We start from the raw sequence: 72089 nt of genomic DNA, 5'->3' as shown, positions 1-72089 counted from the left end.
TTTTGAACTTAAGGTCCACTTTTGTAGAATGCACTCTTTGTAGCAAATTGGCAGCAGGGGTCACCTCAGAAACTTCTGGTGAAAAAAATTCTACACAATTTTTCTGCAGTTAAAAGCATTCTATCTTTTCAGACCAATCATGGCCAAATGTCAGAGAGCACTATGTTTCCATGTAATAGCTCTGAGAGTTCTAGACGTAACCCTGTTAGAAACAATGGAGAGAAGACACAAACTGCCAGTACCAGAGATGAGAGAGGTAACATTACCACAGATTGCACAGACATAAAAATATCATAAAGAAATATTTTGAACAACTGTATGCAAGTCAATCTGACAATTTTTATGAAATAAGCACATTCTCTAAAAGACGTAAATTACCAAAGGCTAGTCTTAGAGTTCTTCAGAGAAACAGAACCAATAGAATGCCATGAGTGTTTGCATATGTGCACACTTTAAACGTGCCCAATTCATTGTATGTCAATCCTACTGCCACAATACGGCTGCAGAAGACATTATGACTGTGTGAATACAATTTTCAGGCCTTCAGGGCTTCGGAAAAGCTCTGCTGAAGTGAGGCCTTCTGAAACTTGACTCCCTTGGATTTACTATAAATCCATAATGCTAATGAGATACGTCTACCTAGTACCTTGGACTAGTGTCTTGTTCTTCAAATGAGATGAGGGTTTGAGCATAAAGCTCTACGAGCAGAGAGACTTTTTAAGACTGTGGCTTCACTACAGTATTCATGAGATTGAATGAGTAAACTCATCTCTTGTAACAATCAATAAGTGCTTGGCTTTCAGAAGTTTACCTGTTTATCACCAAATAATTACATTTCCCTAAAAGAATAGGTTTAGGCAAAGGATTCACCACATCATTAATCTGAGAAAACCCAGAGGTCCCTTCCTAGTAGTTCTTGAAGTATTATTAATGTATTCATGAATAACCTATGAAAGAGAGTCTAGTTTAGGATAGAAAAAGCCTCTTATATTAGAAATATAAATTTAGCATGTATCAATGAATTCCTTCGAGAATTAGGATTTCAAAAAAGAGAAAAATGGCAGTTATAATTATTATAATTATTATTTATTTGTCTTTCTTTTCCCTTTTACAGCCACCCAGGAAAGCTAGGAAGTCATGAAACTAAAGTTCTTGACATCTTCGAAATATTATAAGACAAGTAATCTTATCCAGAGTTAAGAGTGAAGATTATTAAGGCTTCAGGCATGTAAACAACTTGCTCTGTTCTTGGTGAGTAAATGGTAGAGTCAACACTTCAACTGAAAACTTACTCATTCAAAATCCATGATCATTCCTTCCTTCATAAATGGAAATTGTGGACATTATATCTAAGAATGTTTTTTTCAGTGTTATGATAAGTGGCTTCTACTCTTAGGATACTAACAATGACATAAATGGCATTGTTCTTTCTGATTTTACTTTTTTTTAAGGACATTCACTTGTTAAGAAGATACAAAACATTGTTTAAATTATGCACTAGACAATCACTTATGACCATTTTCTTTATGCTTTGTGGACTTTTAACTTGGGCTGAGATAAATGGAGCATTTCATGTTGAGACAGAACATGAAGGAAGAAAAGAGAAGAAGGCAGAAAGTGAGTGGGGAGGAATGAGGAGAGCGGAAGAAACCACGTGGAGAAATTAAGTGACTCAAAGGAAGTTCAGGAAGTATAAAAGAAAAAGAGTGATGAAAGGAGGCCCCGAAAAGGGTGGGCACATTCATGGGTTTTTAAAGAAGGTCATCAAAAAAAGTTATGTAATACAATTTACTGACATTTGATCCAGCAGTGGCAAAATATGCATTTAACCTTTTTATCCTCGAACTCTTGAGAAAAGCAGAAGAGCAAGGAGCCGAAGAAAAGAGTATATTTCTCAGGAATAAGTGAAAGATGTGGTTGAAATAAAGATCTCAGCAGCATCAGAGATCAAAGAAACCGATAGGTAGACAAGAGATGGAGGAACACCGGGGCCCGACAGAGCAGAGCTACAGCGCGGCGGCCACGTCCACTGTCTGCAGACTCTGTGCTCAAAGGACTTGCACTCCTAGAGAAAGAGGCCAAAGGAGTCATCTAGTCAAGAATTCTTTTATTTATTTTTTTATTTTTCTGTTTTTTTTTTTTTAAAGATTGGCACCTGAGCTAACAACCGTTCCCAGTCTTTTTTTTCTCTCTCTGCTTTTTTCTCCCCAAATTCCCCAAGCATATAGTTGTACATTTTAGTTGCAGGTCCTTCTTCTAGTTGTAGTATGTGGGACGTCACCTCTACATGACCTGATGACTGGTCCACACCCAGGATCTAAACCGGCCGCCACAGCGGAGTGCACGAACTTAACCACTCGGCTACGGGGCCAGCCCCCAAGAATTCTTTTATACAGTTGGAGAAACTGAGGTCCAGAGACTTAGCCAAATTAAGAAACTTGTCCATTCCCAGGTCTCTTTCCATTGCACCACACTGTCTTTTATTTATATTCAGATTTAGCACTTGGTTTCATTGTTTGTTTATTTACTTATCACTTTTATTTTTTGAGAAAGATTAGCTCTGAGCTAACATCTGCTGCCAATCCTCCTCTTTTTGCTGAAGAAGACTGGCCCTGAGCTAACATCTGTGCCCATCTTGCTCTATTTTATTTGTGGGATGCTGCCAAAGCATGGCTTGATAAGCGCTGCGTAGGTCCACGCCTGGATCCGAACCAGCGAACCCCAGGCTGCCTGCTGAAGCGGAACACACAAACTCCACCTCTTTGCCACCAGGCTGGCCCCTTGCTTTCATTTTAATGTGTGTGCATATGTGTATGTGTCTCATTTTAAGGAACGAGCAGAGTAGAGCAAGTATGTCATGTATAGAAAATTGATCTCATCACTTTGTCTTAACTAGTTATTTTGATTCTCTATGCCAAATACAAAGTGGACAAGAGTGGGAGGGGTATAACCCTTGCTTACGGCTTAACTGTCCCCCACTCCCTTCAAGCTTCCTAGCTCATTGGGGGACAAGTCTGTAACCCACTGCCAGCAGCCTGAGAAATCCCAAAGAGGAGGACATTCCAGCCAGCAACAGAGGGAAAAATTTCTTGCATGTAATACCTCAAATTACTTCTTCTATTTCTATTTTATTAATCTTAATTTTGTATTATATGTATGTCACTAAAATGTCTTCTAGGAAGTATCCTGGATGTAAACTGTGAATAAATACATAGACTAGTCTGGGAGTCAGAGGTCTCTATTACCCCATCCAAGTTTGACGTTCTGTAATCTAGCACACAAGAATAAACGGTCACCTTTTGTGGGCTCACAACAGCCTGGAAGACCCTCTTGTCACTGCCCACTGCCCACCTCCTATTCCCCAGTTCTGTGCTCCAACACTCCCCACCTCCCCCCAACCACCATCAGCAGAGACGAATATTAGCGCAGACTGTGTTCCGCTCTGTGGCCAGAGTTAGGACTCTATGCAGGCAACTTGTGGTGTGTTGGTCTTTGCTTGTGCCTTTAACAACTTTTCAGATCAGTGAGGAAGCATATCACAATTGTCTCCCTGGGCAAATAAAAATGTGTCTTCAGACTGTACTTGAAAGCCTTTAAAGAAATTTATTTCTGCTTATTGTGCAGCCATTTAAAGATAGATAGGCCCTTGTCATCACCATTGGCAACCCCATTACAAAAACAGGAAAATACATTTAATCACTGGGAAATAATAGATAAGAACATAGAAAATAAAGAGTAAAAATTAGTTTGGCAAGAGATTGCTATAGCAGTTTTTTTCCCCACAAATATTTAGTCTAATATATTACCATAAAATAGCTGAGAGAGGGTCCCATTATTTCAGCTGGAAAGAAGAAGTCTGAATGTTGTATCCTTTCCTTTTCTGTAATGTTATTAACTCAACAAACATTTATTGAGATCTAATGTAATAGACATCATACTTCAGCACGAGAGACGCACAAGGGCGAATAAGATAGGCTTTTGTACTTTGAGTTCAATCCACAGTGAAAGAGGCAAGACTCAAATAGAAAGTTACCAGACACAATTAGGACCAAAATAGAGGATTTTACAAGGTGTCATTGAGAACCAAGAATAGGTGGCAATTAATTCTGCTTGAGAGACAAGGACAATTTCACAAAGAAACTGCTTTTGTTGAAAAAGAGCTTTTCTCCCAAAAGAGTAGGAGTTTCCTTGGAGAGAAGGGCAGAGAGAGCCTTCCAGACAGAAAAAGCAGAGCAGAGACTCAGAGATGGTAGAGCCGGGAGGTCACTCAGAGCGCAGATGATAACGTAGTGCTGTTGGAACATAAAACCATCCAAAAGACGCGCCACGGAGAAAAGAGTAAATTAGATAGGGACAACGTGGTAAAACGATTTGTATCTCAAAATGAAGGATATGGATATGGTGACCCATGCTAATTGCTAAGACAATCTTCTGGACATACATGGTTTTGTTCGGCCAGTGTCTGACTCCTTCCCCCCTCCCTTTTTCCCTTATAAAATAATTAAAATTTCTTTTAAAAACCTAATTTCTTCCCATATTCAGTCAGTATTGTTTTACTAGAGATGAATCCACTCCCCTCGGATCCAGGAATGACAATGTAATCTGGGCCTGCTGGGCTGTGCGCTCCTTCTCCTGACAGCTGTGATCAGTTCAGGAAGGGATCTGACCCAGGTTGGCCCCCTAAGAACACACCTCAGAAACATGGCTGTGGTGAAAGAAGAGAGACTGCAGCCAGAGCATAATCTAAAGCTGGAAATGCCCCTGGAGTTTTCAGTTTGTAAAGCAGTAAAAAACACCCCCATTTTGCTCAAGCTAGTTTGAACGAAGATTCCTTCATTTGCAAGTAAAATATACAAACGAAAGAGTAAGGATTTAACATGGTTCTACTCTATAATGTAAAATATGATCGTATTTGAGATATGGACCACCAACATTCTGCTGCCGGTTTATGGCAGAGATTGGAGTGAAAGAGGATGAAGCCGAGAGATCAGGTTAAAAGCTGTTGTAAGAGGAAAATTCTGACTAGGGTCTAGATTAATGCTGGCCATCCTGGAGACGGAGGCTGGGTGCCCAGCCTGTGAATCACCAGGTCCAAGCTCAGAGCCTGGAGCACAGAGTGTGCCCAGTCCATAGCTACTGACTAGGTAGATTCAACATAGAGATGCGGATAGGAGGTACGGGAAGTGGAGAAGGCGAAGAAGAATTTAGCAAAATGCATTTAGTTAGGTGAGAGCAACTCGCTGGATGGTAACAGCGTTACATAAACCAGGCAATGAGGAGGAGCTGATAACATGCGGGTAGGGTAGGGTAGTGGCAAATGAGAAATGCAGTTTTGCACATTTGGAGATATGGTAGGCAAAATTCTGAAACAGCCCCCAAGGCTCCTGCTCTGTGCTATACATACCCTGTATAATCCTTTCTCTCAAGGGAGGGCAGGACCTGTGAATCTGAGGTGATGTCACCCCTGTGACTAGGTTACATTACATGGCAAAGGTGAAGGATTCTTTGAATGTGATTAGTATCTCAAATAAGTTAATTTTGAGTTAACCAAAATGGATGTGGCTGTGGATGGGCCTGGCCTAATCTGGTGAAAAACACTTAAAGAGGATCTGGGCTTTTGCTGAAAAGGGAGAGATTCTTTTGCTGGCTTGGAGACAGTAAGCTACCTTGTTGTGAGAAAGCCATGTGACTATGTATTGAGCACTTTCTGTGTGCCAGGCTGTGGACTTGGACCTGGGAATTCAAGGTGGAATAAAATAGGCAAGTCCTCCGGTCTCCATTTCCAGGATGACTTCACTAATTGAGGCTCTTATCATGATTCTCTTAAGATAATTGCTGTAATATTTTGTTACTATTTATTTTATGACGTTCTTCATCTTTTAGTGTGTATTGTAATTAATGAAAAAATCTTAAATTTCCTACTCAAATATGAGTCACTTGAGGTCAATATTTATTCTTCACTTTTCTCGGTATTTCCTAGAGTTCCTCAGAAATGCATAGCACTGCATAGACGCTCAGTAAACATTTGATAAATAAAATGAAATTAGGGACGTGAAATTCTCACATTCTTAATGTCTTTTACAGAAATACGGTTGATTAAATAATAATATCAATAATAATAATATTATAATAATAATAATAATAATAATAATAAATGATTAAATATACTGCTCCACTCTTGTCCAAACCACTGTTATCTCTGGTCTGGATTTTTAAAATAATTTCCAAAAGTTTCTTCTTACTTTCATCTTTCCATGTCCTGCAATATTTTCTCATTTCAGCAGCTAGAATGTTCCTTATAGACTTGTCAGCTGGTATCACTACGCCTACCAAAATCCTTGGTATCTCCCTTCACTTATTTACACAGAAGGCCTTGGATGTCTGCCATGATCCACTGCAGCCTCCTTCGCTGACCGCTCCTCCTTCTGCTCTCCCTGCTCTCTCCGCCATAGCCACGCTGCCCCCGCTTGCCATTCTTGGACACAGCAGGCACGTTCTTCTAATCCCAGCAGCCAGCGGCTTTGTGCTTTCTGTTACCATGCCCTGAAACGTTCTTCCCATTCATATCTGAGTCACTCTTTCCATTGCCTATTTCAAGTTTTAGGCAAAGGCTATCCTCTCAGTGAGGATATCTCCCATCCAAATGAAAATTTTTCTGATTTATGAGTCTCCATTGCACTTATTGTCTTCCAACTTGCTTCAAAATATATATCCCCAGCCCAGAACTTTCTCTGTTTCCAGACTTGTAAATCCACTCACTTTGCTTCTCCGTGTGGATGTCTAATGGGCATTTCAACTCATCATGTCCAAACCGAATTGCTAATCTTGTCCCAAGGGCTTTGCCCACTCAGTTGATAGCAACTCCACACTTAAATTTTCTCAATTGCTCAGGTCAAAAACCTTGAAGTCAACCTTAGTTCCCTCTTTTGTTAAACCCCAGGTCCAGTCTTAAAATTCTGTTGGCTTATTATTTAAAATATCTGCACAAATTCCCCACTGAGCAGCACATCCGATGTTACCACCTGTTCAAGCCACCGTCATCTCTCATCTCAATTATTCTGTGACCCCTCTCTGGTTCTTTGCTTCCTTTATCAAAAGAGAGCAGCCAACGTGATGATTTCAAGACATAAGTCTGACTACTTCACTCCACTGCTCAAAAACCTTCAGGGTATCTCCATTTTGCTCAGATTATAAATCAAAGCCCTTGCAATGACCCACAAGACCTGATATTACTGGATTCCCCTTTATCCTTTGCAACATCTTAGTAATTTTGATCTAGCTGCTGCCACTTCTGGAATACTCTACCGTTAGGTATTTGGCAAAATCTCTCACTTTCTTCAAGTAATATCTACGCTGACCACCCTATATCTTGCTACAAAATGTGCCTACTCTTAGCGATGCCAACGTCCTCAGCTCCTGTCACCCTGTTCTCTGTGTTTGTTTGTTTATTTTTTATGGGACTCATTGCCTTTTAGCAATGACTATAATTTTATTTTTAACTTTTTTTAATGTCTGCCTCCTCCCAATAGAATATAGAAGCTCCACGAAATTTAGAATTTTTGCTTATTTTATTCTTTGGGGTATTTCAAGTCAGTAGAACAGGGTTTGGTGCATCGAAGTAGTCAACAAGATACGCTGAATAAATAAATTCACTATATTTCATGTGTTAATTGTCTTTAGTGTATCTCTACCTGCCAAGGCCACCATGTGGCATAATATAAGTATTACAGTCTGTGTGAATGGCATACTCGGTAAGGCTCTAAGCACAGTCTCTGAAACCCAGTAAGTTGTAAACGACATAAAGATGAAGATTATTATTTATTTTGTTTTCTGCTGTATCTTTAGATCTTAGAAAAATGCCTGACATAGTAGGAATTCAATAAATTATTATTTAAGAAATGAAAGAATAAGTAAAATCATCCATTATTTATCAGAAAGATGCAAACAAACTGTGGTAGATGGCTTACACATTTTAAATATAGGGCTCCCTGACATTAGCACAGTGAATGAGCCATTTCTCTATATTCAGTCAAATAGTAGATAAGATCAATATGGCTCTTAGTGAATATTTACGATTTAGTTGGAAAAGTAAAAATCAAGAGTACCAAGATATAAATTTTATTTTTTCACATCCACATTCTTTCAAACTATACTCCATCATTGTTAACAGCCACGGGGGAAGGGAAAGGAAAGGGAAGATCAAAGATATAAAATGTCTGCTGCTACACACAAGTGGAGAATTGGAGCAAGAGAGATCCCATGAGCGAGGTCCACAAGAAACAGGTGAAATGGATGCTCATTCCACGCTGGCTATCTGGTATAGGTCAGAGTATGCCGAAGAAGGCTTTGGGTGAGATCCACAGCCACCTTCACATCCTATGTCAACAGTAAGAAATAAATACATGGAAAACTTAGAAATGGCAAGAGAACATTTATGAAAAGGAAAAAGCAGTGTGGTATACAACATTCACGTGCTCACAGTCTCTCACACACAAACACACATGCCCTGCTCCAAACTCTTGGATCAGAATTCTGCACTGGGTTAGATGGTTAGTGTGGGGGGTGGTAGGAGACCTTTAGTTTCTGTTCTTGCTTATTCATGATCAGACTTCATTCCGGCAAAGAATAACAGGGGCTAAGGTTACTTTCACTCATCAAGGTGAAGTTAAGAAAGACCTTTGGCTGCCAGGGTTCTACTCCGCACCTTTGACTGCCTAGAGCTGATGCTTGTCAATATTAATTCCTCCCAAAGACCTTATTTGTTTTAAAATTGTCAAAATGTCCAAAGTTTAGGAATCATCGAGGCAGCCAGCTGCTTTCTAGACTGTGATTGGGTTCTTGAAACTTCCAAGATAATTGACACTTTGTCCAATTTTACTTAGCCACTGAGCATCACCCTTACAGGGAAATTTCTGACTTTCCCCAAATAATGGAAGGAGCCATACCTACTAAGAGTCATAGAAAACAAAGCAGGCAATGATTCTGCTCCAACTGAACTTACTTATTAGTTGTAGGAGACAGGCAGTAAACAACAAATGGGTAAGGAAGTAAATTGTGTTGTATAGTAGAAGGTGATAGGTGCTGTGAATGGTAAAGAAATAAGGGACATCAGAGATGTATTAGTAGGTGGTATGCATTTTGCAGGATTAAATTGGGTAGTTCTAAGTCAGGCTCTTGAGAAGCTGATCCAGAGGTCAATGTTAGTGTGCATATTATTTATTAAAAGTGCTATCAAGAGAAAATGGTAATAGATTGGAGTAAGCAGGATAATACATAATGATAAGAGGAAGAAAACAAACAAAGTTTCAATTTCAAGCAAACTACTGGCCCCAGCCCGAGACTGCAGAGGAGCTCTGGAGTGGAAATCAGTTTCTGTCTCCACAAGAGATCAGAGGGCTGGGCTGTGACACTTCCACGTTAGTCAGTCATTGGCTAAGGGAGGAAGGTGGAACGTAAACTCCCAGGCACTTCTGGGTGTCTGCAAATGGCAAGGAAGCTCCAGCAGCACGAGAACAATCCTCCAAAGAGTGTCACAGGTGCATAAGTTAGAAGGAAAGGTGAGTAAAGTGCAGAAGGAAATGGTAAAATGAAAATGAGAAGATCTGGGCAGAGCACCAACAGTGTCTACAATAGTCATGGTGGGTTTCATTGACAAGGTAGATTGGTGCAAAGACTTGAAATTGAGGGAGTTATCCAAATAGAAATCAAAGAGGAGATCCTTTCGTCAATGGGGAGAGCCAAAGCAAAGGCCTGCTATGATTCACAGAAGTCCACAAATTCTTTGAAACTTCCTTCAAAAATTGGATCCAAATCCCTTCCTGTTAGTGTAGACTGGACTTTGTAATTTGCTTCAAATGAATCAAACAAAACAGAAGTGACAGTGTGTGACATTGGAAACTAGGTCAGAAAGAATACTGAAGCTCTGTCTTGGTCTCCTTCTCTGGATCGCTCACTGAGTTAAGCCAGATGCCATGTCCTGAGGACACATCAAACACCCCAGGAAGAAGCGATCTGGTGAGGCTCTTAGGTCTCCTCGCCTGCAGTCATGTGAATGAGCCGTCATGAAGTGGACCCTCCAGGCCTGGCCAGTCTTTCAGATGACTGCAGCCCTGGCCAACATCTGGACTGCAAGATCATGGGGAACCCTAAGTGGAGCCACCCATCTCAGCCTGACCTACAAAAATCTGTGAGATTACGTAAATTCGTTATTTTAAGCTACTGGGTTTTGAGTAATTGATTTTGTAGTAGTAGATAACTGATAAAAGCACTAAGTGAGTGATATATCTACCATGTTCAAGAAACATCAAGACGCCTAATTTGAAATATTAAAGATTAATTTAGTAACAGGAAGACAGTTATAATGCCAGATTCCCCTCAATTAGCTGCATGGCTTATAGTAGATTTTTAAAAACTTAATTGCATATTCAAAGTCATTTTTTCTATATAAGTAACATAGTCACAGGTTCTGACAGAGCTAGGTATTTTTCTGGGACCATTATTCAGCCTATCTCAGTTAACACTTATTTGCACAAGACGGGGCTTGCAATATTAAGGTCTGTGAAGGCTATTTTCTGTAAAGGCAAACAAGACAACTGAGTTTCCTTTGCTATTATTTTTTTGTACGCAGCCTCTTGAAAACATAGGGTGTCAAGGTTCACTAAGATCTGATTGGAATGAGCAGGCCTCAGCAAGAGTATTGCTGAATTTCTTTGAAAAAGAATAGCAAAGAGAGTAGAGTTTGAATGCTTGGGCTTTGTGGGATTTATTTTTATTTTTTTTCACCTCTAATGACTGAAATAACTATTTTAAAAACTACTAGTCAGGAGACGGAATGAAATTATAAAAATCTATCCTTCATTTATATCAGCAAAATATCCAAAAGACTCATCACAACATGGAGCAGGTGCGGACGGCCAAGGGGAGGAAGGCTGCGTCGTGGCCCCGAGATGTCGGAGAGGAGCCGTGGACCCCGCGTGGCTGTTTCCTGGTGTTGCTGCAGAGGTTCTTAAACAGGAGAGGGAGTGGAAAAGAACGAAAGGGATGACAGAAATGCTGGGAGAAGATAGGGTACAGGAAAATATATATTTGCAACGTCACATGTGATGTTAGAGTATCATTTTACATCTGAGAAACATCAGAAGCTACTATTGTTCTCATAAAATAAATGACAAAATTTACAGCTCAGGGAAATTTTCGTGAGTTGAGAATTAAGGGGTTAAAATATTGTTGGGAAACCACTTCAGAGACTGTGCGCGCTTAATCAATTAAAGAAATACGTCAATAAATCGTTTGATGAGAATCTTTCATATTTGATTATACTTTCTTCCTATAATTCTTCCGTATATTAGGAAAAGTTATAATGCATCACTTTAAGTATAGCAGTGCTCCAAAGTCTCTGTGACAAGTGCAGCAAGATAAAATGTTTTTATGTAAGAGAAAGGCATTAGGAAGGGAAAAACAAGGTGTAAATGTGTCTTTAGAATTCTCATATACTGAACCCGTGCACCATGCGGCTTGCACTCAGCATAGTGGATGATTGTTGATTATACGAATGTAGCTAATTGAAGGGATGAGAAAGGTATTTGGTAATACCGATTTAGACCGTGTCTTTAAGGCATGTTTATTGAGGTCTAATTTACATAGGTAAAATTCAGTTCTTCTAGAGGCATAGTTCTATGAATTTTGTCAAATGTTTACAGTCATATAAACACTACCCCAGAAGAGACGCAGAATATTTCCGTCACCTCCAGGAGTTTCCTCGTGCCTCTCTGTAATCAATCTACTCCCTCCCGCTCCATTCCTAGAAACCACTAATCTGTTTTCTGTCCCAACAATGCTGCCTTCTCCAGAAAGTCCTGTAAGTGAAATCATGCAGTATGTAGCTTGAGTCTAGCTTCTTTTACCCAGCATAGCATTTTTTTGTACAAAATGCATATTATCGCAGATAGTTTATTCATTTTTATTGCTGAGTATGCAAATGTATGGAGGTACCTCAATAGATTTAATAAAGCTGTGCAAAATATTTGTGTCCAGCTTTTAAAAAAAATGACATATAGTCAACTGCATACATTTAAGAAATACAATTAGATAAGTTTGATATTTGGATACATTGTTGAAAACATCACAAATCAAGATTATGAATACACATGACCCGAAAAATTTCCCTATGCTCCTTTGTAATTCTTCTCCCGCCCTTGCCCCACCTTCAAGCAACAGCTACCTGATTTCTCTTATTACAAAGACGCCTGCATTTTCAAGAATTTTACATAAACAGAATCGTATAGCATGTAGTCTTTTTGAACTGTCATTTTCATTCAGCATAATTACTTTTAGATTCATCCATATCATTGCATATGTAGTTCATTCTTTTTAATTGCACAGTAGAATTCCTATCATTCCATTGTATGGATCTACCAGTTTGCTTATCCATTCACCTGTTAATGCACCTTTAGGATGTTTTGAGTTTTTGGCTATTACAAAAAGAGGTGCTATAACATTCATGTTAATGTATGTGTATGGACGTTTTGTTTCATTTTGGGGGGTAAAAACCTAAGAGTAGATTGGCGAGATTATATGGGGGGAGGATATTTAACTTTTAAGAAGCTGCCAGACCGTTTTCCAGAGCGGCGGTGTCGTTTTGCACGTCATCTATCTGTTTGAGAGTTCGAGTTGCTTCACACCCTTGCGAAAACTAGATATGGAAAATCTTTCAAAGTTTTTCCATACTTACAGGTGGGTAGAAATATCTCATTGCTGTTTTAATTTGCGTTACCCTCATGACTAATGGTGTTAAGCAGCTTTAGAGGGGGCTTATTTGCCATTCATATAACTTCTTTGATTGTCTATCTAAATCTTTTGCTCACTTTTTACATTTATTATTGAACTGTTTGCTGTGGTTCTTATTGTTTTACCATTATTATTGAGATTTGAGAGTTATCTATATATTCTGGGAAAAACTCCTTTATCAGATATATGATTCACAAATATTTTCTCCGAGTCTAGAGCGAGTCTTTTTATTCTCTTAACAGTGTCTTTGTAAAGGCAGAATTTCTGAAATTTGATGAAGTCCAATTTATGTTTTGTTTTCTTTTATGGATCATATTTTTGAGGTTGCATCTAAGAAATCTTTGCCTAACATAAAGTCACACGATTTTCTCTCTTGTTTTACATTTGCACTTAAGTCTGTAATCAATTTTGTGTTAATTTTGTCCACAGGGTGAGGTGTGGATCGATATTTTGGTTTGTCTTGTTTTTGGTGTATTTCTATGTGAGTATCCCATTGGCAACAGCAGCATTTGTTGTAAAGACTTCTTCACTGAGTTCCAATTTTGTCTGCATTCCTGAGATAAATCCTTCCCGCTCACACTGTTATCCTTTTTATATATTGCTGGATTTAAATTGCCCAATTTTTGTTGAGAATTTTTTCATCTGTATTAACAAGGGATATTGGTCTGCAGTTTTCTTTTCTTTAAATATCTTTGTCTGATTTTGATATTAGAGTAATTCTTGCTTCATAGATAGGTTGAAATATATTCACTCTTCTTTCATTTTCTGGAAGACTTTAAATAAATTTGGACCTCTTTCTTCGATAAGCACTTGATGGAATTTTCGGTGAATGCATCTACATCTACAGTTTTATTTGTGGGAAGGGTTTTAACGTGTCTCCTCTGGGGATTCCAATAACATGGACGTTTCACTGCTGGATGTCCCACAGCTCTCTGATTATCTGTTAAAATTGCTCAGTCTTTTTCTGTTTCATTTGGATAGCTTTTATCACCATGACCTCAAGGTCACTGATCTGTTCTTTTGTAATGGTTAATCTCTTGTTAATTCCGTTTAATGCATTTTTTTGGTCTGAGAAGTTGCGGTTTTTATTTCCAGCAGTTTAACGTTGTCTTTCGCACCTATCTATAACCTTCTATTTAACGTCATTTTCTGGGAGCCATCAGGTAATCCGGTTACGCTTTCTTTCACCCCATCTGACAATCTCTTCCTTTCATTTGAGATATTTAGAGAACTCATGTTTAACTTCATTATCGTTGTCGTTGGATTTAAAGTCGCCGTAGTTGTTTGTACCACTTGTTATTGGTTCCTATCGTCTTCTTTTCCTCTTTGCTTTTGGATTCAATATTTTTTATGTTTTTATTTTATCTCTACAATTGCTTATTAGTTTTTACTTCTTTTATTTCATTTTCAGTGATTGCTGTAGTATTTACAATATACATTTTTAGTTTATAACCATCTACCTTCAGGTAAAATCATGCCATTTTATGTAAATATAAGAGATTTTCAATACGGTATACCAAATTACAACCTCCTTTTCTTGTACTGTTTTTATATTTTTTACTTTCACATTACAAACCCCTCAGTTCCTTACTACTAATTTTGCTTTACAGTCAATTATCTTTAAGATTAATTAAAACTAATAAAAATATATCTTATATATTTATATTTAATTTTGTCGCTTCTGGAACACTCCATTTCTTTGCATAGATCTAAATTTCCATTTGGTATCATAAATCTTCTGCCTGAAAACCTTTCTTTAGCATTTCTTATAGCAGGGGTGTGCTGCCCATCAGGGTTCCCTGCTTTTGTTTTTCTGAAACAGTCTTTGTTTCACTTTCATTTTTGAAACATATTTTCTCTGAAGACAGACTACTTGGCTGACGGTATTTTTCTTTCTGTGCTTTAAGGCTGTTATTCCACTGTCTTCTGGGTAAATAGTCTTTGATGAGAAGTCTAGTATAATACATATCTTTTAGTCTGCATAATGGTTTTTGGAATGAATATAGAATATTTTAATGGGACAGGCCTAGAAGTAGCAAACATCCACTTTGCCTAACTTACACTGGGTCATAGTCAGCCACATGACCACACTCATCTGTAAGAGAGACTGGGAAAGATAGTTTTGCTATCTTTCCAGAGAAAGGAGACAATAAGTTTTGGTGAAAAAATATCGATCCCTGCTACATTATATTTTTCTGATCATCAAATATTCACTTCCTCTCTTATGATATATAAAAATATCCTGTTCATCCTTTTCTAAAGGAGACAGAACAAGTAACTGCTTTGAACTTAAAGTCCAAGATATCCATTGATGTGTGGTCTTCTGCCATTAGATCCAGTTGTAGCTGCATATTATCTGGCAACCTATGAAATAAAAAGTTCACTCATTTCACCTCTTTGCACACACACATACACCCTGTATGTGGTGGTGGATCTGGGATGACAGCTCTATCTTGGGATAATAGCAATAAATCATCCCATTCAAAAAAAGAGAAGGATGGACAACACACAACATTCAATGGCTCATGGCAATGAAACCAGGCAAAGACTGAGAAGTCATTCATGGGGAGCATAGAGCTTTTTGAATTAGATCTTGATCATTCTGAGCTACATGAATTCCCTTGTCCAGTGTTTGCTATGGCCCCTGGGTCTCACCTCTGAGCAAGAGAATATCAAGCGCCCGCTGTCAACACTTTGCTAATGTGCCATCTAGTCTAACCCAGAGGCAATGGTGGAGAAGACTGAACACAGAAATAAATTGCAGGAGGATGGTTCATTGAGGGTCACCATTGTGGAACGAAACTTCCCTTCAATCATTCACATCCTGAAATGAGGACACCTATTTGAGCTGGAAAGCTGAAATTGTACTCTAAACCCAGCCCCCAATTTTGAACTCATTGTACTCTCCACAACACCAGAATGCTTGAGGTTTCATTAGATAAAAGGGTTTGGAATAAAGGAGTGACTCAAGTTGATGGGCAGTTTTATGACATAGAGGCTTTGCTTTCGTGTTCAATGTGAGCTTTGCTATTTGGTTTATTTTTTATGAAGGCACAAGATATCCTCACAAAAATCTTCACATAAAATCATCCATGGCCTTTACAGAAAAACCAAGAATACTTGGCATTCCATAATTTCAGCTTTGGACCAAGCACGAGGGTCTCAGTCTTTGAATTAGAACCCTATAGATCTTACAGCTTCAACTCAATGCAAAGAGCCTGCTCTTGTCAGCTTTTAGGTTTCATTTTAGAAATTGGTGAGCAAGCCCTTGAATATAAGAACTTTAAAGGGACATTGAAGATTATTGATTCCAAACTCCTCATTCTGTGCACATAGATAATTAAGACCAGAGAGATTAAGTAATTTTCCCAGGGTCATGTAATTAATTAATGGTAGAACTTCCAATTTTAGAGTTCTTTCCAGTAAAATGATTATCCGACACAATTCTATTGCCTGTCTCCTCTACGTCAGATTATGCCCCCCTCCCAAACTTTTCTGTCAAGAGAAGGAGCTGGTTTCCTCATCCAGGCAGCATCCTTTCTCATCAAATTGGGAAGAGTATAGTTTTAATACCAAGTAGCGGCACATCTCTCAAAACTCATTACTGCCGTCTTTGTCCCAAATTTTTACACAAAGAAGCATTGTCATGGTTTGACATGATGCAATGTTTTACTTTTAAGATATACTTTGATGGCAGCCAGATTCTCAACATTTTTGTGTGGATAATTTTCCAACTATGCAGGTACTATGGAGTTATTCAGTGTATTATTCATAATATAGTTCGGCGTGGTCAGGCACAGAGAAACTGACCTTGCTGCCTATTGAAGTGTTTCGTATGCATGTCTAAGTAAAATAACTTGCTTTTAGTGTGGGAAAGTGAGAGACTGACTTCTTTGTCTAATTGCATTTTGTTCTTGGATTCTATAGTTGCCTGTGTGATAACCTAATGACAGATCTGAATTCATCCAATTATGTAAAAATATGTGTCAAGCAACAACAAAAAACATCATAAAAATGAAACAGTGTTGTTGTCCTTTCTTGTCAATTTCCAAGAAAAAATATATTCTAGGAAGTGTCCTAGCCATATTCTAAGATTTTAAAAGTTGTGAACAAAATAAGTAAACATGAAATGGCCTTTGCCTCCAAAACTCAGAGTGTAGCATGGGGAAGGTATACGCCAGGCACCATAGGAGCAGAGAGCAGGAAGTGAAGCCTGACCTGAGTCTTGAAGAACATGGACAGAAATAGAAGGCATGTTAAAGTAGGAATAGTGTTTTATTCTTCTCAGCTTTCTGAATTCTTTTAGGCAAACTGCCATTTATCTTTTGGATAAATCCTACGAGACGCTCTATACATATTTACCTACATGCTCTGCCTGCTCAATGCTAAAGATGAACTTAGTTTTTTTAAACAGCTTAATTAAGATATCACTGATATGCAAAACATTGCAGATATTTAATGTATACAATTTGATGAGTTTGGACATAAACATACCCCCGTGAAACTATCACTACAATCAAGGAAATAGACATATCCATCACCTCCAAAAGTCTCCGTGTGTCGTTTTCCTTAAATTTTGTGGTAAGAACACTTAAAATGAGATCTACCCTCCTAACAAATTTTTATGTGCACAACACATAAAGCACTAGGTTGTATAGCAGATCTCCAGAACTTATTCAACCTTCATAACCGAAACTTTACACACATTGAATGAACTTTCTATGCTACAATCTAAAGAAAATCCTTCCATTTTAATACTGGATTCATCCCCTACTCAAGGATGATGAACCAGCAATTATCCTCCCACTCTTTTAATTATCTCTTTCACTCTGTCTACAGGTCATTCTCATTAGCTCACAAATATTACTCTCATTTATGTAGCGCTAAAAAGAATTTTGAGCCAGCCCTGATGACCTAGTGGTTAAAGTTCGGTGCTCTCACCACTTTGGTGGCCCGGGTTCATCATTTGGTCATGGAACCACACCACCTGTCTGTCAGTTGCCATGTTGTGGTGGTGGCTCACATAGAAGAACTAGAAGGACATACAACTAGGATATACAACCAGGTACTGGGGATTTGCGGAGGAAGAAAAACATGGTAAAAAAAATTTTAACCTTGTTTTCTGAACATCTTACATCTGATTTCTTTGTTCTTTTTGGAACAAATCTCCTTTATAGAGCTGTCTATACTTTGCGTTCCGTCTCTATTCTCTCATCCCTCTTATACTACTTCCAATTACAGCTCCCTCCCACCAGATACACAAAAAAATGCCCATTTCAAGATCACCAGAGGCATCCAAGATACTAAAACTGATGGTCAATTGTCTGTCTTCCTCTACCTTGACCTATGAATAGTATATGACTTATTTCATTCACTTGTTTTCCAGAACATCAAGCTCTATTTTTCCATACCTCTGTTTATTCCCTTTACATCTTTTTTCTTTCTTTTATTTGTTTGCTATTTTTTAATTTTAGTCTCTTTTCAGCCCAGGGATTAGATTATGAAACAATTCTTCCCTTTATCGCCATTTATTCCTTGTGATAGCCTCTCTCTCAGGGCTTTAAATATCATCTACATGCTGACAATGCCCAAACTTGCCCAGACATCTCCTCTGAACTCCAAACTTGCGTATCCAAATGCCTACTAGTTGTCTCTCCTGGCACATCTAAAGTACATCTCAAACTCAGTGTGATCAGAGCTGAATCTGTCAAGTTCTGCAGCTTTCACCATCTGGGGTGATGTCAGCTCTATCCTTCCAGTTCCTCAGGTCAAAAGCCCTTGATGCATTGCTAGCACCTCTCCTTCACACCCCAAATACAATGCATCAAGAAATCCTCTTGGCTCACCTTCAAAATATATCCAGCATTTGACCGCCTTTCAACAACTGCACAGCTCCCATTCTACTCCAAGCCCACATCATCTCTTTAGGGGAATATTACAATAATTTTGTCTGGCCCTTCCTAGGACATTCCATGAATAACTCAGGACTTTCTCTTTTTCTCAGCACTCGTTTACCCAGATACCTATTTTAGGTAACTTCCTCCAGTCTTCTTCACCATCTTCAAGGCTTTGCTTTCAGGACTCCTTCTAAATCAGACCCACACTGAAAAAATCCTATCTGGTTTTTGGATTATACTTTCTTAAGAGCTCTCTATCCATTACTAAATCATGCCTCTCTCCCCCTTCTCTCAAATTTTCTAAACTCATTTTATAATTTGTCTTATCCATAGCACTTAACATCCAATACATTGGATTTCTTAGTATATATTATATTGAATATTAATGGACTCTTGCCATTAATATTGCATAATAGAGTTACCAGATTTAGCAGATAAAAATGCAGACTGCATAGTTAAATTTGAATTTCAGATTTAAAAAAGATGGGTAATTGTGAATATTTATTCATTGCTTATCTAAAATTCAAATTTAATTCACTGTCCTGTGTTCATCTGGCAACCCTGTAGTCATTAGAATGTTAATTAAGAGAGCAGAGATCTTTGTTTACATTTTTTACTAATGTATCTTTAATGACTTGAACAGTGACTGGTACGTAGTATTGGCTCAATAAATACATATTAAATTTAATTGAGTTAGTTTTGGTTAAATAACTAGATATCTCATACTTTCAGAGACGATAAACTACATTCCAGCAAGAAAATGTCTTGTTAATTATTGCAAACCAAGAACCTAGCTCAGTTTCTTGTATGTAGACCGTGTTTGATGATAGCTATTAAATAAATGAATGACCTGAGTTAAAAAACTGCATAGATGCCATGTCAAACAGTGGAAAACAGGATCTGACATAGGTAAAGGTATGTGTTTTATATCAGGAGATGCTTGTTAACAAAAATTGAAAATGGTAGCTTATTTCACATCTCGCAGTTCAGATCCACCCCACAACTTGAGGGTCACTGTGTGTTGTGTGTGCTCATTTTCCTAGAGTGGTGCTGTCAGCAGCGCCAGGCGTGCAAGAATGAATGCAGACCTCCTTGCATGTGCGTGTGTCCTTCGATGGTGATTAAACTCCACACATAATAAATGACTCCCAAAAAGGTTTTTTTATAGTTTTCTATCACATATAAAATAATGTGAGACTGAAGACACGACACGATAGGCATTCGAATTAGAAAATAGGAAAGAAATGAAAACAGTGTCAATGCAGGTTATAATTATGACGGTTACACATCTTTCTTGATTGATCCAAGCAAGAAGCTGGGATCCTATTGTCTGATTTGCTGTGACTGCTGGGTATCTCCTTAGGGTGCCTTTCACACCTGGGACCAGGAATAATAATATTTAACTCAGTATGGAAAAACAGTATTGCTTTGAGGTATCTGTTTTAGTTTCTATTTGACCTTCAATTTAATGTTTCAAGCAGCTTAAATCCATGTCACTATCCTATAGATTCTGAGTAACAGTGACCAATGACTGTAGCAAGCTTCCCAGAAATGTGCAAAGGTTGTACTGGATGGTCCTCCCACTGTAACACTAGGTCAGTTCTAAAGGTCACTCTTAGATGATTTAACCATCGTTCCTAATATATGGAGGATAGGAGTTAGGCTGAGGCATTTATCGCAAGCTACTGGCTTCAGCCCTCACCCAGAAAAGTAGGAGTTTTTTTTCTAGTGAGTGCTCTGTCAAGCAACGCAATGGCAGTACAGGTGCATTAATTCAATTCAGATGCCTACTCCTTTATTGTAGGTCCAACACTAATCCAGGCAGTGTAGATTTTACGATGACTAAGATAGTGTTGTTTATTTAAAGGAACTTACTACCTAATGTGAAATAACACAAATAACGCACATTATTTACAGTTATATATAGCAGTAGTATAAGTGTGGTGATACGGGCCTGGTAAAATGCTGAGGGGAGCTTTACTTTCTCTGGGGCAGTGACAGAGGACTTGATACAGGAGGACGAGCATGAATTGGGTCATGAGTATGTGGTTAATTTGACCAAGTTTGTAAAGAATAGAATTGCAGAATAAGCTAGAAGGAGCCTGAAGTTCACTTAATTCAGCTTTTTCATTTTAATGATGATGAAACTGAAGGCCAGAGAGGTTATGGGACCTAGCCAGATTCTCATGAGGATTTTGGGATAGAACCTAGATGGGAACCCCAGAGATATTCGTGGATGAATCATCTTTCTGTTATAGAATATTGCACTTCTGAGTGTGAAGGAAGGGTGCTGATGGTTTTCTTCTCTAAAATTTTTCAGTAATGACTGTCTACTTTGGAAACAAAATCTGCACTTGTCTTTTCCTGTGTCCACCGCTACCCTAAGCAACGGGGGTGAATCCTGATAAATGGAAATTCGTTTATCCTACATAGCAATTATTTTCAGAAGAGATATCTGATACAATTCTGCTTTATGTGATATGGCAGAAAGACCTCTGGGAGTGGCTGTGTGGTAAGTCTTTTACTCCTGATGAAAAGAGAACCTTGCTGTATCATTTAGAGTTCCATCAGAGGAACAGAGCAGTAAGATCTACATATGAGACTGATTGAAAAGAACTGCCTTACACAATTGTGAGGGCTGCCTGGGCAAGTCCGAGGTCCACAGGGCAGGCTGCCGGGAAGGGCAGGCTGGAACGTCTCAGGCAGGAGCTGACGTTGCAGTTCATATGTGGAATTTCTTCCTCCTCAGGGAATTTCCGGGTCTGTTCTTAAGGCCTGTCAACTGACTGGATGAGTTCTACTCAGAGATTATCAAGAATCATATTTTAAAACTTAACTGATTATAGATGATAATCATGTCGATAAAATACCTTCACAGCAACACCTAGGTTAGCATTTGATTGTAAAACTGGATACTACAGCCTGGCCAAACTGACACATATGGGACTATCACCCGTGGGAGCTAAAAAGGCCTTCTTTTTCTGATGAAAGTCTTCCTACAATGCCTGGAACTTTGCCAGTCATCTTGTAACCATGGTTTGAATTAAACTGACTCACTGAAGGCATCAGAGAAGAAAGAAGAAAAGAACCTGGATCCCATAACGTTGTTAGGCCACTAATTTAACTAACCCTGGAGGCAGTTTTGCAAGATGATAAATCTTCTTTCCTGTTTAAGCCCAGTGAGTTAGAATTTAGGTACAAGCACCCTGTTCTACCTCACTCTGGGTCATCCAGCAGTAACAATCTCAAAAATACATGCTAAAATAGGGGCTGGCCCCGTGGCCGAGTGGTTAAGTTCGTGCACTCCGCTGCAGGCGGCCCAGTGTTTCGTTGGTTTGAATCCTGGGCGCGGACATGGCACTGCTCGTCAGACCACGCTGAGGCAGCGTCCCACATGCCACAACTGGAAGAACCCACAACGAAGAATACACAACTATGTACCGGGGGGCTTTGGGGAGAAAAAGGAAAAAATAAAATCTTTTAAAAAAAAAAATACATGCTAAAATAGAAACACTAGTAAAATTACAAAGTTCTGACATTGTTTTTTTAAATTCTTTTTCCATGCATTTTACCTATAGCTAATCCCAGGAAAATGAGCGTGGTCTCTGCCTAATTTAAAAAGTCCACTTAACTTTTTGGTGTCAATTGGTTTATTTGTAGAATACCAGCATGCTTTGCAGCAAGCTGTTGGATTAATGAACAATGATTTGAGGTCCCTCATTAGGTACAGTATTTGCCTTTAGGACTATCTCAATGGTTTTTCCTGAGGAGAAGAAGAAATCTGCTGGACCTCAGAAACAGGTTGCCTACAGCCCTGAGGAGAGACAGGAAGAAGAATGCAAGATCAAGGGGCGACTCAGGTATGTGTGTGGATCGACACAAATTCTGTCAGTACAGGTTTGTTCCTCCAGACACGTATCCAGGCTGACGGAGGTTGTTGGAAACAGTCACACAAAGGCGTTAGAGTGGATGTCTCTGAATGGGTGGAACTTAATGTCACTTCTTAGTTTCTTCTTTCTACTTGTCCATATTTTCCGTAATGCTAATTGCTGTTGTAATGTGTACATGTTATTTAAATTAAAATTCACTATGGAAACTGGTACTCGGCATGGTGGTGATTCCCCAAACACTTCAACAGATGACCGTTGATCCACAGCCCAGATACGGGGCTCAGGGAGATCTAGATGGCAATCCTGGGTCTGCCACCTGTTAGCTTGGTAACTTTGTGCCAGTTACTAGTCTATGTGTAGTTTTGCCATTTATAAAATGGGGTAATAAGGATACCTTTCTCATATTGACGTAGCGAGATGGAGATAGTGAACAGAAACCACACAGTAAAGGTCTAACACATAGTAGGCATTTTATCACTATTTTTTTTTATTGAGAGAGAATTGAGATAAAACATTGTGCTGGTTTAAGGTGTACAAAGTGTTGATTTGATTCATTTATATCTTGCAATATGATTACCACTGTGGTGTTAGCTAACATCTCTATCACATCACATAATTATTCCTTTTTTTGTGTCGAGAATATTTAAGATAGAGTTTCTTAGCAACTTTGAAGTATATAACACAATATTATTGACTGTAATCACTATGCCATGCATTAGAGCTACAGAACTTATTCACCTCCTAACCACAAGTTTGTGCCCTTTGACCAACATCTCCCCAATTCCCCCACCCCCAGCCCCTCATAACCACCATTCTACTCTCTGTTTCTAAGAGTTTGGCTTTTTTAGATTCCACATATAAGTGAGATTATACAGTATTTGTCTTTCTCTGTCTGACTTATTTTACTTAGCCTTTGAGGTCCATCCATGTTATCACAAATGGCAGGGTTTCCCTCTTTCTCATGGCTGAATAATATTCCTTTTATTGCATCCTCTTTATCCATTCATCAATTGATGGACACTGAGCTTTTTTCCATAGCTTGGCTACTGTGAATAATTCTACAATAAACATAGGAATACAGATATCTTTTTGATGTCCTGTTTCATTTCAATCCCAGAAATGGGATTGCTAGATCATATGGCAGTTCTATTTTAAATTTTTTGAGGACCCTTTATATTTTTTTCATAGTGTTTGTAACAATTTACATTCCCACCAACAGTGCACAAGGGTTCCCATTTCTCCACATCCTCACCAACACTTATTATCTCTTGTCTTTTTGATTCTAGCCATTCTAACAGGTGTGAGGTGATATCTCATGGTGGTTTTAATTTGCATTTCCCTGATGATTAGTGATGTGGAGCATGCTGTCACTATGGTTGATATCCCATATGTCATGAATGAAGTCGAAGAAGAATAACCAATAACACTCCTGTAAAAACACACACATGATTAAAATCAAGCCTTTTAAGCATTGGAGCAGAACTTTAAACAGCAAGTTTCTAGGGGCACCGAAAGACTCCTATAACACCTGACATCCCTCCTCTATTTGATGTATAACCCTAATTACCATCATAAACATAATCACAAAGCTCCAGTTTCAGTGACTGGGATCGATATCAAGAAGCCTTTCATCTCTGAGCTGTAGCTTATCATTCTCATAATGGGCTACGTGGCCAATATCTCAGATTCTTTGAACATCTGAAGTCTTTATGTCTACAGTTTTGCCTGGTTGAATAAGAAAATAGGAGCAATAACTGCGAAAGGAGGATGAAACTGAAGGTGAGAATCAATAAATATATAAATATTCATTGAGCAGCTGTCATGCAGGAAATATGTACATTATATATATTATAATATATATATATGAAGAGAGTGCATATCACAGTACTCTCTTTCCTATCACAACAGTATAAAATATAAAATTATTCCCTCACTAGCATTATAAACAGAGGCACTTAACTGGAATGATACAAGTTGGCACAGAAATTTTAGTTCTCTTCACAAAATGACACTCATATGACACTTTGGTTTTGTTTTAGTTGTTTTTTTTGTGTCAGGTATAGCAGTGTTTGATCTGTCACAGAGGAAACTGAATTGTGCTTATGTTTCACAGTCTACGTGGCTAATTTCATTGGCTTTATGTTGGTGACAGACGTGGGGGATGGCAGTGCGTCATGCCACGCTGACACAAAGGCACACCAAGGCGTTCACAAAAGTGTCCAGTAATGCCCCTTCTTGGTTTGACTTGCAGGAAAATTATATGTATATAAATTATGACTAAAAATAGATAAAATAACTTAAAAATAAATATATAAAGATAAATAATAAATAAACATGTTGTGGCACTGTGCAGTAAAAATAAGAGGACAAGAGGGATTTCTTGAGACTCTTCGGCTAGGGTGTAAAACCTGGCTAAGCTTACATGACTTTGATTGAGTGATTTGGCTTTTTGAAGCTGTTTTTTTTTTTTTTCTTCTTTTGTCACTGTTGCTTGTTTGTTTCTTTCTGTGATGGGTATAATGAGGCCCTACTTTCAAGGCTGTGAAGCTAAAATAAAGGAATATAAAAAAGAGACCCTAATTGTGCAGTGGGGCATTTGGGAGGCCATAAAAAAAGTTGCCTTTCTTTCCCTTCTCATTTGTTTGCATTACTTCACAGGCTGTGCATCTGCATACACATCCGCAGGATATGCACACAAACTCAGACATATAGGCATATTTCTGTATGTATTATGCTTTAGGGCTTTTTGTATGGTTATTTAACAACTTTCCAAACAAAGGACTCTCAGATCTTAGGAATACCAAATTGAGGAATGGATAGTAGTAGATGGTGAGTTCAGAGCACCTACGTTTGATTGAAAACATAAGAATCTTCTATTTTTTTATAGGCCAGAAATTGTTGATTATTGGCAGTTCTATATGCTTCAACCTAATGTGTTACATAGCCCATGATACCTTTGTTTGGAGAAAGCCCAGAGAGAAAGAATATGCTCTTCGTGAAGAATGGACAAGTGCTGGATAGACAGCAGAGGGGGAGAAAGTCTTCCTAAGGATCCGAATAAAGCCCTGGCCACAGCAAGACTCTAGAGTAGATCAAGCCCACTGCAGCAGGCCTGGTGCTCCCAGTGACAGAGGCAGGCAAGACTCTCCTTGCTCAGCTAATGTAGTCAAATTTAAAGAGAGAAAATGACTTGCTGCTTATCGGTAGGTAGCTGCTTTAATTACTTGTATTCATTATGGCCTACTTGTGATCAAGTCTTTGGGTATTTTTAGGATGGTAAAAAGTCACTGTAATTTTTTTCTCCATGAATAATCTTTCTCTTACCAGGAAAAGTTTTTTATAGGGGGATTCTCATTACAGTCCAATGCTTCATTCCAATCAAGTAGTCCATTGCAATTTTCAGGAAATGAGCTGTGCTCGAGCATCAATATAGGGTCATTTGTTGAACCCCTTATGTTGCCACCAGAAGCACACCTATGGGTTTTGTTTGGTACAAAATCTGAATTCCTTGATGCGTTAAGGGCAAATGATGACAAGCTTAAATGCCATGTCTGACACTTGTAGCTAATGAGGAAACCTGTCAGAAGAAGCCGTGTTTCCATGCTGAGAATGCTCTGTGCTAGAGTAGATATAACAAACCCTTGGCTTTCAGAAAATCTAGTGCCAGAACTAGCCTGCTGCTTCCTAGTTCTTGACTTCAGACAATTACCTTAACCCCTTCATGCCTTAATTTCCTCATCTACAAAACAGATGCAATACCTGAGTCTACAGCGAATGAGTTCTTCTTTTTTTTACAATGTGACAATATACCTAATAGTATCTATAAATGGTAGAACAAGATCAATATGCTTGTTTTGGTTCAACAAACAGCAATTAGGTGGTTACCATGTTTCAGGCACCGGGCCAACCTCTGGAGAAACACAGATGAATAATGCAGGGGCTGTGCTCTCAAATCTTCCCAGTCTAGTGAGGAAAACAATAAGAAATAATTTCACTTCACCATGGTAAGGGTTGGTGCCACGGGTAACATTTACTGAGCCTTTCCTATGTGTTGGGTCCTCTGCTAATTACTTTATTTGCATAATACCATGTGATTGTCACAAGCTGATGATTTAATTATCATTTTAAACTTAACATTGGAGATGAGAATATGGTTTCTTGGAAATGTTAGGTAATTTCCCAAATGAAAGAGAAGGGATTTGAATCTCTTTGCATTAATCTTCCTAGCCCCAGTCTTAACCATCACACTATAGCGCTGGGATAGAGGGATGCGCAGTCTGCCAGTGCAAAGATAGTTCACCTAACACATCCTTGGGGTTGGGGCTCTCTAGAATATATTAATGGAGAAGATAACTGAATTCCATATTAGAAAATGGGTTACTTAGACAATAAAAAAAGAGAAAGAGAGAAAAAATTCCAAACACAGGGAAAGAATTTAGTAAAAGCTCCGAACCTTGACATACCATGGTCTCTGTTAGGAATCCCAATAACTTTTTTGTTACTAGAGCATCCTTTGTGAAAGAGGACTAGCAGTGATAAAGGGAAAGAGAAGCAGGGCCTAACAATGGAGGCCCCTGTAAGCTATGCTAGAGAACTTCTTTTTGCCCAAAAGGTGATGAGAGACCACTGAAGTGTTGCAAAGTAGGAATGACATGGTCAGATTTTCCTTAGAAGTATGGCATCCCTTAGGGACAGAGAGTCAAAAAAGGGTGTCACAATAGTTTAAGTAGTAGACAGAGGAGGCCCTAAGCTTGGGCCCTATAAGTGAGGATGATGAAGACAGAAGGCATTTGAGAAATGTTGAAGATGTAAAATCAGCAGGACTTGATGATAGGTTGAATGTATAGGGAGATGCTATATATGAGTCCTAAATTTCTTGCTTGAGTGACATAGCCAGGCTCTATGGTGACACCATTCATTGAGATATGGGGACAGAGAGTGGTCATTATTACCATGACCACTGTTATTGGGAGACCAAATTCTAGAACAAATGAACAGACTTCATACCTCACTTGGGAAATGCGAAAGCCAGTATAGAAAGGTCACATATACGCATTACTTCCTTTTCATCCATATATCCAAATTTACCAATATTTCTTACATATAAAGTTTCAAGAAACAAGGGTTTAGTGTGACAAATTCTATGTTTTTCATAACCACACAGTGCCAAAAGCCTACATAATGAGCTTTATATCTCACTTTTGGTATTTGTCAAGTTATATTTTGATTGAATCAATATTATTTGTATAATATTACCTTATTTTTCCCACTAGACATTGAACATCTTAAGAGAAATGACTATCTTACTAATTTCCTTTTGTCTAGTGAGAATTTTAACACTTGTAATAGGACTATTTTCAAATAATTTTTTCTTTGGATTGATTTAAATGGAAAGTCATCCAGATGAATCACTAATTTATTTTTTTATGGATGTGGGGACCTGGAATTGGCCACCCCAAGATATGTCTCTTTGGCATCAGGATTATTTGAGGCTGATTGCTTTTGATAAACTGGGACAGGGAAGGAGGCTCTGAGGAATGGAACTTGCCCTTCCTTAGGACACATTTACATTTGTAAGGTAAATCTCTATCTGTAAAGGTGCCTCCCTCTCTGTACCAGGAAGAAGAAAGGAGATGACCTTCTCTCTAGAAACTCTTAATCAATGCCAAAGGCAAGGACTTAAATCTGCATTTTATTGTGCTAGTCTGGTAACCTCCTGTAACTGACTTCCCTCCCCCTCCCAACTTTGGCATTTCTTTAAGGATTAAGCATCTTTCTTTAGGCTAGGAACTGATTGCTGAGCTCACCTGTGACCACCCAGCTCCAGACAATAGACTTGCCTCTGGCTACGCCCTCTGAGACAGCAGACCACTGCCTGCTGTGTCCATCAAGCGCTGTGCGACAGGGCAATCTTGTGACTATTGTGGGAGGGACATTTCAATCACATGTGAAACACCCTGTTTGGGGGTATATAACCACTCTGTGCACCCTACTTCTTCGGTGCCCTTTCTTCCTTTGGGAAGAAAGGCCCCGGGCCATGGTTCCTCTTAAAGCTCTGTTTAATTTTCTCTTGCTATTCTGTCTCATGTGAATTTAATTCGTTCTCCAGCCAGACGAACCCCCATTTGGGAAGAGGAGATGTCTTCCTCCCCTACATGGGTCATTGAATATTCGGTTTTGTATGTGTATGTTTGGGTTAAAAAGTACTTGAATTAAAAAGAAAAGTATCATAAATGTCTCAACTACTTTTCAATAATCAGCCACTTGGTGATTTTAGGGGGAAAAATCAGCTAATATCCTTAATACCATGTATTTCATCAGCTTTATTCTTTTTCAGTTAATCTCACCCCTACTGGAGCTCTCTGCACTGATATCAATATTGAAAGAAATCCTGGCCGGTTGAGTGGAAGCCCTGGGCTTATGCAGCAACTATAGAAAAGAATTACCTTTATTCCTTTCAAGGAATGGACAGACAGAGTTAGGAAATTTAAATACTATATAACAGATCAATAAGTGGCAAAACAGTAACTAAAGCAGTGTTGATCTTTAATGACTTATTCATCAAGACTCTCACATATTTTTTTATTCATTTCTTCTATAAACTCTAGGAGATATATGGGTCAAAGGCCATTATCATCATCTTAACAATTAGAAAATTTCAGCTTAGAGGGCATCAGGTGCTCCAATTGTGTGTTAATATAGTATTCTTTTGTTTGTGCAAATCACATGTCAATAGAGACTGAATTTATCTGTGCTTGTGCTCAACTATAGTAATCATTTATTTCTTTTCCCTAACCAGTCACATTAGATTGTAGCACTAATTTTAGCTGTGTCAACTATCTATACAAGTCCTTACAAATATACACACCCTAGGAAACGCAGAGTCACTAACTTTCCTTTTGATATCTTTTTTTTTCTCTGTGCTACACTCCAGAATTCTAGAACCCACTTCTTAGCAACTGAGCAAGGTTTGTTTGTTCATGCATTGATTTCATTCTCATTTCACAAACTCAACTACTGAACCAAGTGGTAAAGTACGTAAAAATCTCAAGCAGAGAAATATCTAGGGAGTAAAAACAACATGTTCACAAATAAAATAACATAATGTAGGAGAAGTGCAATAAATAAAGTAAACATAAGGTGCTAAGGAAGCAAAGAGCTGAGCAGGTTCAGTCTCTCATTTCTCTATCAAGAAGTTTATTCAGACCTTATAAACACAATTCTTTCCAATTTAAAGCCAAATTAAAAGGACAACCAATGATTTCATTGTTATATTTTCTTTTTTATTTTCTATTTTTACAGTATTCTTGGGAATAGTTGATGAGTAGTGATAAGCAATGATAAAATAAATTTCAGGATGAATAAAATAGCTAAATGTTTAAAGATACTGGAAAAATGATATCACTAAGATCCAACAATATATCTTAGATTTATAAAAGAATTCAAGACTCATATGGTAGTTTCAAGATAGAATGAGTTTTATTATATTTTAAATAAATTTTTTTATTTTTTTCTCGGGAGACCTCTAAGAAATAATGAAAGTCGTAAAATATCAATTCTTATAACAATTTAGAACTGCTCAGAAAAAGAAACTAGGAAGCTAAAAAACTAAAATTGAGTGTAGTGAATCATGATTTTAATCAAGATTGATTTTGACTAAGGTTAAACATACTTTAAGAAGCTTAAATCACTCTCCTCCATTTAATTTAGTAGAATCCAAATATTTTTACTCCAGGAGTCACCATTCCAGGGTTACAAGATATTACCACTGGAAAAAGAACTTAAAAATAAAATGGTCTAAGCACCACAGTTTGCAGAGAAGGAAAAGTCCTGGAGAAGAAGGGAACTTGTCTCAGTCATTGTAACTGCCAGCTCACAGCTCAGTCATTGCAACTGTACAGCCTCACAAAATCATCTCTAATTGATGCAGAAAACCTCAATGCAGCTGTGGTAGGTGGAATAATAGACCCCCAAAGATGCCCACGTCCTAATCTCTGGAGCCTGTGAATATGTTACCCTATATAGCAAAGGGACTTTGAAATTGTGATCAGTCTAGACCCTGAATTAGAGAGAAGCCGGATGATCTAGATGCTCCCAGTCTAACCTCATGCGTCCATACCGGTGGAGAGCTTCTCCCGACTGAAGTCAGAGGGAAATGTGACTATGGGAGAATCGTCAGAGAGATGCCACATCCCTGGCTTTGAGAGGAAGGAAGGCAGCAAGATCGAAGGACTGTGGGAAGCCTCTAAAATATGGAAAAAGTAAAGAAATGAATTCTCTCCTACAGCATCCAGAAGGGAACACAGCTCTTACAACATCTTGATTTTAGCCTAGTGAGATCTATGTCAGACTTTCAACCTACCAAACTGTAAGAGAATAAAGTTGTGTTATTTTAAGCTACTAAATTTGTGGTAATTTGTTATAGCAGCAATAGGAAATTAATACAGTAGGTGTGATTAAACACTTTTACAGAAGGAGAACTAAGACATGAACGTTTGAGTAACTTAACCCACATATAGTTAGTAAGTGGCAGGCCAGGATCATGCATGTATTCCATTTCTATTAGAAAGAACAGGGGAAATGCACCATTCCCAAGCAGAGAACTCAACATGCTCACTATCCTGGTGATAGGTCACGTTTTCTTTTCAAATTTGTTTCATATCCCTGAAAACCGAACTGATATTCAAAATTTTAAACACTTCTGGTCTAGATCCTAAAGCTCTGATTGACTTGTAATCTAGGATGGAAACTAAAGTATTACTTCTACCTTTCATAAGGAATATTTCCCCAAACTATTTGAAATTACACAAAGCATTGGTACTTTAAACGCCATGGACTAAAGAGTATGCTGCCCCAAGAGATTCACTGAGATCAGTGGGAGCCAAGAGGACCGCAGAATGAACATTTACCATCCAACCTTACTTTGGAAGAGATGATACCGTCTTAAGCTGCTCAAAGCAGTACAGAAAGAAACAAGAATCTTCTAGAAGCCATCAATAAGAGATGTCTTTACTTTCATCTTTTATTTACATGACTCACTGAACTGGAGTGTGTTCGAAGCAAAAACAATTTGTTATTGATCACTTTTTTTTTAACTTGTTTATTAGGGACAAATGTCAAGTTACTAAAAAAAAATATAATTCAATGTCTTCCAAATGCCTAATGAGAAACTTCTTTGTTATTATCAAGAAAGTTGCAGTTCTTTTATTTCTTTCAGCGTATAGCATAGTTTAAAAATTGCTTTCAGAGGGGCTGGCCCCATGGCGGAGTGGTTAAGTTCGCGCGCTCCGCTGCAGGCAGCCTAGTGTTTCGTTGGTTCAAATCCTGGGTGCGGACATGGCACTGCTCATCAAACCACGCTGAGGCAGCGTCCCACATGCCACAACTAGAAGGACCCACAACGAAGAATATACAACTATGTACCGGGGGGCTTTGGGGAGAAAAAGGAAAAAATAAAATCTTTAAAAAAAAAAAATGCTTTCAGAAATAGTAACAGCAACGTCAATTCAAAGAATTAAAAATTGTTGGCTTTTCATACTTTTAAAATTAAATTTTAATAAGTTAGCTTTTTATAATAAAATTATAGCTTATCAATGCTTCCATTTTAATATGCAGAGTTTTGTTTCAGGGCTTAATTATGGATAACTTAAAAATTTTCCAGTTTATATGTGAACCTGCATTTTTAAAGTACACGTTCAGTATCCCATTCTCAAGCTATGTAATCAACATGGTTCAGTAAAGACAGATTAGTAATAACCAGTTTTCATCCCAAATATTTTAGCTACCAAAAAGTGTGAAACTCATAATATATTGTGATAAAAATCTCGACTCTAGAGCGTGCTAAACTGTAACTACCACAAGCCATTTTGGACTCTCTATTGAACATATCATTGTGGTTTTGCATGTCCATAAGGAAGTCAGTTGGAAAAACAAATCACACTTATAAACCCAAAGCCATTTCTACCAAGAAGCTCTAGGGGACCACGTATTCTCCAGGAGAAGAAAAGAGAGGTCTTGGTTTTATCTCTGCAGGATATTTTATGAAGAAGGTCAGTGATGCTAGTTTTATTTCTTTGATACACATTTATTAAGAACCTATTGTTTGCCAGAATTTGGCAAGGAAATAAGACCCGGATCAGCTTTGAATAACGTTTCATAATCCTGTGTAGAAGACAGATATGTAAACAAGTAATTTCACACAGGCGTCAGGCTTATTATACTGTCTACGTAAGATAAAGGAGTAGGAAAAAAGAGGGAGGGAGCAGTTACCCTACTATGGGGCAGGAGGTGGTAATAAAGGTTTACAAGAAGGAAATAGGCAAGTTTTGACTTAAAGTGTAAGTAAGACTTAGCCAAAATATAGAAGTAATAACTGATGCTTTGGACTTCTTAATATATGCTGAGGACTTTATTTGCATAAATTTTCTCATTTGACCTCATCGCAATCTATGATGTAGGTATTATTACTATCTCTATTTTGGAGAAGAGGTGTTGAGGGACAGAGAAATTCAGAACTTTGTCCAAAGATGTCTAGTTAGATAAAAGAGGATGGCATTTGATCCTCGTGGAAGCCCTCCCTGGAACCACCATCCTTTACTGTCGCTCCTGCAGCAGGAGAGAGGGAACTTCCTGATGGAAGTCACATGTGCAAATGCCAGAGGTATGAAATAGCACTGTGCTTTTGGAGAACAATGAATAATTCAGCACGGCTGGGGCAAAGGTTGTATTTTGGGAGTGGTAGGGTAAAGGGTTGATAGAAGAACCAGGAACCAGACAAAAGGAATTGTATGTGCCATGGATGTGAAGCATGAAATGGAGAAGTGTAAGACAGTAAGTCGAGCAAACAGTGGGAGAAGACCATAATAACCAAGGCAAGAGCACACTGGTAGACTGACTAAGGAGAAATAGTAATCATGAAGAGGCAAGTAGTGCTAGGTATGAAAGTGATGATGGACATGGACAGGGCTTGGAAAAGGAGTGGATGTGGTGGATAAAGAAGAACACTAGCATGACTCCCAGAGTTGCTGCCTAGGCCAAAGTAGTAGACGCTAGAGCCACAAACCAGGAAACAAGGGAGAGAGTTGCATTCTCCGAAGTTGGAATCCTTCGTGCCTTTGACAGTTCCATGCGCATCTTTTTGATATGCCTAGTGAACCACTGTGTAAGCAGAAACTATTCATCAGGGATTTATTAGACAGGCAAGTCTCCCTCCTGAAACCACTGTACAACCAGAGCGATGACTTCCCTCTTGCAGGCCGGAAGGGATCTCCCTCATCCCTGATATTCAGAAAGTCACTGAAAGAATCCAGTTTCGTGGGTTTCCTCTTCAGCTTCTGGGTGAGAAAATCCAGCAAGGTGCTTTGGAAACATTTGGCACTTTTTTTGTGAGACATTCAAATTGTTCCATAGACATTATCTCACCAACAGTCATTTCCTCCTGGTGAGGGACGCCAAGGAACAATTTATTCCTATCTTTAAAGGGCGCAAAGAGGTTAAATGACTCATCTGTGGAGCTGGAAATAGAAGCTGTCTCCGGAATCAGCTCTGTGTATAAAAGCAACTGCCAGACGACTTCATAAACGAGTGTGAGTTAAAGGTTACTGATATTTCTCAAGACCCACTTGAGTTGCTGGAGTCATCACTTACCGGTAAACAAAGAACTCAGAAGTGGAGGAAGAACTGAAGATTGTTTTTTCAAGTAGGTAGGTTTTTGTATTTCTGTGTAAGCTTTCCTCTGACTTACAGTATTCTGTAAAGAAGACTCAAGAAGATTTTCAATATCAATAGAATATCCACAGCACATAGGCAGAAACGTGCCCCGTGTTTAAAGTGCATCCGTGTTATACATCATCCATGCTGCTCCCAGCTATTAGAGGAGGATGGAGCAACACAGATATATTTAATGTGTCGTGATTTTATATAACCTAGAGGTTCCTGACTTGCAAAAACATCATAAGAACTGGTTCAGTTCCTATATTCTTCACTATACTTTGGTAAAAGCTTGGCTGCAGAACTGTAGCCCCCATTCCTGTGGAAGGAATGGGAAAAGGTGGCAACTGATCGCATTCTCTTGCTTGAAATAATGTTTTTTTTTCCACTTGGCTTTCAGGATTCCTCAATCACTCAATTTTCTTTGTATACTTCTGGCCATTCCTTGTTTAGTGTATTGCTCATGCCTCCTCCAACTGCTGGAACCTAAGAATTTGGGCTGTCCTGAGGCTTAGCCCTCGTTGCCTTCTCTCTTATGTGTGTGCTCAGTGCTAAGTGCTCTCATCTTGTCTCTTGTTTATTCTCCCTCAGGCTCACTCTCTCCTGAGCAGACAGGCTTCCTGCCCTCACCAGGGGAACTCCAGCTTCAGAGCCTTTGCGCTCGCTGTTTCTTCCGTCTGTCATGGTTTCCAGCGGACAGTCACAGTACCCGTTCCCTCACTCCTTTCCAGCCTCTCCCGTTCCTTGTGATGGACCCCTTCAAACTGCCTTCCCCGTTACCGCACCCCAGTCCTCTTTTCCTGCTTTATTTTTTCTCCTTTGAAATTATTGCTATTTAACACATGAAGTTTATTTACACTATTTATTTTCCATCTCTCCTCACTACAATGTAAGTTTTGTGAAAGTAAGGAAATTGTCTGTGCTGGACTATGCCCTATGCGTGGACAATGTCAGTCATGGCCACAACTCAATAAATATTCATTAGATAGGGGGCTGGCCCCGTGGCCTAGTGGTTAAGTTTGCGCGCTCCGCTGCAGGCGGCCCAGTGTTTCGTTGGTTCGAATCCTGGGCACGGACATGGCACTGCTCATCAGACCACTCTGAGGCAGCGTCCCACATGCCACAACTAGAAGAACCCACAACGAAGAATACACAACTATGTACCGGGGGGCTTTGGGGAGAAAAAGGAAAAAATAAAATCTTTAAAAAAAAATAAAATAAATAAATAAATAAATATTCATTAGATAAATGAAGGAAAACTGATGTCATGATTAATAGAATGGCCTAAACTTTGACAAAACATGCTGATCTTCATTTGAGCCATCCCATCATGGAAAATGATCGCTACCTGTCACAGACCCATCACAAGTCTTACGTCTATTTCATCCATTCAATTGAACCATATGAAACTGCCCACAATTAGACTCATTTGGCACTAAGAAGACATCGGTTTCCTATGGTTCAACCTAGATGTAAAATGAGATCAGGAAAAAAATGCAAAGCAATCTAGACAAATATCCTATGAATAAAATTGTTCTGTTTCTTCCTCAGTGATGACTGTTTCCTCCTTTGACTTCCTGAGGCTTACAAATATAGTTTTCCAATTATAAAATCTACAAGTCAAATGTTAACTTGCACTAAAAAAATAAAAGGCCTTCCAATTACCCAGAACCCCACTCGCTGTGGCGCAGCCCTACCTCTGTAGTTGCCTGAAGCTTAGAGGCTGACAGTTGCCAAGTGAGGAAAGTCTGTCTCTGGACTCGCATGTGCTTTTTTACACCCTCATGGAAAGATGATTAGTTAACACCTTTTTATTATTATTATTATTATTGGAGAAATACAAAGAAAAATAATCAATCAACTCTACCAAAGATTTTGAAATATTTAGTCAAGTTCTCATTTTTTCTGTTACACCTTTCCATTTTTCTTTTAAGTAGTCTTCCTCTGAGGAAATCTATTTCAGATTATGAAAATTTCTGCATCTTTTCTCTTTTTTCAAGAGGAAAAGAGAAACAGGAAGAAAGAGAAAAGAAAAATGCTTTTATTGCTCTGCCCTTGAATGGAAAATGATCACCAGTGAGTTTGCCACACATCAAAAAGTAAAAGGTAATACTCATCCCTAAATCTCTCCCATTATTTCCTCTCCACTGCTTGAACAATTAGCTGTGCTGGTCTCAGCCAGTCTCTCTCTTCCAGGTGACACAAGCCCTCAAGTATGCTCAAACCAGTGGAATATGGGGTTTCCTCCCATGGTAGATGGCGGGGCATAAAACAGAAGAGTGCGTCTCTGCAATCAGGGGAGGCAGGTTCAGATGAGATGAGAAAATCGATGGACAGCTAAAAAGAGAAACTAACTTACTGATCACCTGTGATGTGCTCATCTTTTACCCAGAACTTTTCCTCAACAACCATGCAAGGCCAGATTCTCCCATCTCCATTATTCACACGAATAATCTAGGGGCAATTAATAAGCTTAACATATATTTTTTTATAATATATACTTAGGCTGGGAGAAAAAATGATGACAGTTATTCTAATGAGGAAGTAGAAGAGTTACAGCGTGGACCTAGTTTCATTTAGAATCAAATTTTTGGCCTGTCAACTAACCACGCTATAATCATTTTGGTATATGAAACCAGGTTAATGGTCATGTAAGCAGTTATTAAGGATTTATCTTTCCTCTGTCCAAAAGGATTTAAAGTAACTACATTCTAAAAAACGTGACCAAAGTTGTAAGTTTTCATCATCTCTAATCCAAGAGGAATTGAAATGGTTACGGCCCATCCAAAAGCCGCTTTACTCTAAATTAAGCCACAGTGATTATAGGATGATACTCCTTTAGAAAACTTGTTAACTTCATAGAGAAAATCATCTCTTTAACAGTAGAGTCTACTGGCGGTTCCTTCAGTGACCATTTTTGTAGCTCACAAAAGTCAGCTACAACTTCTTCTGTTAATTGTAATGATAGAAGTTTCTAGACTGAATTGGTTTCGTCATCTCAAAAGGATGTTGCCAAAACAAATTTGAAGAAGGTCACTTTCTCTCAATTTTCAGCTATTTGGGTTTAAAGCTGTCAGACATTTGAAATACATATATTATCTTTACATGTTTCAACACATGATTGTTTTCCAAACCTATTTTTAGAAAATAAATATTAATGTATCCCAGTGCAAATAGATAGATGCCTTACATGTCAAGTATAGCAATAAATATTTAAAAAGCAACTATATGGTTCTGGTATTAAAGTCAGTTCATGAATTGACTATATTATAGCTATTGCCATAAAAATTTAATTTGCTGCTAAAACATGCATGGCTAACTTCTTAAATTAAATATTTTCTTAAAATTAAAGTTGATGTGGTAGGTAGAGTTTTTTAAATGGCCCTAGAAAGATGACCTATCGAGGGTGACGTATCTGATATGAGGACATATCACTCCATAACTATGTTATGTATTATGGCACGGTTGCCCTTAAGATAGGGAGATTATTTGAGATTGCCTAAGTGGACCCAATATAATTACATATGCCCTGTAAAGCAGAGAACTTTGACTGGTAGCAAAAGGAAAAGCCAGAGGGGTTTGAAGCTTGAGAAAGCCCCCATGCATTGCTGTGGATTTGAAGATGGAGGGGCTACATGCGAAGGAGTGAGGGTGGCCTTAAGGAGATAGGCATACCCCCAAGTGAGAGCCAACAAAGAAAGAGAGGCCTCAGTCCCACAACTGCAAGGACCTGAATTCAGCCAACACCTGAATGGGCATGGAAGGCTATTCTTCCCAGAGCCTCCAGGTAAGAGCCCAGCCTGGCTGACACCTTGATTTCAGCCTTGCGATACACTTAGTATAGAACTCATGGGAGCCTGCCCGCACTTCTCACCTATAAACTGTGAGCTAAGAAAGGAGTGTTGTTTAAGCCACATGGCTTCTGATACATTTATGCAGAAAAGCTAATACAGTTGGCAGCTGGAACGTGTGTTCTGTGGATGGCTGGCAAAGCCATAGTTGATGAATGGCGAAGTTCAACAGTCTTTTGAGTGGCGGCAAGGGTGGAACCAATTTATGTGGTAAAGTGTCAAGTCAGTGAGCGGACTAAGTCAATGAATTCCTGCAGCACTCACTAGACAGTAATTCTCCGTGTCATATTTAAGTGAAACAAGATTTGTATAGTATGAATCTTGCATTGTAAAGTTTACCATCTGCAAAGCATAATACAATAATGGAATTTAAAAGAGTCTACATTTATTCTTGTTCTACCACTTTGCAAATTATTGATTCTTGCCGAAAAACCTCTAAAATTTTCTTAACCTCACTTTTATCGGATAAGGAAATATATCTACAGGAACGGTTGCTGCAAGTACTGGAATATTCCAACCTTCACAATCAAGTAGATTGCATAGTGGTTAGAAACAGTATTTTAATACATGCAAAGACCTCAGAGACATAAGTAAAACTTTAACAAAAAATTTACCTTGTCTATTTAAGAAATGTGTTTGGGCTCAGGGACATGGCAACAGTAACAATATGGATACCCTCTGTATTCCAGGAGTAACGAATAATTTGAAATTAAAGATTATTATATATGTGAAAGTGCTTTGAAAACTAAATAGCCGAAACATATACATTGCTGTTTTTATTTCTATTACTGTCGTCATAACTTAAAGTGTCTTAAACTGACTTTGTAAGGTAGCGCCCCAACTTCCAGCAAAATCAGCCCCCTAAGTTTTCCTGGAGTGACATGGGTTCCACGTGATGAATATATTCTTATTTCACTTCTGACCTCACTCAACACTTAGAGTGTACCTGCTGTGAGCGTTGGCTCCACAGTCTCCTTCCAGTTTCCATACGGTGGAGTGGAAATGGGCCATAAGCAGAGTTTTCCCAGTGTGAAGTGTCCGGATTGTTTCTCTCCCTTTTCTGCCCTTCGCTGTTTCTGATGGATCCTAAATAGTGTTCTTTGAACCTCAAAATGTTTAGTAATCTTTTAAGAGACATACCTATTTTTGTATTTTTCACTTAACTGGGAATTTTACCACTAAATATCTCTTGCGTTATTCCATAGAGACCTTGCAAGAAGCTTCTTCAAACAAGAAATCTATGCTTTTCAGAATGTCCCCTCTGACTGGTAAACTGTCTTTGCTATTATATTAAAGCTTTTCTTTCTGTTAGGATCAATTTCTTCCCAGGAGCCTGACTCCACACTCAAGTGACTTTATTTGACTTCCCCTACCAGTTGTCTAGAGGCAGCTGATCCCCAGGACTGGAAACAACTTAGGGTCAATACAAATAAAAACAACAAACTGAGAGAAATAATTTCATTGTTTGGATAAGTTTTTTACGTTATAGCCCAATTGTGTGTTGAGGTCAGTTGGTGTGTCTTTCATCATGGTTTTCCTTCACATTGGGCATTTTCATAAGGTATGCCATATAAAACTCTCGTCTGAAAACCACTAGTTTACGAAGAATGTTTTAGAAAGCAATAACTCTACATCAGGCCATTACAACACTAAAATCTTCTAAATCATTTACTCAAGAACTTTGAGAAGGGAAGGAAATTGGTAGAACAAGCACCAGGTTCAACTGGTCAGAAGGCAAGTGTTTGATTTTATTTTCTTTCTTTGCTGAGGAAGATTTGTCCTGAGCTAGCATCCATTACTAATCTTCCTGTTTTGTATGTGAGCCAACACCACACCATGGCCACTGACATACGAGTCGTGCAGATCTGTGCCTGGGAACTGAACCCCGGCCACTGAAGCAGAGCGTGCTGAACTGAACCACTAGGCCACCAGGGCTGGCCCAAGGGTTTGATTGTTGATCTTGAATCTTGGTTCTAAATCTAAGTTACGTCACCAGTTTTAAAAATTGACAACATTTCTAGGCCTCAGCCTCCGCACTTAGTAAGGATAACCCTACATGTATAATCTTCTCATAGGGCTAATAAATAGAAAATAAAGAATTACAAGTTCTCTCTTCATGGGAGGTGGAATTTTCATGATAACAATGGCATAATACAATGGCATTGATATATATTAACTAATATTAGATATCATATTATCTAATGCTTAATACATATTTTATTAAATAATCATAATTTATGTGGTAGTTAAAATGTGTATTTTAGACACACGTTGCTGGAAAATTTTGGTCTCAGAAAATAGAGCCAGATTATTAAAGGTTAAGAGAAGAATCAATGAGCTTGAATGAAGAAGCTAACCACAGGATAGATTTAACAGGAAAGTCCCGTCACGTGTTTTAGAGCCCCATTGCCTTAACTCTCAGCAAATAAACTTATCTCCTCTTTCTACATTCCTGTACTTTTAGTCCTTATGAGCATATTACTACTTATCTAGATGTAATTTTCCTCATTTCTAAAATAAAAGCAATTGGATTAGATCTTAGAACCCTAAAGTATTTCTAAGAAATTCTAGTCTTATAATGTGTTTGGGAAATAAAAGGAGTCTTTGTCAAACAGTTTGGGAAACACTCATGGCGTGCTCCTACCTTAAAGCTACATGATGTACATTCATATTCACACACTAACAGAATTGAGAAAACCTGGAGTATAAAAACTCACTTATGTTCGCTTAACCTAGCTCTTATCAAAGTGGTGGTTCAAAGCCTTTAACCCCGCCCACATCCCCTTCCTCCTACAATTTTAGTGCAAACCTGCCCAACTCCTATCTGCCAGAACTGCTTTCTTTTGCCTGAGGGCTGTCTCTGTCTCCACTCCTGTGTTTGGCCTGCCCACGAGAGGACCAGAAATGCTGAGGAGGTAGCCCCATCCTTACCTCAGCATCCTCTGCAGGAATTGGTGAGCTGTGCACTCTGGTTCCCTAGTACTCCGAGGGGTATATATGACACTGGCTTCCAGTTTTGCCAAGAACCAAGCTCAGCTCACCCTCAGTGGAATCCGTCATCATAGTGGACCATTTCAGGGGACATTCCTTCCTTGTCCTTCTTTCCTGATGTTCACTTTACCTCCCAAACAAAGCATTTCCACTCAGGGTCTGCCTGGGATAAGGAAGGAGTCTAAGTTAAGACGCACATTTGGAAATCAGTGGGCTACAATATCTTAATGGCTTCCACCAGCCCCACTTTTCGATGACCCAAATATATTAAGAGATTATTTCTGACAGTTTCAGGACACAAACCTCCAGTACCTGGCTTCTATGAGTCACTTAATAAATGTTTCCTGAATAAATTCTTTTCTCCAGAGGGCAAAACCACAGATCTTGCAAAGGAAAAAGCGTGAATCCCGAGGACACCACTTTTGAACTTCCCATCTTTGGGGAGACTTAGTGGACGTATGGGCTGTGTCCTGGCTGTTTTTCTGCCACCTCCTTGATCAGCCTTTTGCCTCTTTGTCCCTCTCGTGGCTTTATCTCCAGTGATACAAAGCATCAATGCTTCTGTCTGCCATCTCCACACCTGGCTTGTCGAATCCATAAGAGATTCTTATTCCCTCTATGTCCTATTCCCTTCCAATTCACCAATCTATATTCTATTCCCTTCCAATTCACCTTCACAGATGGAGGAAAAAGACCTGCTTAAATCCAATAATAAGGCCATTTACTGCGAGTCTACTACGTCTCCATGATGGACTATGTACATAGAATGGATCCATTAACTCTTGATATACATGACTTCGTTAAATCTTCAAAGAAGTCATGAGTAAACATTGTAAGCCCATTTTGCAGATGAAGAAATGGACACAGGGACCTTAAGTCATTCTTTCCAAAGGCATACAGCCATTGAGGGGCAGAGCGAAGTTTCTAAATGAAGCACAGAGGATGCCAAAATTCATCTCTTAATTTCTATCTTTGTTTTTCATTTTACATAGCATTTTTTTGTGCTTTTAATAAGAAAATGAACAAAAATGACTCACATTTCACATTGCCCACAAAACTCCAATTTTCCTTTCTTTTTTTTAAATACAAGCTTATTGAGGTATAATTACATACAGTAAAATTGCCCCTTTTTAAGTGTACTGTTCAATGAGTTTTGATAAATGGTTTAGATCTTGATTTAAGAAAAGCAGAAGTGGTGTCAAATATCAGTTCTGTCACTTACTAGTCTTGTGACTATGATAAAGTAGCTAAGATATTGTAAGCCTGTTTGCCGATCCTTAGAATGATGTAAATAATAATACACATTTCATAGTCGTTGCTAAGTATGGTTCCTGGCAAAGGGAATTAGGATACCAAAGTAATACTTCCGTAGACGGTTTTTGTGTGTGTGCCCAGAAAGAATTAACAAAATTTGATGTTCCCCTTACAGACAAGTTTAGGGACTGGGACAACCTTGGTGATTGATTGATTGCTATAGCCAATGTGACTTTTAATTAAAGTGCTTAATTAATTCAGTTAATGAGCCAAACCATGCTGGATGTCACGGAAAGTGAGGCGGGCAGGAGTCCCTAATTTTTAGAGTCCATAGTTCTGCCCCACAGCACCAGGATTTCCTTTTCTTCCCTGTGTCTCACTTTACATAACTGTCTCGTCTTCTGTTTTCCTCTTCGTTGGAAAGAAAGGACTTTGTCGGAGCTGATATTTTATCAGGGCTGCCACAAAAATATTATTTCCCCAGTTGACAACTACCTTTCACCCCATCCCAACTCCTCTGTGCTTTTCAAACCTCCTTGATGTACCACTGGAGATGTATGGTAATCGTTTTCAAATTTCACTGATAAAAACGGCTACCAGTTATAGCTGCCTTATTTTGGGTCACCAGATAAAGTACAGGACATGTTTCTTTAGTATGTTTATGAGCATGTCTTATACTTTTGGACGTGTTCATGTTAAAAAAAATTATTATCTGAAGTTCAAATTTAACTGTCTATTTTTATTTGTTAAATCTGGCAACTCTTGCCATGTTATGTTCCAGAAATTGTGTCAACCTCTTCAAATGTGTTATTTCTTTTGATCTATATGATGATATTGTGAGGTCAGTGCAGTTTTCCTCACTTTGTAAATGAGTCTTAGAGATGTTAAGAAAGAGGTTCAGGGTCATACAGCTCTTTCAGAACAGATTGGCCAACACAACACACCACCACTTCGCAAGGAAAGACTGGAAAAGTGCTTCCTGGGACGTCCATCACAGTTACCAACTGTGGGACATTAGGAAACTTTATGTAACTTTTATTTTTAAAGATATGTGAAGATGTGTGATTGAATGAAAAGAGTCTGTTTTAGAGTGATATGAAGGTTAAATTTCACTTTATAGTTTTTAAAAAATTTATTTGCATTTTTAGCTTTCTCTTTTGAAATAACCTTGACATTAAAAAGTTGCCAAAATAATACGAAGAATTATTGAATTCACCTCACTCACTTTCTCCAAATGTTAATCTTTTATAATTACAGTAAAATTATCAAAACAAGGAAATTAACATTGATATAAATTATTCAGTTTTTGCCAATTGCTCCACCTATGTCCTTTTTTAAATTAAAATTCAGTACAGAGTCACACATATTTAAGCTGTCGTGTCTCCTTAGTCTATTCCAATTTGGAACAGCTCAATTTTTCTTGGTGTTTCATGACCTTGGCACATTTGTAGAATAACAGTAGTTATTTAACAGAATGTCCATGGAACAAAATAAATATTTATGACCCCATTCTGTTATAAATAAGTATTAGGTAATGCTCTGTTTAATGGTATAATTCCAAATAACAAATATGGAAGAAATGACAGAAATGGAAAATCAATATTTGACTAAAACTGTAGCAATAATTATTTCTGGCCAATAATCATCAATGGATGCTAAAATTAGTGGGTGAAAGTATGATGAGAAACAAGATATTTGTATAGTTTCAAACTTTTTACCACAGATATTTATAAATTTCAAAGGGTAAGAGTCACTTTACAGTGGAGAAACTTCACAGACAACATCTTAACCAAGTGATCACCAATCATGAGACATAGCGACACTTATGTCTCCTGGTCCGATGCAGTGAGAAGAGTCCAACCCCAGTTGAGTGGTGCTCTTGTCAAAAATGCATAACCTGAATTTAATCACAAGGAAACATCAGACCAACCCATCTTGAGGAACATTCTACAAAACAACTCATTACTTCACTACATAACATTTTAAACATACAGAAATATAACAGCATGGTTAAACAAATGCAAGCATTTGTCCAATTTGCACCCGCACTTTTGTAATGAAAATAAATGTTTCAAAAAGTGATGAAGCCCCACCTGTCTCTTTCTTTCCTTCCCTCCCCAGATTTTACCATCATCCTAAAGTTGATGTGTATCAGTCTCATGCATATTCTATACTTTTATCACTTGTGTACGTACACATAAACTATACATACTGTGGTAGGCTGACCAATAGTCCCCTAAGTGTGCACAACCTAATCCCCTAGTTTGCATTGTTTGAATTAGAATCTCACCTTACGTGGCAAAAAGAGACTTTGCAGATGTGATTAAATTAAGGATCTTGAGACAGGGAGGTTATCCTGGTGGGCCCAGCATATAATCACAAATGTCCTTACAAGAGAGAGGCAGAGGGAGATTTGAATACAGTAGAGGAGAAAGCAATGTGGTCATGGGAGCAGAGACTGAGTGACGGGACTGGAAGGCAAGGAATGCCAGCAGCCTCTAGAAGAGGAAAGACAGAGAACATGTTCTCTGGAGGGACCAGAAGGGAGAAGCACTGCAGACACTGTGGTTTGAGCCCAGTAAGACTCATTCTGGACTCCTGACCTCCAGAATCTAAGAGAATAAATTTATGTTGTTTTAAGCACTGGAATTTGTGTTAGTTTGTTACAGCAGGAATAGGAAACATCACACATACTATGGATTTGTGTTAATATTTGCATACGTCAAATATGTAAATAATTTTTGCTTACAAAATTAAATTCAACTTTATAATTTTGAGATTTACTAATGTTTATACCCAGTGAATGCTTTCATTGTAACTGTTACATTATCATCCCGGTGAATGAAGCAATCGTCTTCACTAACCCATTCTCAGATGACTATGTAGTTCAGGTTCATGTCTGCTTTCCTGGTATATCATCACCCTCTCTTTTCTCCCAAAAAACAAAGTAAGCTTTGCTTTTTTCCCCTGAAATTTCCCCCAAAATTCTCTTTGTCGAAATTACTCTTATAAATTTCCTATCACACATGATCATCTTTTTTCAAACACTCTTGCTATTACATTTTCTTCTATGTTTTGCTATCACACGAGGAAGCATTGAATATTCTCTCACATGTCCTCTTGTGCACACGTGTAAAACATCTTTCTAGAGTTGACCCAAGAAGTGGAATTCTTGGGTAATATATGGATGGGCATTGCCAGTTTTGCTAGACTTTGCCAAATTGCTCCTCAAAGCGATTGTTCCTGCTCCTTAATATTTCATCCTAGCAGGTGTAATTTTTTTTCCTATCCAATGAATGTAAGTTGGCATCTGTATTACTTAGGGAAAAAAACAAATTTTCCCAACAAAGAGATCAAAAAAATATAGTGGATTAAATAAAATGGAAATTTATTTGTCCCTAGTGTGCTGTTCAAACAGAGTGACCCAGGGCTGAGAGATTGGTGCTGCCAACCTTGACCCGGTACTTAATGGCTCTCTAGTCTGTGCCGTATTCCGGGTTGAGTGGGTTTGGAGGTCGGGGAGAGAAAGCTCAAGGCAAAAGTTTGCATTTTTAAGATGACTGGAATATTGCACACTTCATTTATTCTCATATCTTGTCAGCGCACCCATAGTCACATTACCTCACCTAATTGCAAAGAGAGACTGGGCATGCTGTATTTTGCTTGGTGACTACACCTGGGGGCATGGGCTCCTACTATGTAAAGAGGGGAGGAAATCAATATTGGGAATCAGTTAATGGTGTCTATCAGAATCTGCACCCCTGGATGCCTAAGAAGCTATGTACACTCTTCCCACATATAGAGCATGAGCCTTTCCACAACAGAGGCAAATAAAGCTCAATGCAGTTTTGCAGCCAGCTCTAATTACAGGACTTTGGGGTGACAAGCAGTCCTCTCCACAGAAAGTCTAATCCCCCCCATATATAATGATGGAGTAGAAGCAACAAACTACAATAAAGAACTCCTGCAGACGATGGATGAGGGGACATCAGCAGTCACTGCTCCATTGCAACAAAGTAATCCTGACGGACAGGAATGGTGAGGACCCCTGCCCTTGGAGCGGTGGTAGAAATTCCTTGTTAAACATTCTCCCACTGCCATCAACCCTCTCTTCCCTTCTGGTCTATTTTCTTACATAAATACACAATAAAGTCATCATGTCCCAATAACTTTTTTAGTCATAGTTCTTAAAGCGGCAGACTTTCCTCACACTACTTCCTTTTATTTAATTTGAGACTTCTCTGCTCACTTCCTTATTCCTCACTAGTGAGAGCCATCTATGGTAGCGTCCTCTGAAATAAGCTGCTTAGGCAAGAAGGCAACCAGCCTAAGACCTGGCTTACATGGTCTAGCTAGAAGCACTAACCAGAGTCCTGTGAGAGAGAGGCTGAGAGCCAATCTTATCTCCTTTTCTTGGAGATAGGTGAGCAATTAACCTTCCCAACCATTGAAGCCCTGAAGGTCAGAATTCTTAGTCAGATGGCCACAGAGTGATCTTTAACCTGTTTCCAAATTTTGTATATTTTTTTCCGATAAAGCAATTATATAAGTAAATTGTGGTCTTAATTAAGAAAGTCATACCATAAGAAAAACTTCTGCTAACAATTAAGTTTTCCAGTGGAAATTGACATGGAATTTGCATATTTAGATGGGGCTTTTAGTGCTTCCTACAAGCCCAGCTGGTGAATGGCATGAAGCACTTCTTGGTGAAATTTCTTTCACCTTCTGCTGACTTCCACTTCTATTGACTATGCAATTTACAACTCTGTAGGGACGGAGATTTACTCGCTGCTTTTTGTCTGTTGAAGATGCAAATAATTTCTGTCCAGTGGAACAGAAAATCACAGAGATTGTGCTTCATGACCATACTGGACATTAGACAATTTTGTATCTAACTCAACATTTTTATGTTAAATTCTTTTAACTGTTTTATATGCCTAATTCCTTAGGTGGCCTTTAGATTGGCTTAACATCTTAATGGCTCTCATTTATTAATGAATCAACTAAAATCACTTTATGTTTGAGTGAGAGGTATAATTTTACTTTAAAAAAAATTACATGTCAAGAGCTTACAATAATCTGTTTATTTACTGGTGCAAATTATTTCCCTCAAATTCTGATATATTGTTCCTGTTCAATATAAATTTTTCCTATTTAGGAACTAATTTTAACTTAATGGAAAATTTAATGAAGATACACTGCAATGTCAAAACTGTGCTCACTTCGTGTTGAAACAGAGTGATAGTACTGTTTCTATGGGGATGCAACACTCAAATATTCAGAGCTTTAAAATATATTTAGATCATTTCAACAGTATTAGCATTTTGAAACTATTGGCCTAGATAGAATTCCAGCAGGTTTTAACCCCGTCAAAAACATAAGTACTCTTAGAAAACAGTTATAAAACAAATTTCAGAAAGATAATGTCTAGTTTTTCATTTTGAGTAAAGAATGGTATAATATAATAATTTTTTGTTCTTAATGAGAGACAGAGTTTAAAGCTAACTCTTAATTTTAGACAAATAGTGTTTCATTTAGAACAAGTTAAGCCATAACGATCACCGCAGGTGTGCAATGAGTCCAATGCGCTTGATTCTCTGTAAATGCTCGGCCACGCAGGAGGGCACAGTCACTTTGGAAGTCTCTGAGGTTTCCTGTTAGAAACAGAGGTTAGGATAGATTTGTCATTTTGTTAACTAGCTTGGGGGGAAAAAAGTACAAATCTCAGAAAAGAGTATTTGAGAACAGAATTCGATCAAAGCAAGTTTCCTTCTTTTTAAAAATTATCCTTTTTATATTTTATAACATCTAACGCCATCTTTAAGTTTCATCATATTTACCTACGAGTTTACTAAGTACTGTGGATATTTACATTTTTTTGCATAAAACATGCATACTTTTTTTTCTTTTATTGGACAAAAGGCATAATCAAATAAAAATAATAAATTCTAAGAAATAATCTAGGAAGGGCTTTAATAACTGTCATAAATAGAATTGAAATGTTCTTGTTTAATATTTAGAGTAAAAAGTTGAAATTATTAAATATCTTAGAGTCATTGAAGAAATGTTCCCCTTTCAACTGAAAAATTAACAATCATGTAAGATAGGAAAAAAGACTCATTCATACATGTGGCATGCGTGCTTCTTAGACACCAGACACACCTTTACGTAGTTGGAAAAACTTCTTCAATGAGAAAAACTTCCGCTTTTTACAAAAGCTGTTAGCATCTTAAGGTGCTGAAATCATGGGTGATTTCTCTTTTCTTTCTTTTCATTTTCATGCTTTTCTGTGCTATCAATCATTCCTTTCATCAGTGGTCTGCAACATGCTGTGTGCATCATTGTTTTTTTCCTCCTGCGTAGCATTCTGTTGCATGACGATGCCAGAGTTGTTTATCCATTTCCTTCTCGATAGACTTTGGGGTTGTTTTCACTGTGGGACACTCATGAAGAAGTCGTTATAAACATTATTGTAGTAAGTCTCTTGTGGACATAACACACTCATTCTCTTGAATGTTTACCTAGGAAAAGCATCTCTTGGTTACTGGAAGCATGTAAGTTTAATACTGTGAACTAAGAATGTCTGAAAAGTTTGCACCATATGCGGAAGATAAAAAAACAAACACATAGATATGGGGAGCAGATTGGTGGTTACTAGAGGGAGAGAGAGGGCCAAAGGAGTAAAGTGGGTCATGCATACGGTGATGGATGAAAACTAGACCTTTAGTGGTGAGCACGAAGCAGTCTATACAGAAGCTGAAATATAATGATGTACACCTGAAATTTACATAATGTTATAAACCAACGTGGCATCCATAAAATTCCTATGATCTACTCTTCTCTACTATACCCTCTCTTTTGTTCTTGATATGAATAATTAATGCTATTTTCTTTTGTCTTAATTAATCTTGTGAGTTTATCAGTTTCACTATATTACTATAGTTATGTATCTTAATGTTATTTTATAAATTTTGCAACAAATTGCCCTTTTTGTTGTTTAAACAGGCAATAGTCTTTATTTTTTAATATTTGTTTTTCCTCACATATTTTTTATATTCCTGGTAATGTTTATTCCTCCGATAATTCCCTCCCTTCATGTAGATTCAGTTCCATCATCCTGAAGAATTCCCCTCAGTATTTCTTGAATAGAAGGAATACTATTGATAAATTCTTTCTGCTGCTTCTCATCATCAAAATATATATTTCCTTCTCAGATGTTACTTTGAATTGATTTTGAATGACCTTCTTAAGAGACCTAATTGCTTCCTTGGTTTAATAGAAAAGAGAAAGAAAAGATATGCAATTAATATAATAATGCTGGAAAGCTCTTTCCATTGACAGCATCCCATGGTGTGAAGTCACCAGCTAGAAGAAAAGTGGCTGAAGCCTTGCTAATAGAGCAGCATCTCTGTTCCCCTGTGCTATTCCTGCTTGATTAATTCTCGCTTACTCGGAGCTATGTGGCGTCAAAGATTCTTTGTGAGGACTGAGTCTTTTTCCAAAAATAAAGAAAGAGAAGTTCTCAGTTTGAACTTTAAAGTGGCCTCTCTGACCGGGAACACAGGAAGGAAGCACATGCCGGAAGCACATGCCAGAAGCACACTACCACTTTGGGTAACAATCATCTTAACAAGCCTGGGCTCAGCTTCCCTTGTCGAAAATAAAAGAAAAGAAATCCAAGGAATATTTTTTACTCTACAAGTTTGCCATTTACTACAATGGCTTCACAAATAATTTCTTTTTTCTTTAACTGTATCACTATTTTTATGACATAACTTGTGTGTCATAATTCTACTGAAAAAGAGAAAAAGCAGCCCTGACTGTTGTCAGCCTGGAGATAATCTGGCTCTACAGACTATGCCGTACCAAACAGAAACCAATTCACAGAGCTGATTGAGAGGCAGGAGACAAAAACAAGACCACTGTAATTATGTCTGAACACAGACAAAAAGAAGAACAAAACCACACATGTGACCAAAATTCCACTTCTTCTCGCAAACATCAGTGATTACTGCATCTATATCAATTATAGCTGTGGCCCTCCTCTTTGCCTCCCAACTGCTAAATAAAAACTTATTTAACTGCCGAATTAAGTAATTTGTCATGTGCTCAATCCTCTAATAACCTCTCCTTAGACCCTCTGACTGAGACCGCTATCATTTCACTTTAGTGTGCTGTCTCCCTTATTGCCTCTTTCCGATAAACCCAAGTTTGTCCCTCTGATGGTATGGTTTTGGCCTAGAGGGCATTGATACTACCAATAAGATATCTTTGCGGAAAGATCTGATGTTAGATGAGATCTTTTTCCTTTTGTTTTTCATTTCTGTTTCTTTGTTCTTCAAAAACTTTGAGATTGGTGGAACAAACTCCCTTCAAAAAAGATAGCATAGAAAAATCAGTTAAAAAATTTACAACTCTCCTATTTATGTTAAAATTCCCTCTCTAGTCCCCGAGAGAGAGTTTTGCTTCCAGTGTCATGTAGTAAGCTCCTAACACAGGACTCTCCCAAAAGAAACGACTATAAACTCTGAGGAAAATTACACAGTCCCCGGAGGATGGACAAAAGCTGTCAGATTTTGGCAGTGAGTCAAAACTTGGAAGAGGGCCCAGCACTGGGTAAGTTCCCCAGTTTTCCAACTTTAGCTTGAGGGGCAACTGCATGTGCAGTGCAGGGCAGCTGTAACGCTGACTGAAAACTCATCTTTCTGGCCTGACCAACTGGGCTCAGGGCAATGACAATTAACCGTACATAAACGCTAATTCTCTGTATAAACTCTACTGAATTGGCAGAGTTATGTGATTCCTGAAACACGCATATACTCGGCAGTCTCAAAGTGGCTTTCTGCTAAGACCAGAAGAACTACGCAGATTGGAAATGCTGTTCAACACAGACAAGACAGAGCTAGGAGTCTGAGTGTAACCTGATAAAACAAAGCATCAACACTCTTTGGAGAAGAACAACAGAACCCAGAATCTCCACAACGTAGCTTAAAACATGTCCAGAAATTGTGATGAATATATTTCAGAGACTCTGGACTAAGTTCAAGCTCTCTGAAAAGTTTATATTTGTTTGATAACTCTTTGTTTAGTTGGACTCAAACTCCCATCTCTAGCTCATTTATGCTAGGAGAAATCTGAAATCTTTGCCCAGTTCTTTCAGCTTCCAGCTGCTGTGTTTGCCCAGATCTCTGGAGTATCTTCCATGCATGTGTAGTTTAGTGCTCAGGTAAGCTTTTAGAAAGGATTTATGTACAGGTTCTGAAGCTTTCTCTCCCTGCAGCTCCCTCCTTTGTAAGACTCTATGCTTTTCCTGCTAGTCTGACAGCCCTGAAAATTGTCTTCTGACATGTCCAGCCAGTAAATACTAAGCTTTGAATAGCCCACCCTCAGACAAAAAGCCACAGATATTCAAATCTTACCCAGTATCATTCCCATACTCAAAAGCTGACTTCCTTCTGTTTTCTGCCTACTTTTGCTAAATCTATAGTTCCATTAAATATGTTTTAAAGGATAATATTTTGTCTAAATTTCATAATTTTTATCTATATGAGGGTTAATCAGACCAAGCTACTTTGCAGTTGCTGAACACTGAATTCCCATTGCTCCAATGCGGGGCCATTACACATGTTTCATGGCAGTCAGTGTAATTTTGCCTTCCTATGGATGGGAGAAACTTACTGGGGTCTATCTGACTAAAGTAGATAGAGGAAAGTACAGTAGAAAACCAGGAGGTCAAGCTACATTCAATAATGTTACTAGAACTTGTTTATTATACATTTATACGTTTAATGACCTTTTTACCTTTCAGATACTTGTTGAAGACAAGAAAGCATCAACAGATTCTTTACATATAGCTTGAACAACACGGAAATTTTTTTCTCTCTTTTTAACTGTTTAACTGTTGCCCTTGATTTCCTGTCTCCATCACTGTGATACATTTCAGAACTTATTTTGGAAAAATAAAAATTTACAATTTCACAGTAGCCACTATGGCAAGCACATCTGGGGATGGGGATTGGGAGGGAGAATAAAAGCAGAGGAGAAGGAAAGGGGCTTCTTAATGCTAGGTTGTAGAAGCTTCTAGCATTACTTTTGGATGCTTCCTTGTGGTTTTCCAAAGACTGTTAAAAAAAGGGGAGAGGGAGGAGGTTTTCTTGGTGAAAAATGGAGGCTCATATTACTTTCGGCTCTATGGACCATGATGTGTTAGCACTCACTCCCAGAAACAGCAAAGTGTTGAAACCACACTAGCAGCTACGGCTCTAAGAACACAAATAGGAATTTATAACACCTACTGACGCACTTCACTGCCCACTGAGTCAAACTGAATGAGCTGAATCTTGGCCGTTGTGGATTCAATAGGTGGAGAAACTGCTCTATAAATATCTAAGTCTCCTTTTGTAAGAGAATATAAAAATAGTACCTCTGCTCGCTCCTCGAAGTTTTCCTGTGTTCGCTGTGGGTATGATAACACCTGGACAGCTTAGTTTCTACAGATACAAGGGAAATAAATACTGGCCCTACATAAAGCCAAACATCACACAAATCCTGACCAAAGAAGTCAAAGACGAGTAGCAGCTTGGTGCTTCCTATGTATTATTTATGATCAATGCATTAGGTTCAAAGAAATGTGGAATCCATGTTAAAAAAATTGGTCTATAAAGATAGGATATTAAGGTAAATTGTTAATATACTATCTCAATCAGTAAATGTTTATTTCATCTAAAAAAGTCAACACTAGCACACAATGAATTAATCAAAAAAGGTCACCAATCCTTTTCTATGGTAGGCAGCCTCTAAAACGACTACCAATGATCCGCACCTCCTTGCACACATTCCCTGGTATATATAACCCCCTCCCTGTGGGGGCTGGACCTAGTGACTTCCAACCATAGAATACAGCACAAGTAATGAGATGTCACTTCTGCGATTAAGTAGCCATAAAACTGTCACTTCTTGTATACAATTCTTTCTCTCTTTGTTCATCTCTCTCAGAATCCTCACTCTGGGAGTAATAAGCTACCACCCTGTTAGCTACGCTAGGGAGAAACCCATGTGACCAGAAACTTACATCTCTAGCCAACAGCCTGTGAAAGCCAAAGGACTGACAAGAGCCAGAAGAGTGATCTTGGAGATGGACCTTCCCATCATCGCTTCCTGAGTCTCTTACAGTTGGGCTGACACTGTAACTGCAGCTTTGTGAGTAACCCTGACCCAGAATTACAGCTAAGCCACACCTGGATTCCTGACCCAGAGAAACTTGAGATAATAAATGTTGTTTTCAAGCTACTACATTTTGAGGTATTAGCAATATCTCAGTCGATAACAAATACTCCTATTAAGTATTCTCTAAGAGCTTTTGTAGTTGAACACTATAATTACTTATAACAATCAAGATAACTTCATTTCTATTATAGTAGAAGTTGAAAATAAGAGAGTATAGCATGGTTTCTAGCTGTAGTAGCTACAACAGGTGAGAGTAGTGATGATAAAAAGAAAACAAACACTTGTTTACTTAACAAATACTTACTAAACAACTATAATTTTCCAAAAGTTATGAAGAGTTCTCCAAAGGCAGAGCACAGGTCATCTTGAACCTTTCAGGCTAATAATGAATTACGACACCATGTGATAGGTGTTACAGCAGTGGTGCAAGAGGAACCTCTCCCTGCAATGAATGATTGATGAGTTCAAAGTCTATTATCAAGAAACAGCCAATGAAGAGCTGACCAGGTGGCGCAGTAGTAAGCGCGCACGTTCTGCTTCGGTGGCCTGGGGTTTGCTGGTTCGGATCCTGGGTGCGGACATGGCCCCACTTGGCAAGCCATGGTTTGGTAGGCGTCCCACATATAAAGTGGAGGAAGATGGGCACAGATGTTAGCTCAGGGCCAGTCTTCCTCAGCAAAAAGAGGAGGATTGGCAGCAGATGTTAGCTCAGGGCTAATCTCCCTCAAAAAGAAAATAAATAAATAAATAAAATAAAAAGAAACAGCCAATGTAAAAGGGCTCTGCCAATTTGGAAACAAAAACTTGATGTTATAACATGAAGAAAGCCAGAAGTGAGACTAAAGTGAGAAAATAAGTTACCAAACATGGATTTAGAGAACAAAAATGCATAGAGATTATCTGATCTTGGGCCGATCACAAAATATGTGCTTTGCTCTCCACATCTGTGAAATAAGATAATTCTGACCAGCCTACTTCAAAGGGTTATAAGAAGTCTTAAAGAGACCATTGATGTCTAAATACACTTAGCAAAGAGTGGATTACACATATAATTATTACTCTAGAAAGAAATCAAGATATGAAAGTCAAGGACTGCCCTCTTTGAGAAGTGGTCACCAAGAATGACCGACGCAAAGAGCTGCAGCACAGATGATGAACATTTCCTCAGCAAAGCCCAAGAAAGTGGGGGCATGCTTCTGGGAAATGATCTTGGATTCTTTCAGGATACCGAAGGTTGATATAACGATCACTTAATCAACACAATGCCTACCATGTGCTGTAGAAATGCCACCACTTCTTGGTACTATGGATACAGTGATGATCAAAATATATAATGTCCCTAACCTCAGAGAGCGTACTTTGAAAACTGTTTACAGTGATCTATGAACTTATTCAAATCTGGATTTGAAGTCTAAGGTCATCAATTATTTGTTGTATGACTTTGGGCAATTCACTTGACCAATCCATGTTTTATTTCCTCAGATGTAAAGTGTGTCTAATAACATTTGCTTTGTATTTCTCTTGACAAGATTTGATGAAATAAAATATAAAAAAATGAGTGCCTTGCTCAATGTTTGGCATTTAGTATACATGTAATAAATATAATTTTTATAATTTATTTTATTTTAACATTCCTTAAGGACATATATACCAGACACTTTTCTAGCTCATAGTCAGGTGTGTTGTCCAAGTCTTCCAGCCAATCATAGAGAAACCTAGTGCCTTGAGTTTTTTAAGCATAAATCCCCTTAGAATCACTCCCAGTTACACAGTTTCTCAGAATTCCAGAATGCACTTGCCTTGCTCTGACGTGTTATGTTTCTCAAGACTCTGTGATGTACAGATGCTGGCAACACCCTCCTCAACCTTATTCAACTGGCATATTCTTCACTCAATGTCAAGTTGCTGCCTAATGTGCTACCTGAGGAGCCCATTTCTGTTTACCCTCTTTCCATGCAAACTAGCTCATGTGCCCCCACAACAGTTCTTCCTTCATGCTCCAAACATCCTGCCTTCTCTACTACGTAGATTTCTCTGCGCTTCTGGATGGTGAACAACATTTTCCTCTTAGTCCCATGTTCTCTATACTTTTCCCAAATTCTGGTTCAAAAGCATGGGCTTTGGGTTCAAATCCTGTGTCTGAAAACTGACTCACTCTGTGTTATTGAGAAAATCACTAAACCTTTTCAGACCTCAGTGTGTTCACCTCTAACATGAGGATAACAATAATAGCCTTTCTGTGACCATCACATGTGATCATATGGGTGGAGCGCCTAACACAGGGCCTTGCAGATACTTAGTAAATTGAAGACGTCGTCATCACCGTCATCACATGAATGCATAAGATGAACGCATGTGAGAATGTGGACAGTGGTTGACAACGGTGACTGTCATGGTTCAATGATAGTTACTACAGTGGTAAAAATCACAGATCCTGAAGCCAGACTACCCAAGTTTAACTTCTTGCTTATTAACTCTGTGTCATTCAAACAAGTGGCTTATCCAATTTAAGCTTATTTCTTCATCAATAACTTGGAGGAGAGTTATGATAGTATATACCTTTTAATTTTGGCATTAGAGTTCAATGAAATAATGCACAGCCAAGCTCTTAAGGCAATGACAGGACAATAGTAAGTGCTCAAAAAAGAAAAGAATTATTAGTTATTATGAAGGTGATATATTACATCAGATATTTGCTTACTCCTTTTTCTAATCTAAAAACTAGCTATCACAAGCAGCCACTTTCATCATAGTAATATTCCCTTGCATTTTTAGTAAAATCTAGATTAGTTGATGCCTTGACAACAGTGTTTTATTTTTTCCTCCTAAAAATGGTTAAAACCAAGTAGGTTTATAACAAAAAATTCATTTTGCAATAAATCCTTGTAAACCATTGAGCCCATAGTAGCCACCTAATAAAAAAAGATATAATCACCATTTCTGAGGAATTTGTCAAGCTTCACAGCTTTTCTGCAGAATTAAAAAGAAACTGTATCTGCCAGTGTTTCAAAACATATCTGGGATTTTGTTTTTATTCGGGTATGGTTAGGCCAACAGACCAGGAAATGATCTTGCTGAAAGACTTTTTATAACTCACTGTTCCCAAGAGAAAGGGCACTCCACAGCCAGGCGGGGCCACGCAGGAGAACACTGAGGGGAACCGTGGCAGAAAGAGAGGCAGGGGGACTGCAGAAGAGCCTTTGCCGTAGTCTTTGAGGGAAGGAAGTGGGGAGGCAGAGTAAGCGGGCTAAGCAGGCTGTAAAATGGCTAGTTCGAATAATTTCAGTGGCCTCTGGGATGTAGTGACTGTCCCTCTTTGCAGGAGGCCTGGCCCTTGAGAGATTATGGCAGAGGAACAGCATCTGTACTCCTCTGAGAAGAGCAAGTGCAAGAGCCCAGGAAGACAGCAGGGGGTGGAGGGGGAGGTGCTCAGGGCTTCAGATGGATTGGCTGGCATCCTGGGAGAATTGTTTGCTGTCTTTAGGAATCTGCTAACCCTGGAAAAGTCAGTCCCTCCCTACTCAGCAAGGCCCCAGATGTCAAAAGATCAGATACAGAAACTAGAAAATGTGATTGATACAGCCAAATGCCATAGCACTACCTGATAAATGCATCCCATTTCCGGCTCAGAGGGCTTCTATTGTAATTCCTTCTTTTCACCTCTCGTGATGTAGGTCTCCGGAACTGATCACGTCTGTTTCTTTTGAGAGGAGCTGGAATGGTTCATTGCCAAGAGCCATGGTATTTCTTTTTGACATTGTAATTTTCCCTGATTAACAGTAATCAGCCGATAATCAGACTGGTGTTAATTCTTCCAGGTTTCCATTCAATCTCACTAGCAAAGTCATAGAATAAATGGCAAGGCACGTCTTCATTTTCTTCCAATTATACAGTCTCGCTCAGCTCATGCCCCACTTTGTTTCTCTCAAATGTCTGTGACCGTAAGTCCATCTTCAAAGTTATTTTAAATTTTTGCAATTTACCATAATGATGAATATCATTTACTGAGCACATACTATGCACTAACTGCTATTCTTATTACATAAGCACACTCACTCATTTAATCTTTGAAACAGCTCTGTGAGGTAAATGCTAACAGTAGCTTTGCTTTACAGTTGAGAAATGTGAAGCACGGAGAGATAAGTAACCCACCTCACATTTCTTGCAAATAAATGATATCTCAGATGTGAACCCAGACAATGCCTATTCTAGCTTGATTTGCTCATTTGACTATATCAAAAGTGAATATAGATGAAATTCATCTAAAAAAGGGGAAATGGATGCCAGATAGTCTCAACTAAGGTAAAGCGGGTGTGATGTGGTGGCCTGATGTCCAGATCACTCCTCTCCAGAGGCACACCAGGAACACTGATGTGAAGCCTAATTTTCCAGCCACGTGAAGATGTCTTTGATAGCAGATTATGCACAAATGAAAGTCCCGTTGGTATATAACATTTTTGGTTGCTCATTATTGTTCCAAAAGGCATGAACTTGATAGTTTCAATGGCAACAATACATGTGGAGGCTTGGTCTGTAGGGGCCAAATTTTGCCAAATGCTTTGTGGTGATCTTAAGTGCTGGTTTGGGGGCTACTACTGAAGCAAATTAAAAAGCATTGTTAAAGTCTCACTATTAAGAAACAGGCTTGCTAATCTAGCCATATAGTAATGCTAGTGGGAAGTCCCTTCCAGAAGACTGCTTGTGGCTGTAAATCAGTCTGAGAGGATGACAAAGATATAAGTAACTTGGCTAGTGAAATAATTACTCCAATTGAACACTTTCCCCATCAATAGTGCTGGGAGAGGACTTGTCCTCTAATCAAGGTCTACTTTGGAATCTGAGTCTTTGTTGTCCAGTGATCTTGAGGGCCAGGTGAGGGGTGGATGTCTATGGGAACATGAGACTATACCTACATTATAACAGGGCATTATTGCACAGTTTGGCCTTTGTCACTGTCTATAATAGCCCAGTCACCACAGATAAAAAGGAAACTAGTCCAAGATTGGATAAATATATCACCTTTATAAGAGGTAGGTTGACCATGTTACCTAACGATTACTGGGAATACGCATCTGGTCAACACTGTGCTATGATACTTGGGATTTGGCTATGGCCACAAACCAGATGGAATAAGATTTTTCTGAACAATGGCTCTTAGTCACAACTTCAATCACAGGGGATATGTGGCACAGAGGAAAGAAAAGGTCATTTCTGTTAGGAAGAAATAGAGAATGGTACTGTAATTTCATATGATGGATGATATGTCAAATACTATTTTAATTCTTCTGCTACAGCTCTAAGGTGTATGAAATAATTTGTAAGTTCATTAGTAGAATCAAGTGAAATGAGATTTAAATCAGTGATGATGTCCCCAGATGAGAAAATGAGAAAGGCTGATTTGAAGTCCTCAATTTATGCAATGACAATGAAACTGATTGGCTAGAAAAATAAATAAATTTGGTCTCAAAAATTTACTCTCACACTACGAGGCCAACATCACGCTGATACCAAAGCCTGACAAGGACAGCATGAAAAAGGGGAACTACAGGTCAATATCGCTGATAAACATAGATGCAAAAATTGTCAACAAAATTTTGACAACCCAAATTCAGCAATTCATCAAAAAGATCATACATCATGATCAAGTGGGATTCATACCAGGGACACAGGGATGGTTCAACATCTGCAAATCAATCAACGTGATACACCACATCCATAAACTGAAGAATGAAAACCACACGATCATCTTAATAGATGAAGAGAAGCATTTGACAAGATCCTACAGCCATTTATGATAAAACTCTGAACAAAATGGGGATAGAAGAAAATTACCTCAACATAATAAACACTATATATGACAAAGCCACAGCCAACATCATACTCAATGGGCAAAAACTGAGCACCATCCCCCTGAGAACAGGAACAAGACAAGGATGCCCTCTATCACCACTCTTATTCAACATAGTACTGGAGGTTTTGGCCAGAGCAATTAGGCAAGAGAAAAGAATAAAAGGAATCCAAATAGGGAGGGAAGAAGTGAAACTCTTTGTAGATGACATGATCTTATATATAGAAAACCCCAAAGAATCCATTGGAAAACTTTTAGAAATAATCAACAACTATAGCAAAGTTGCACGGTATAAAATCAACTTACATAAATCAGTAGCATTTCTATACTCTAATCACTAACTAACAGAAAAAGAACTCAAGAACACAAAACCATTCACAATCTCAACACAAAGAATAAAATATCTCGGGGTGAATTTAAGGAATTGAAAGACCTATATGATGAAAACTACAAGGCTTTCCTGAAAGAAATGGATGACGACATAAAAAGATGGAAAGACATTCCATGTACATGGATTGGAAGAATAAACATAGTTAAAATGTCCATATTACCTAAAGCAATCTACAGATTCAACACAATCCCAATGACATTCTTTACAGAAATAGAACAAAGAATCCTAAAATTCATATGGGGCAACAAAAGATCCCGAATTGCTAAAGCAATCCTGAGAAAGAAGAACAAAACTGGAGGCATCACAATCCCTGACTTCAAAACATACTACAAAGCTACAGTAATCAAAATAGTATGGTACTGGTACAAAAACAGGTGCACAGATCAATGGAACAGAATTGAAAGCCCAGAAATAAAACCACACATCTATGGATAGCTAATCTTCAACAAAGGAGCTGAGGGCATAAAATGGAGAAAAGAAAGTCTCTTCAACAAATGGTGCTGGGAAAACTGGAAAGCCACATGTGAAAGAGTGAAAATTGACCATTCTTTTTCACCATTCACAAAAATAAACTCTAAATGGATCAAAGACCTAAAGGTAAGACCTGAAACCATAAGACTTCTAGAAGAAAATGTAGGCAGTACACTCTTTGACATCAGTATTAAAAGGATCTTTTCAGACACCATGTCTTCTCAGACAAGGGAAATAATAGAAAGAATAAACTAATGGGACTTCATCAGACTAAAGAACTTCTTCAAGGCAAAGGAAAACAGGATTGAAACCAAAAAGCAACCCATTAATTGGGAAAAAATATTTGCAAGTCATATATCTGACAAGGCTTAATATCCATAATATATAAAGAACTCACACAACTCAACAACAAAAAATCAAACAACCCAACCAAAAACTGGGCAAGAGACATGAACAGACATTTCTCCAAAGAAGATATATGGATGGCCAATAGGCACATGAAAAGATGTTCATCATCACTGATCATCAGGGAAATGCAAATCAAAACTACACTAAGATATCAACTTACACCCATTAGAATTGCAAAAATAACCAAAACAAAAAGCAACAAATGTTGGAGAGGTTGTGGAGAAAAAGGAACCCTCACACACTGCTGGTGGGAATGCAAACTGGTGCGGCCACTATGGAAAACAGTATGGAGATTTCTCAAAAAATTAAAAATAGAAATACCATATGACCCAGCCATGCCACTACTGTGTATCTATCCAAAGAGCTTGAAGTCAGCAATTCCAAAAGTCCCATGCACCCCTAGGTTCATTGCAGTGTTATTTACAGTAGCTGAGACATGAGAGCAAACTAAGTGCCCATCAACTGATGATTGGATAAAGAAGATATGGTATCTATATACAATGGAATACTACTCAGCCATAAAAAAGGATAAAATCGTCCCATTCACAACAACATGGATGGACCTTGAGGGAATTATGTTAAGTGAAATAAGCCAGATAGAGAAGGACAATCTCTGTATGACTCCACTCATATGAGGAATTTAAACATGTAGACAAAGAGAATAGATTAGTTGCTACCAGGGGAAAGGGGGGATGGAGGGGCACAAAGGGTGAAGGGGTGCACCTACAACACGACTGACAAACAATAATGTACAACTGAAATTTCACAAGATTGTAACCTATCATTAACTCAATTAAAGAAATTACTCTCACAATTAAATGCCTCCATCAACACATATTAAAAGGACAAGTGACTTTAAATGATGAAAGAAAAGAGCAATTAAATGGTTAGGAAAAGATAAAAAGATACTGAAGGGATATTGCCAGAGTTGACATGTTTTATAGAGGGAATTTCTGTTCCCTTATTGGGTGATTCAGACCTGCCAGTGATACGAAGTGTTAGCGGGCTTGTTATTATCATTTTTAATGGAAGACTGAAGGAAGGTAAATTATGAAGAAATACTTGAGTAATGTTTGACAAGGATACCTTGACCAGCGGGTTGTAAAGAGCAGGATCTATAAGCAATGTTCATTTTCTGCAATGATGCCCAAGAAAGACAGAAACACGCCTCAACTGTATCACTGTATAAACAGGCTAATCAAAGACTTCCTGGCAGACAAACTAATGATGTTTTGATAGGGAGTGGCCTTATCTATTAAATGGTTTTGGTGTGATGTGCCTCGCTTACTGAAAATAAACTTGGAATGGACGGAATTATGGGGCATAGCTCTTCGGAAAATGTCATGTAAGCTTTATGATTATAGTATAAAAGTGAAATATTCCATCACAAAAAAATCTCTCCTCTTTGTTAATAATGCCTCACATGCATCACTTAGAGTCCTCTTAAGCTAAATTCAGGCCAGTGAGAGTCTGAAGTACAAGGAGCAGCGTTGGCTGTGTCCTACTTCTTGCTCTGCCTGCGTCTGTGAGCCTCTGCATCCTTGAAATTCTTAGTCAAGTTTGATCTTGGGAAAGATCTCTGCTTCCTGTGAGTCTTACAAAAATATTGGACCATTTGTGCCATCTCAAAATGTCTGTATTTAACTGAAAAACAATGATGCCTGAAAATTACTGTCCAAAAACTCTATTATAGTGCACACACAGAGTAGTTGTTGATTAAACTTCTATCCACGGACTATTTATGAGACAGCGTCATGTAGTTGAAAACACAAAATAATGGATATTCTTTTGTTGATATGCTTGTTGTGTCTATGTCCTTTTGCCACTACAGGCTCAGGATGTGTATTCAAAATGTGGACACAGAAGAATCAGCTCTGAGTCTCTCCAAAAGGCATTTGAAAATTGTATGTATGTGTGTATTGTTAAAGGAATTAAACAAGGAGGCCGTTAGACCAAGATGGCTCTAACCTACGTAAGCAAACTGAAACCTAAGCCGGAGGCAATTCCTGGAAATGGACTCGTAGACCAGCCAATCACAAACAGCCAACTAGCCTCTCCCAAATGAGACAACTGCTTAAGCTGTAGCCAATCAAATCATTTCCTTGCTTTGCTCTCTAAAAGCCTTTCCTCTAGCTCTTGTTAGTGGAAGGCTCCTAACCACTTTTTGCCTTGGTACTGCCTGATTCAAATCAATATTTGCCCATAAAGACTATGGAAAAATTTAATATGCCTGAGCTTATCTTTTAACTATATATATATATATATATATATGTATATATATCTCTATCTTTTAACTACATATATGCTATACATATCTAACTATATATATGCTCATATATATATATATATTACCCCCAAGATAGCATGAAATGACAGAAAATCAAAATATGTCAAAGAGTAGAACAAAATATCATAATACAGACTTGTTTCAAACATTCTATAAAATTTCTGACTGGTACTAAAAGAATCATTTATTATGGCAGTCATATATAGTAGATATTTTTTCAATTCAATTAATTCTTTTAAAATAGTAAGAGCTGACATTTACTAAGAAGTAACTATGTGCAAAATATATAGTAGAAACTTCACATCTATTCGGTAATTTAGTTCTCATAATTATCTGAAATGTAAGTGTTGTACCGATTTTACAAAGAGGAAAACTGGTGTTGGTATGTTTAATAACTTCTCCAATGTCACCTAGTTAGTAAATTGTGGAGGTGAAAATCTTCAAATCAAGATTTCAGTGGTGCCAACTAAGTGCATTATGCTGCTTTCCTGAAATAAAAGACTAAATTTAATAAATATTTTCTGAGTTCCTCTTTCTGTGAAGATCTGTGAAAATATAATTATATAAAGTTAGTGAGTGAAAATTTGAGGTGTTACAAACTTTGCATCAAGCAATCTGGTAACACATTTTAAAATTAAAACTATGAATATGCTCCTGGCACCAATCCCACTCATGGGAATCTATCCAATGGAAAGGAGAATACAAGCACTTAAGAAAATAAGGTTATGTCAACACTTTTCAAAGTTATCTTTAATCAAACAGCTTGCAATATAAAGGTAATACAGCGCAAACATAGAAATATGGATAACAAAAGATAGAAAATGATGAAGTATGGCAATCGGAGAGACGCCTTTCTATTTGAGAGATCATGGATAATTCCATGGAAAAGAATTTACTTGAGATGGGCCTTGAACGATGCACATGAGTATAATGTGTAACAAGAGTAAAAAAGACTTCCAAAAAGGGGAGCATGCTTGAATGTGCGTGTGTGTGTACCAGATACTTATGAGAATTTCTACCAAAATGTACTAAAAAGTAGAAATATTTGAATTATTCTCCCCGTATCTTGCAAAGATTATTTCAAAGTGTTGATTATTTCTTATTTATTCATTGGCAAGGGAGTGAATATGAGTGACTTTCATTTATTGGTTTGGCCAGGATATTGAAACAGTGACCACATGAGTCCATTTCCTGGGAAATAGTTATAATATCTGCCTTTAATCAAACTCATGATAACGATAAAGTTTCTCTGCCTACCATGAGTCCTGGAAGAAAGGCGAAGGGTCCCTGTTGATAAGCTGTATCTGCAGTTTTTCCTGCAGTTTTTGTGGCGGTCCCAACACTCAAAATGATCACCAGAATGTTTGCAGTGTTGAAAAGCAAAACATAACAACCAACTGAAACACTGCGTTTTTATTTCAATGACGGGCAACGTCAACTTAAAAATTGTCCAATATAATTCATAGAAATGTGGTGTATCAACTTCTAAGTTTTCATGAAAAAAATGCCCTGAAAATTTTCTGTTTTGGAGACAAAGTTCATCCCTATGTACAATTAGTGGAAATGTGAGGTTTTGTGGTCCTTGTGGCAAGCAATCTAGAACCATTTTTTAAAACTAAAAATACACATTTCCTCTGCAACTAGCCCCACTTCTAGGAATCTATCCAATAGAAATGAGAATACTGGCACCTAAAAAGCTTATAGAACATTTTCACAGTTTCAAAAGCTGGAAATAAAATAAATGTCCAATAATGGGGAAATATCTGAATAAATTATGATACATGCACACCCTAGGATATTATTTTTCTACTAAAAGTTAAGTCTATTAAACTATCTAAATGATTTTGAAGAATGTCAATGAAATACTTTCAAGTCAAAAGAGAAAAACATGAGAGTATGCTTCATTTACACAAAATTAGCATTGAAGAAAAGTATCTTCTATGTCTATATGTTTATAAAGGCTAATATAAGTAAGTTCAACATTATGGAAATTTAATGGTTAAAGTGGTGGGGGAATGTTTCAATATGTTTAGAATCTAGTATAGTGTGGAATGAAACAAGAAATTTGTACCTGGTCACTGTCAGAATCACCACTACCCACATTGTCATCTCTGTTTGATTCCCTGATTGCCATACTTCCAATCAGAAAGTTCCTATTAAAGCTTGCTTTCTAGGTGAGAAATGTAAGAAACATAGAAGAAAATGTAGGTAATATCTCTGTGAAAGTTCATTAGATTTGCAATAAGGAAATCTATATTTATGTTCTAGACATGCCAAATTTTAAGGATATCATTTTAATTCTGAGATTCATTTTTGATACCTGTGAAATGACATAGTAGGCTATAACTTGAAAGTTGGAAATTTAATGTAAGATAAATTTTATGAAAACAATATAGTAGGAGAGAAATACAGCATAGTTGAATCATAGGTCTAATTATCTTGCTCAGATTCATCGTTATGAGCTCAGAGGAGAGAAAGTCAAATAGCGCTAGCAAGTATGACTGTCATTTAATAAACATATCCCATGGATAGCGTGAAGTGAGAGGCATTAATTTATAGTTCCTCAGAATATGTCATGGAGATTGTTGTTATGCAAGATCATTGAATAGTAAGTTTCAGGAATTAGTCTCTCCACCAATCAACTAACTGAGCTGGCAGGAACTTGTCAGAATATACTATTTCAAAACTCTGGAGTCCATGGAACACTTTCAACATCCAGGAGAGTGTTTAATGAAAAAAGAAACTGGTGGATTTTGGCACTTTGCGTAGACTCTGTCACCCTTTTTACCTCCCTTTCTGCAGCAGTAGTCATGGAGATGATGCTCTGCATTGCTGGTGCTGCTTGCTGGTGTCAGTGAGGCCAATAAGGACATTGTCCTCCAAAAATTAGGTTAGTGGGTTTTAATGTGCCTGGCAATTCAATGAGAGACTGGTACAGAAGCCGGACTTGTTTCAATACCTCAGGCTGAAGTGGTTTCTCCAGTGGCATCTGTTAACAGAATTTAAAGGCACAGAAAAGTTTATTTAAAGAAAAAAAAAAACACCTTTTTTACTGGATCCAGGCATTTAAGAAAATCTCTGTCAGATAGCTGGATGATCATGGAAATAACAAAACAGAGACTTCAGTAACCACACTTGACAAGGAATATAGTCTTTATAGAAATAGTCTGGAAAAGTTACTAATCAAATGGAAGACTATAGCCTGCAACAAATAACAACAGTAATTCCAAGGGAGCAGAAGAATCTGATTTCCAGAGTAATTATATTACAATATTCAAAATATCCAATTCTCAGCAAAATATAGGAAGGCAGAGTCCATTCACAGAAAAAAAAAAGAAAGAAAGTGATACAAATGATCTCCGAAGAAACCCAGATAATATATTTAATATATAAAAGCTTTAAATTAACTTTCTTAAATATTCCCAAGGTACTGAAGAAAACTGTGAATAAGAACAAAAATGTATCAGGAGAATGATGTATGAACAAGTAGGAGATATCACCAAGGAGGTAGAAATTACAAAAGGAACTATTCTATTCTACAAATAGAAATTCTGGAGCTAAAATATATAAAAGCTGAAATGAAAAGAAAAACCACTAGAGGGATTTAACATTTGAGTAAGAAGAAGAAAGAATCAGCAAACTTGAAGACAGTGCAATTGAAATTACGCAGATTTAGGAACAGAAAGAGAAAAGAACAAACAAAATTGAACAGAGCCTAAGGGATCTATGGGACACAATCAAGAATATCAATCTATGCATTATGGGAATTCCAGAATAAGATAAAAGAGAGAAAGGGTGCAAAAAATATCCAAAGAAATAATTACCAAAACTTCCCAAATTTTATGAAAGACAAAAATCTAGACATCTAAGAAGCTCAATGAACTCCAAGTAGAATAAGCTGAAAGATACACACACCAAAACAATGAACTCCAAGCAGAAAAAGCTGAAAGAGACACACACCAGGACACATTATAATCAAGCTGTTGAAAGATGTGGATGAAAAAGGAATACTGAAAGCATCAAGAGAAAAATGACTTGTTATGTACAAAGGATTCTTAATAAGATCAACAGCCAATTTCTCACCAGATATCAAGATGGCCACAAGGCAGTGTGATGATATATTTAAATTGCAAGGAAAAAACTGGCAACCGATAATACTACCTTTAAAATGAAGGAGAAATTAAGACATTCCCAGATAAACAAAAGCTAAGGGAGTTTGTCTTTTATGAATATTCACAGCAGCACTACTCACAATTGCCAAAACGTATCCATCAAGGAACGAATGGATATATATATCATGGCATATTTAATGTTATATTATCACGGTGCTATAAAAAAGGGATGAGTTGAATTCTACAACTTGGATGAACTTCAAAAACACTAGTCAAAGTGAAAGAAGCCAGACAAAAAGGTCCAATATGATATGATTACTTTTGTATGAAATATCCAAAATAGGCAAATCTGTAGAGACAGAAAACAGATCAGTGGTTGGTTGCTAGTGGATGGAGAAGAGGGAGAGTGGGGAGTGATAACTTAATGGACATGAGGTGCTCTTCTGGGGGGATGAAAACATTTTGAAACTAGAGAGAGGCGGATGCTTGTACATTGTGAATGCACAAAACGTCCCTGATGTGTATACTTAAATGGATTGATTGCATGTTATATAAATTTCATTTTAATTAAAAAAAAGTGTCAGGGACTGCATCCTTCTCATAGTGTGAATATCTTGCCAATCTTGACATCCTTGAAGTGATCTTAATATTTAAAAATATATTTCCCCCATCTCTGGCTAATATAACTCATATGTGGAAGCAAACGGATTCACCTAGTGCTCAACCAAAGAAAGAGCAATGTCTTCCAATGATGGAGGAAATGGTAGCCGTATTGGACTAATTGAGAGAATGCACAATTTCCTTATGGGAAACTTAAGGAATTATAGAGTAATTATTAACTATTTTGAGATAATTTCAGATTTACAGAAGAGTTGCAAACATAATACCAAGATTTCCCATAAACTCTTCACCCCACTTCCTCTAATGTTAGCATCATACATAAGCATGGTACGTTTGTCACAACTGCAAACTTAACATTGGTTCAATGTTATTAAGCAAGCTACACCTTTATTTGGATTTGATTAATTTTTCACTAATATCCTTTTTCTATTCCAGGATTCTATCCAGAATATAACATTGTATTTCGTTACTATGTCTCTTTACCATTCTCTAGGCTGTCATTTTTCTCAGACTTTTCTTATATTTTTAATAACCTTGAAAGTTTTGAAGAATCTTGGTCAGGTATTTTGAATAATGTCCCTTAACTTGGGTTTGCCTGATGTTTTCTCAAGATTAGACTGTGGTTATGGGATTTTTGGAAAGAATACCATAGATACAAAGTAGCATTTTCTTCATATTATGTGAGAGGATACATGACTTATTACTGGTGACATTATTGATTATTTGCTGAAATCACATCAGCCGGATCTCTCCAACGTAAAGCTGCTATTCTCTTTCCTACTCTATTCTTTGGAAGTGAGTCACTAAGTCCAGCCCACACTGAAGGGGAGAGAAAGTAGGCTTCGCCATCTGAATGGGTGAGTATCTGCATTTATGCTTTGGGGTTCTTCTGTAAGGAAGATTTGCCACTTCTCCACCCTTTGTGCATTCATTTACTTATTGATATCAATATGGGCTTATACTTATTTTGTTCTTTGTTTATAATCCAATATTGCAGTTATTTATTTTTTGTTACTCAAATTGTTCCAATGTTGACTATTGAGAGCTCTTTCAGGTTGACTCTGGGTTCTTTGGCCATGTCCCAATATAAAGTATAATTTTTATTTTACTGACTGTGTGGACTGTATTGCGGCCCCCCCGTCCCCAATATTCATATGTTGAAGCCTGAACCTCCAATGTGAGTGCATTTGGAGATAGGAGGGTAATTAAGGTAGAACGAAGTCATAAATGTGGGGCCCTAATTTGATAGAACTGGTGTTCTTACAAAAAGAGGGAAAGACACCAGAGATCCCTCTTTTCTCCACTGCTGCAGGGAAGAAAGGCCATGTGAGGACACAGCAAGAAAGTGGCCATCTGCGAACCAGAAAGAGAGACCTCGCAAGACACCAACGCTGACAGCACTTTGATCTTGGACTTCTAGCTTCCAAGACTGTGAGAAAATAATTTCTATTGTTTAAGCGACCCATTCTGTGATATTTTTGTTATGGCAGCCCGTGCAGACAAATACATTTGACCTTAGAACTTAACTGATTGACTCCACTCTGCGATAACTCAGGAGCAGCGGTTATTAAACTATGAGACTTACAAGCTTCTTTGAGAATCTGATGAAAGTTATGAACATTCTGCTGAGAAGAAAATCGCACTTATGCACATCTAAAATTCACACATCTACAAAAAAACAAAAAGTCACAGATGCCCAAAACCCCTGAAACCTTTCTGTGGTTACTGTGTAGTTAATGTAGGCACCGCTAGCAAACCATAGACTCTTTCTTAAAAACAACAGCAACAAAGAAACAAAAACAAAAACAAAACCTGCCCTGTTGGAGTCCTTTGGATATTTGGATTGTTTCTAGCTGGGTCTCACAAAGTAAATCATGATTTGATTCATTTGATAGCTGTCCTAATGGAGGAGGTGTAATTACAGCTGCAGCTTTTATTTACATCTGTATGCTATTTATATATTTAGACATATTTATAACTGTTGACATCAAACACAGTCAGAGAAGAGGAAAAGAGAATGTGGAAAAATTTAGGTCAGATTTCTGTTCAGCAACAAATTGAGTTTCCTGGAGGAGCTCGTGGATTAAACAGCTGCTATGGTCTGGCCTCTCTCAGCTGCTGGTTTAATTGGATCCTTAGATCATGAGACACTGCAGTAACCACATGGCAGTCTGATCTCTAGTTAAATATTCTCACCTTGGGAAGTAATACAAATTCCCTCCTCTGGCGAGAGCATTTGCTTTGCCCCCAAGTTGACTATAATTATCATTTGCTAGGACCAGACCCACTTAACATTTTAATAGGCCACTGTCAGTGTCTTCAAGTACAACTGTGAGGGTCAGTGGGATGGCATTTCTGAACCACTCTGAGCTCCTGAAATGAAAGGCTGTATACAAATGAAGGGTGATGATTTCATTGCTGTAAAGGTGCCTTTGGAGATTTGCACATGTACAAGCAGAGAGATCCTGCAGGCCTTGTGGCTTTTCATCCTCTCATTGTAGAGTCGTTTCCTAACTGGGTACAATGTACAGAATGACAGATTCGAAAGCCAGACGGCACGCCAGGATTGCCAAACCAATCCAGCTCCATCACTTAGATACATTGTACCCAGAAGGTTTATTTCATAAACCAAACAGTCATAGAAACCTCCTCTACTAGTGAATGTGTTTTTTATGTGGACACACGAAGTTAATCAGAAGGCAAGACATTGATCAGATATTGACCGGGTCATTTTTTCTGTGGTTATTCTCACACTCTACGCTGTAGCAGCCTTTCTGAAATTTTCTACTACCTCAAGACATTCTTCGGGCTTTTTTCTCTTTCCAGAGCACTCTTTTTCTTTGATCTCCCTAAATAAGAAAACCAGTATGACCGAATAAGTGCTCATAAGGAGAGTTTATAAATACCATATTTCACGTAGTCTCCGGGATTTTGGCTTTGCCATATTCAGATGGCTTTTAAATTTTCTCTGATCACTGATGAAGCCGTCTTCACCCCAGTGAATAGTACCACAAGGCTGCGCCAAGAAGGCCGACTGGCCATTGACTATTAGGAGCTACAAATTTGTTTAGAATTTAGTGTATTAAAATACATTTTATTTGTTTTCTCCTTTGACTATGAAATACTCTTTATTCTTCCTTTTGTTCTCTCCCATGCAAGTGACTTCCATGTTTCTGGCACTATGACAGATTCTGGAATAGAAAAAGAAGCAAGCATCCTGCAAATAGAGATACCTCCATTATAGTTTATACATTGGCCATATAACTAACAAGCTTTGGGGATACAAGAAAGGATATTGTATATGTCATTGCATCTCCTGTAAATAGGGTATTCTTGGCACCTAAAAGATTTTTACATCAAATATTTACATCAAAGATTTTTACGTCAAATATTGATTCCTGCAAAATACCAACAAAATGACCTGACATAGAGCAAAACTGATTTTATATTTTACTATATATAAAGAAGACCAATGTAGATGGGCTTGTAGTAGCATCTCAGAGTGAGGAGGAAAAAAATGGGTATCATGATGATTTTGGAGTATGGTTTAGGTGGACCTTTCAATGAGGGAGTGGGCTGAGGGGTTTGATAAGGAATGGGCTAAGTTCATGACGTAATAATTTTGAACCATGAACACAGCGAGGTGAGGATTTCTAAGCAAGCCTTCAAGAGCAAACAGTCATTTGATGAACTATCTATTGTCCCAAGAAGGAGGAATTTACTTATTGAGTTGTCTATTGTTCAGATAAATTAGTTTTATATAAATTCCTGAAATAAATAATAAAATTATTCGTAAGTTAACTTCTTATTTTCTAGACTACTAAAACCCCGTTAATGTAGGGGCCGGCCCCTTGGCTGAGTGGTTAAGTTCATGTGCTCCACTTTGACGGCCCAGGATTTCACTGGTTTGGATCCTGGGAGTGGATATGGCACTGATCATCAGGCCACGCTGAGGCAGCATCCCACATGCTACAACTAGAAGGACCTACAACTAAAATATACAGCTGTGTACTGTGGGGATTTGGGGAGAAAAAGCAAAACAAAAAAGAGATTGGCAATAGCTATTAGCCCAGGTGCCAAAAAAAAAACAACCATGTTACTGGAGATAATAAGCTGTGTGGGTATAAATAGACTTAGTTCTCACAGGAAGTACGTAGTCAGCAGAGTTGAACCTAAATTGCAAGATTTTCAAGGTCAGTTGTATGATGTGATATGTAAGAGGCAATTGTGAAAAGTGTGAAAAGATGACATAGAAATTGTGGTAGGAAATAAAATTTAGTGGATTTAAGAAAGGTTTAAAGCGCTACACACAAAAATGGTCACTGCTTATCTGGCTTTTGAGCAGAA

General features: G+C 38.0%; 1 long non-coding RNA gene across 2 annotated transcripts; it reads left to right on the top strand.

Annotated features, from left to right (window-relative positions):
- Nucleotides 1-34150: 34150 nt before the first annotated feature.
- On the top strand, nt 34151-50471 carry LOC138925058 (uncharacterized). Of its 2 annotated transcripts, none has more exons than XR_011440737.1 (3): nt 34151-34275; nt 36283-36388; nt 49720-50471. It is a non-coding gene; the product is annotated as an uncharacterized lncRNA (long non-coding RNA). The 2 variants fall into 2 exon arrangements; XR_011440738.1 differs by lacking the exon at nt 49720-50471 and adding an exon at nt 36479-37506 and having other exon boundaries at nt 34154-34275.
- Nucleotides 50472-72089: the final 21618 nt, after the last annotated feature.

This window comes from Equus caballus, chromosome 7 (assembly GCF_041296265.1).
Source record: "Equus caballus isolate H_3958 breed thoroughbred chromosome 7, TB-T2T, whole genome shotgun sequence".
Classification (NCBI taxonomy): Eukaryota; Metazoa; Chordata; class Mammalia; order Perissodactyla; family Equidae; genus Equus; species Equus caballus.
Note: the sequence above shows the minus strand (reverse complement) of the source record. Positions and strands in the feature narration are given on the sequence as shown.